Here is a 72,089-nt window from a genome sequence, read left to right as displayed (position 1 = left end):
GCTTCTAATTTCCTGAAATTAAGCTCTTATAATAGAAGTACAGTGTATCCATGAACATTGAATATTGTTATTGAGGATAGCGTGTTATTATGTACTTATTATCTTGTCTCAGCAACACAAATATTAAAATCTACTGTCAGAGTTAGGAGCACAATGTTTACCAGATTTTGTCTTTAAGTCATGCCGTATTTAAATTTTTAGCATATATTTGAGAATTTATCCAATTTTTCTTTGTTTATAGTTTGGTCCGGGAAGGAAATTTTCCTTTCTCTAAATTCTTATTTCTTACATTTATTTAAGAATGTGTTATTACATTGTATTGTTGCACAGTATTTGTAACAATATTCCTTTAAGAACTTAGTAACTTTGCTTCCAATTGTATTCGTTAGGAAATTTCTGAAATCATTTATAGATTTACAATATTTTCAAAATAATTCTTAATACATGTTTGGTTGAAAAAATCTTATTTCCTTACTTTGGTCGAATATACTGTCTTTCCGTAATTCTAAATTGTACCATCCACGTATCCCTCTTCCTGCCCAGCATGCCTTGTTCATGTAGAGAATCAACACCTGCACGCTCTTGCTTAAGGTGGGCAAACTGTAATTTGCCTTTTCTCACAGAATCCTTCCTCTACTACGGCCTGGTTCTTTGGACCAGTTATCAATAATAATAATAATAATAATAATAATAATAATAATAATAATAATAATAATAATAATAATAATAATAATAATAATAATAATAATAATAATAATTGAACTGTGAGTTTGACCACACCGCCAGTTCAAATCGTCAGCCCGCTCTACTTGCTCTACTGCAAAAATGCATGAACTATCTCATGGAAGAAATGCCAATTTTTAAGGAACAGTTGTCTCTAGTTGTGCATCACCTACGCTGTCTAGTATCCAAGGACTTAAACTCACATGAAGAAATTTTGCTTTTCTATGTTTGTTCATGCAGTCTGTATGCATTGTTTATATTGCCACCCCCTTCTAGTAAAGTGCCCCCCCCCCCCTATCATATTGCTTCTCTTCTAAAAAATGATTCTTCAATCACGTCTTCTCTTTATTTTCCTCCTGGTATGTTCGACTCGATTGTTACTTTTTGCAAGTTACTTAATGTCTCGTCCGTCTCTGTGGTGTAGTGGTTAGCGTGATTAGCTACCACCCCCGGAGGCCCGGGTTCGATTCCCGGCTCTGCCATGAAATTTGAAAAATGGTATGAGGGCTGGAACGGGGTCCACTCAGCCTCGGGAGGTCAACTGAGTAGAGGTGTGTTCGATTCCCACCTCAGCCATCCTGGAAGTGGTTTTCCGTGGTTTCCCACTTCTCCTCCAGGCGAATGCCGGGATGGTACCTAACATAAGGCCACGGCCGCTTCCTTCCCTCTTCCTTGCCTATCCCTTCCAATCTTCCCATCCCTTCACAAGGCCCCTGTTCGGCATAGCAGGTGAGGCCGCCTGGGCGAGGTACTGGTCATTCTCCCCAGTTGTATCCCCGACCAAGAGTCTGAAGCTCCGGGACACTGCCCTTGAGGCGGTAGAATTGGGATCCCTCGCTGTGTCCGAGGGAAAAGCCGACCCTGGAGGGTAAACAAATGATGGTGATGATGAATACTTAATGTCGCACCGACACGGCTAGGTCTTATGGCGACGATGAGTTAAGAAAGTTTTAGGATTGGAAAGGAAGCGACCGTGGCCTAAGTTATGGCACATCCCCAGCCTTTGCTTGGTGTGAAATTGAGAAACCGCGGAAAACCATCTTCAGGGCTACCGACAGTGGGGTTCGAACCCACTATCTCCCGAGTACTGGTAGGGTTGCTATTTAAGGACGAGTTTTGCTATATTCTTGGTCTTGACTGGCGGCAATGTAAGATGTGTTGAGCATCTGTGAGGAGTGTCCCTCTGAGTGCGGATTCGATGGAGGTGGGGGATCGGCCAAGTGAGAATGGACTGACAAGGTAGACAGAATACCAATGATGTGGATCATCTGCGTGTGTACTTAGGGAAGATCTCTACGACCCCTTTTAGAATGTTATTTTCATATTCACTTCTCTTTTAAATTTTGATATAGCGTTTTCTTTGGTAATCTTTAACTTCTGTTTGGGTTTCCGTTCTCCATCTCCGGACTTCGAAACTTACCCTGATGGGTCTTTGTGAAATATCAGAAAGCACGTGTGATGTACCCTCGTTAAACTTCCTCCTCCCGACATAGAATATGGTGACTAAATATTTCTGCAGCCACTGGTTTAATTCATTCCTTTCGGCATTTAACATTGTTTCATATCTTAGTCCCCGAGTACTTTGGATTAGCCTCTGCTTCTTCGGGCCTTATGCCCAGTTAGGTAATATGTGAACTGTCTCTTGAGTGCTCTGCTTTTGCCTGCATCCATTTTTGTTTTTGGCCTTTCTATGTCAAATTTAATCTTTATTGTTTGTTTTTTCTTCACCATTTTTGCGCCCGTGTAGTGTGGGCCATCTGCTGCTGATTTCTATTGATCGTTAGATCCAATTTTTCTCGTGTGTTCCCCTGTCTTGTAAATAACGAATTTACTTTGATGCATAGTTTTCTTTGGTAATTTTTAACTTCTATTTGGGTTTCCGTTCTCCATGTCTGGACTTCGAACCTTACCTACGATGGGTCTTTGTGAAATATAAGGAAGCACGTGTGATTTACCCTCGTTAATTAAAGGTTGTAACAATGCTAAGGCTGCGATCGCTGTATAATGGCCATTCCATATGCTCATGTTCTCAGCACCTATGATAACAATAACAAGGGGGCTCTAATTGTTACAGACTCGAACAGTAAAGCTTGATGATTGCAAGAATTATGTCCGTTGTTACAAACAATATTAGGAAACTACATAACACAAACAGCGTATGTTAGAAAACTATAACCGTTCACGACACAAACAATACAATAAATGTTCTCCTCCAAGTGCCAGGAACTGATAAATTCCGCCTTAACATTAGATAGGGTATATAAATTAATGAGCCTGTATATTGACATACTTAGCACTGGTTTAATATACAACATAATAAACTGTCTCTCATAAAAAATAACAGGTGTGTTATACACAAAGAATAATCCTGATATTTCTTAAAAACTTATTATGAAACATGATTATCTATTGCATGTGTCCGACTCGTTGGATGAATGGTCAGCGTACTGGCCTTCGGTTCAGAGGGTGCCGGGCTCAAATCCCGGCCGGGTCGGGGATTTCAACCTTCATTGGTTAATTCCAATGGCTCGGGGGCTGGGTGATTGTGCTGTCCCCAACATCCCTACAACGCACACACTACACCTAACACTATCCTCCACCACAATAACACGCAGTTACCTACACATGGCAGATTCTGCCCACCCTCATCGGAGGTTCTGCCTTACAAGGGCTGCACTCGGCTTGAAATAGCCACACGAAATTATTATAATTTATAGCATCAGTGGAATATCTTTTCTTCTCTCTTTATCGGTATTGTATTAACTGAAACCCGGTCTCTTGAAAGTCTTACTTTTGTTTAAAGAGTGCATTGAATAAAAGAACAACTTCTCACGAAGCAACTTGAAAACTCATACATTTCGGGAATTTCTTCTTCAGGATACACGTAAGGTTTGTGATGATGTTAGAACCCTCTTTCAGTTCTTTCCCGTGGTGAAATTTGAACTCGTTTTCTCTATCTGCACTACCGTGGTGTACCATCTCTCTGTAGGCTGCATCAAACTGTCCCTAGACGTCTTTGAAGTCTAATTTCCACCCCTTGTAGGTTGACCTGTTTTCTCCCCATCATCGCTTTCTATATCGAGGTTTTTCTTCTTTGCCCCAAAAGCTATACAGCCATTGAAGTCTTTAAGCAGCTCATCATGATCCTTGGTATCGCGACTGTCCTCGAGCTGTTCCACTAGCTCTTCAATGGCTTTAACGAACCCTTGCCCATCCTCCGGTAAAGAATAGGATGTTGTTTTCTCAACGCTGGCCTTAAACTGGAACGCGATATCCGAGTTTGATCGGCTTCATGTGTTGCATATAACAATTGGATGTAATGTTTCATTATCTTCTGGAGAACAGTTGCGATTTCTTATCGCCTGGGAAGCATTGAGGCTGAAAAGCACTGATTTCACCCTTTGCGTCACAGCTGTCGGAAGAGGATGGTCATAAAATCTACCGAACCCTCGAAGCTGAGAAAGATAGCTTTCAATAATGTCTTGATTACTTCTTACTGCCACAATTTATTTAGCTCAGTGGCTGTAGGGAATACATGAAAGTGCATGTTTCATTCCTTCTCGTGCCTGGTATGATTTGTGCGGCCTGCAATGGCACAACAAACCATACTGAAAAGTGTACGCGTACACTATTACTGCATTTTACGTTTTATCACATGAAATAAGCACCCAGGGTTTCTTATACACCACAGATATGCTACTATCGTGCGTTATTACTGTAGCTCCTAGCTTCCGCGTGTACAGCGACTGTTATTGAAAACACCTCTACCTCATTCAGAGCAGCTTCAACGCGAGGGTCCTGCGTGACGTCACAACTCTGCTTTGCTACTGCACACCTCCCGTGATCCCTACCTTGTATTTTACGTACCTTGCATGGGTTGTACCTTATCCAATGGTAGAGAAGAAGGTTGTATCAGTATCGTAATGAGTAGAGATGAGAATTTGCCTATTTGCCTATTTTACTCCCGTGTTCAGAAACGTAGGGTTTTGAGATATACATCCGTTTTAGAATCTTTTGGGTAGATTCCGTTGGTTAAACCGTGCCTACAAATGCCTATTTAAGAGGTTTGTACCTACTTGGAGCATAATTGCCTATTTGCTGCCTTTTTTAATGAATTTTAAAGAAGCCGGTTTTCTTCCAATGCATTATATTGTAGCTGGTGTGCCCAACAGAATTACCTTCTCGATTCTCAATATTTGTTTACCCCACGAATGAAAACGGGAATTCTTAGAAGTCATCAGAAATAGTTCTTGAGAATTTCCAACAGGAGAACAAGGAACAATTTGACCTCGAAGCCTTCAGCCCCCCAACCTCCTAAGACATATGCGAGAAACGATCAACGTCGAACTATGTTGTACACCCTTTATCCCCCACCTCCCTCTCAATGCGAACTGTTGCACACGTACGCTTCATCTTCGGAACGTGTTGTGATTTATTGTGAGGAAGAAGTGTGTCCGCGAAAATCCCCAAAGAAAAGTCGCCGAAGTTATACTGGCTGAAACAGTGGTTCCTAGGGGATCCCAATTTCACTACGGGTGGAGGAAAAGTCTTTATGTCAAGCTTGCTGTAAGGAGGTAAGGGAGTTTATTTATTATATCCTTTTTTGTGATTGAGACATGACCGCATTTCATTGCAGCATTCATAGGCCTATTTATTTATGTGTTGTGCAAGCTGTTTCGTTGCAATGCTGTATTAGTCGTGACATTTCAATAATTTATGTAGCTAAAATGTAACGCCGGTGGTCTCTTGTCACAGAAAGGATGAAAAGTAAAAATCGGTATTTTGAACTGTGATTCATTTCCTGTGGAAATAGAGATTTACAATTGAAATGCAATTGTTAAAACTGTTTTTTTTTTTTTAAATCATGAGTAACTTCCACGTGACTTATGTGTAGGCTCTAGTGAATTTTATTACACTTCCGCTAACCCTTTGCAGATCCAATGTAGCGCGGATAGGACGATATCACAGAGGTTAGACATACAACATGCCATGGCTCGGACGACGTCACAGCGTTTTTACAAGGCTGCCAAGACCACCTTCAGAAGACCAGACCAGTGAAAAGAACGTTGGTCCGGATTGGTATGTTCCGGTTAGAAACCATTGTTCTGGGTGACAAACAAAGAGAGTCTGGGGGGCCTAAGCTCTCAGGTCATGGCCGCTAAGCAGCCAACAAGCCTCTAGCATCCCATAGAGTCTTGCTAAATTATGGCAAAAATAAGTGTATGGGGGCCTGCGGAGACTATTTCAAATTACGCGGTTTTTAAAATTTTCTACGAACCTTGTGGACACACATGATGCAGGATCTATTGCAGGAAACTGAAAATAGTCTTCATAACAGCTGAGCCGGATGACCAAAGCCGTCGAATAGCAAGAAATAAAATGTTCATAAGTCTGAGATGTATAGTGCATCCATTTTATTTTTTCTATATAAGTATTAATACTGCTAGGGGCAGCTTCGTGGGTCCCTGGCCATCATAAAGGAAGGATCTCTCGTCTACTCTACTCTGGTACTGCTTCGCGTTATTTTTGTTATTTTCTTCATCCGGTGACCTCGACACGATACTGCCAAATTATAACCGACAAGTCTTTGAGGACATATTTCCATGTAAAATACAAATTGCCTTGTTCCTACTTTGAAATGTACTTTTGGAAACATCATGTCCAATACTTATTTTATGAAACAAATTTATGGTATATACTATGCATTATTTCCAATTAACCCAACTGTAGGAACATTGTCATTTAAGTCGAATTTATTATTTTTAGAGCAAATGTGAAAAACCCATACAGGTAAACATAGAAATACTGCGTTATACAGTACCTGACACGAGTAAAGAAAGTTGTATCAACGCAGCCTTTCTACCAGTCCACTGTGAACAATGATCAACAACAATTTTCTACAGACCTATGCGCTGCAATGGTGGGAGCTAACACCACCGTGCATTAACTGGAGCATTCTACATTCAAGGAAATTTTAAGAAAATACACTCGCAAAGTAATACCCTGTCCCCCAACGCTACGAAACAATTACGTGCAGCAATCGTCTTTACCGGGAAGTTTAACAAGTCATTTTATAACAGTAAACACTAAGCTAGATTCAACCTGTGTTTCAATCTTCAGTGTGAATGAGAAGTGGGTACACTACAGTTCAAATTTTGAGAATCTTTATTCACTGCCCTGACAGTTGCTCAGTCACTGCAGGTCATTCAGGCCATGGATGAAGAGGAACTCTACATAAAAAAAGCTATGAAATTCTTGTCCTGCCCATCGGTTCCATCCCTTTTTGGCAAACTTGAAGGCAAATTCCAGCAAGCTGCCGGGAGCAATCACCGAGTTGGAGAAAAGTTGCGTGCCCTTGGTGGTGTAATTTGGGATTCTGGTAGAATTTAGGGGAAATTTTGACCGAACCTCTGGGAAAGTAGCCGCTGTCAGCGTAAGGTTCAATGGGGTCTTGCAAACGGAATTCAAGATGGAAAGCGATGGTAAAAGTAGCCAGGTTCTTCCGAGGTGAGGTACGTGAAGCAATGGAACTAAGACCTGATGAAGTGGCTTCATTGAAGTTTTGCCCGATCACTTCATGTCATGTTGAGAGATCTTTCTCTCAGTACAAAAACATTCTACATGGCAGAAGAACAAGATTGTTACCGGAAAACATTGAAAGGTTGCTTGTTGTAAATTCCTTTTATAGTGATTGAGAGTGTTATTAAATTGTCAGTAACTTTTTCATTCCTATTTTCTTGGCTATTTTACACGTTAGTGCCCAATTACATGCATAGTTTGGCAATTTTATGAGCCTATATGCCTGTCTATTTTAACTGTTTTAGTGCCTATAATTAGGGGCTGCCTGGATGATGCGGAAAAGGCGTGTTCGGTTCGTCAAGAAAGACGTAGGTTCGAATCCCGGTCAGGAAGTTGTAAAATTGTCCGACTCGTTGGCTGAACGGTCAGCGTACTGGCCTTCGGATCAGAGGGTCCCGGGTTCGATTCCCGGCCGGGTCGGGGATTTTAACCTTAATAGGTTAATTCCTACGGCACGGGGGATGGGTGTATGTATTGTCTTCATCATCATTTCATCCTCATCACGACGCGCAGGTCGCCTACGGGAGTCAAATATAAAGACCTGCAACTGGCGAGCCGAACCCGTCCTGGTATATCACGACACTAAAAGCCATACGACGTTTCAGTTGTAAAATTTAAGAAACGAGATTTACACTTCCGAAAGTTCACTCAGCCTACACGAAAAATGAGTACCAGGTTAATTCCTGGGGACAAATGCTGCCGAGCGTAGAACTAACCACTCCACTTTATCAAGTGCCGAGGTTACGGATAGTGGAATCCTTTACCTTCCACCTATCCAAGGACCTTCATGACCTGTACGGAGATGACTTTGCTTTGCTTTGCTAGTGCCTATAATTCTCATCTCTAGTATTGAGGTTATATGCCCCGAGCTGGATAGTTGCAGTCGCTTAAGCGTGGCCAGTATCCAGTATTCTGGACGTAGTTGGTTCGAACCGCACTGTGGGAAGCCTTGGAGATGGTTTTCGTGGTGTCCCAATTTCAAAACATGCAAATGCTGGGGCTGTACCTTAATTTAGGCCACGGCCACTTCCTTCGCCCTCCTAGCCTTTTCCTGTCCCATTGTCGCCGCTAGGCCAATCTGTGTCTGTGCGACGTAAAGCGACTTTTACAAAAAGTTTTATATGGGGATGTGGTCGACGAGCCGATGAATATTTTTTTATTTATCTGTCGACAATAAGAGGCCTGAGGTCCTGGTGGGTGTGGACTGACTGTCATTGGAACTTGTTGGTGATGTTGGGGATAGTAAAATTCTGCAAGGCCGTTGATATTCACAAGTTTCTCTAGTGGTTTTGTTGGTCTGAGGTTAGTCGGTGTAGGTCTCATATACCTCAGGTTATTTTCATTTCTCATTCAGAAACTTTTCTTTAGTTGTTGTGGAAGGAAAAGGAGATGTTTTCTCGGTACGAAAAGAGGGTAAATATATTCTCTGTTGAATCGGGAGGGTTGGGCTTGGCTCAGATGCTTGACCCCAAATTGGCAGGTTCGATCCTGGCTCAGTCCGGTGGTATTTGAAGATCCTCAAATACGTCAGTCTAGTGTCGGTAGATTTACTGACACGTAAAAGAACTACTGCTGGACTAAACTCCGGTACCTCGACGTCTCCGAAAACCGTATAAGTAGTTAGTGGGACGTAAAATCCAATAACATTAGTGATATCGTAATGGGGTGCAGATCAGGAGGGGGGGGGGGGCAAAATATTATTTTGTGTGTGGTGAATCCTCTTGGGGGCGTTTCTTGGATGCTTATGATCATCACAGAGTAACTGCTCCGTTGTAAGAAAACCCGAGCGTCATTGAAAGATGTGTTATTCTGCCCAGATAACTCAACTACCCCTTGCCGGCGCTGGTATTCCGGACGTTTCTAGTCGGTAGCTAAATGTTGTCCGTGGCAACGAAAGCAGTTCATGTCACAGATTTCACATTCCGTTAGAGACTTTGCTCCACAGCGGCGACTGGCACCTCCTTCCACTGTGGCATTGCGTCCTGGTGAGGCATGGCGTTGACAATTAAAACATATCCTCGGGGAGATACCTCATATCACATGCCATGAATGTATATATCGCAGAAGAATTTGCAAGTCGAATATTAGTTTATATGTCTGAAGTCTGATTTCAACCCCGTCACGCACGACTTGTTTAACAAATCGGCGCACTTGTATTTCATTCAGAAACTGATTTTTCACGAACTTCCTCCTCTTTGAGTTTCGTTTCGACTGATCGAATTACGCCTCGTTTGTGTAAGCAATGAGACAAAATGCAAACCTATAGGTTACTGTTTGAAATATTAGAAGCACTAAGAAGATTATTGGCATTAAGAGCACTGCTCGATTCTATTTTAACTGTATTACGTCCGAGTGGTTAAATATTTACAATACTGCCTTTAGTAGCGTGTACATTATTGTGGCGTGTTTTTCAGAGTGACAAGGGTGCATACAGCCAATAGCTCTATTTTTACCCTCCACATACATACAGAAAGGCCTGCGTTCTGAAGATTTGCATCAATTTTGTGATGGCTGACGTAATAAATGGTCGGTGCTAGCGGAGGTCGAATGATATCTGAGTGAACGCTATGTCATGACATCATTCCTAGTTAGTGATGCTGTTGATGTGCTCATGCCGGTCACATTTAAACTATCAGAACTAGCCTCGAAGCACGAATGCGGCACATACATATTAGGAGGCTGACTTAATTTTTTTCTATTTGAGTTACGTCGCAAATACACACATAGGTCTTATGGCGACGATGGAAGAGGAAAGGCCTAGGAATGGGAAGGAAGCGGCCGTGGCCTTAATTAAGGTGCAGCCCCAGCATTTGCTTGGTGTGAAAATGGGAAACCACGGAAAACCATCTTCAGGGCTGCCGACAGTGGGATTCGAACCCACTATCTCCCGGATGCAAGCTCACAGCTGCGAGCCCCTAGACGCACGGCCAACTCGCCCGGTGAGGCTGTCTTAAAGGATATAAAACTTCACCTGAATGGTCGTTGAGTTTGAAGGCTTTCTTTTTATATGCACCTCCGACGGGCTCTTTTAGGACTCATTTGTTTGCAGCATTCGCACTCATTGCAGTCGATTCCGTATCGACATCGGTATTGGAAGCAAAATTAAGTAAATGTAATGTTCTTCCTACACTTGAAGATTAAGTGTTACCTTTGAGGACGCCTCTCGGTGAATTTATGGGTAATATGGCGAAACAACCTGCTTCCCCATACTAGCCACTATCCAAGTTTCGTTTGTCCAACTCAGACAAGCACTGTCATTAACTTAATTGGTCAAATGAAAGGAGGAAAACAAGCACAGATTATGCTTTATTAAGGAATTTCAAGATGTCTAGCCAAGGTGGTGCACGTGTGCTTCATTTAGCAGAAAGTATGTCAGACTAATTTCCAGTTAGTTAGCCGAGAAAAATACATGTAGGCTATATGTGTAAATTAGACTGTTACATTTGGAGAGACAAATGGCCGAGGAATCCGCATAGCTTACATTGGGAACAACCACTTGGTTTTTCCTGGGAGAAATATTGGCCAAACATGTAGTTAACCACTGTATTCCAGATAGTTTTGAGGTATTATACAGAAAATAAAAAAATAACAATCACAGTAATAACCGAGTGAATGGCTGCGTGGTTTTGTTCACGTACCTGTCAGTTTGCATGCTGGGGATAGTAGGTTCGAACCCCACTGTCGGCAGGCCTGAAGATGGTTGTGTGCGGGTTTACATTTTCACACGTGGCAAAAGGTGGGTGTGTACCTTAATTAAGGCCACATCCGCTTCCTTCCTTCCTTCCTTCCTTCCTTCCTTCTCCTAATCTTTTCCTATCCCATCGTCGCCATTAAACTTATCTTGTCGGTGCGACGTTAAGCAAATTGTAAAATAATAATCGCACGGGCTCAGCAGCCACGTGCTGGTATTTTGATTCGAAGCCTGCTTGTCCATCAGTTTTGACTTCCCGTTTTACTCTACTGTATTGCAGAGTAAGCCGATGTACTGCTGTGGTTTAATTCATTTTGTCGCTTATACACCCAATATACAATTTATCAGAGAACATTTACATCCCGAAATCGTACAGAGCTCATAATTCTTCGTTGCTGAAATGCCAAGTACGAGATAGAAAAGAAACGCGCATCCATTTTTGATTGCAAGCTTACCTCGTGTTACGTGGCGTGTCAACTCACAGCGGGAGGCGATCACCCAAAACAGACAACGAATTCGGAGCATATCGGAAGACGTCGGGTATTTAATAATAATAATAATAATAATAATAATAATAATAATAATAATAATAATAATGAAATTCTGGCCAATAACCCTCACTGTGAGATGTTTCGGCACTGTCAGTAACCAGGAAATAAGTAATTAAGAATTTTGGGAAACATTTCATGAAGCCAATTTCACAGGGTGGAAATGTATTTAATTATGCTCGGAGAGGACTTAGCATCCATCCTGGCAGAGTGGAATACACGTGTCAAGGACATACGGCCAAAATGAGCGGGAACCATCTTACACGAAATCAATGAATTAATTACGCCTGTTAAAGAGGCGGGAAATCTCAGCGGACAACACCATCGTGACTGGAAAATTAGGCGGGATGTCTGGGGTGAGTCTCAAAGAAATCGGTCCAGCGGTCATCAAATGGAATGATTGCACAACAGTACATAACTCAATGCAGCGCGTCTCTAGAGAAAGCTTATATACCCCTCCACAAGCAAGAGAGGCAGCCATCATCAGTTGTCCGAGAGGGTGAACCTACGTCGAAGGATATTAAGAAGATGACTTATAAAATTAAAGTGACCAGGCGAGTTGGCCGTGTGGCTAGACGCTCAGCTGTGAGCTTGAATCCGGGAGATAGTGGGTTCGAACCCCACTGTAGGCAGAACTGAAGATGGTTTTCCCATTTTCACACCAGGAGAATGCAGCGGCCGTACCTTAGTTAAGGCCACGGCCGTTTCCTTCCCACTCCTAGCCCTTTCCTATCCCATCGTCGCCATAAAACCTATCTGTGTCGGTGCGACTTAAAGCAACTAGCAAGAAAAGTTAGTGTGAAGTTGAGTTGGGGAATCTCAAAAGCCAGTTGGCTTGAGGGATGAATATTTTACAAAGTGGTAATGGAGAGTGAAGACAACTTAGATACTGAAACAGTGTATTTACGACATCCATCCTATTAAGTGGGAATATCATAAGTTAATAGTTGTAGGATTCCTGAACTTCTGCGTAAGGAGACAGCGTATTCATAGTAGCTCTATTGAATTATTGCAAACAAGGTTATTTTGATAATCGGTAAGGGAGGACTGTTGAAGTCTGGTAGAAATAAGCCTTTGTCGCAAGGTAATCCACATCTCTGGGACACCTGGTGAAAAGGGGGTGGGAACTTTCCACAAACTGCATCAGTTGAATTCTCGAGACGAGGCTGTGTAGTTTAATTTTTGTGTATGCATACAGAATAAAAATTCTTGTTCAGTTAAAGTTCATAAAGGAAATTAATGAGTGTTGCTCAAGACGAATGCAGAATCAGTGTATTGATATGGTAGTATTTAAGCGAAGAATGCCTCCTACCATAATGACAGGCTAAGTTCAGAGGTGGCTGGCGTGCGTGATGTAGCAAAGATAACGCCACATCAAGAGGCACAATTACACGTCTGCCTAATGCAAATATTATGTTTTTGTATTTAGAGATGTAAATGCTTGTCACTTTAAATTAATTAATAAATCATAACATCGGGTTGAATATGTGGCTTGGGTAGAATTAAGTATGTTGCGATGACGATGATGTGTCTTGTCATTATTTCATTGTAGACGCGAACTCTGTCATTTATGTCAGCGCACGAGACGTTAAATTGTGTTTAAATTTCTTTTAAAAAGTGAAGTTAAATATTATAATGGAAATCAGTGAAAAGATAATGTTCGGGCATGTAAAAGTTATCATAGTGATAACGATAAAAATAACCATTATACGTGTGATGAAGTCAAATAAGAAAAGCATAATATTAAAACATATAAAAGTAATAATAATGTTCACGTCAGGATTAAATAGAGATGATAATGATAATGCGTTCAGCGGTTAGGTAAGCGAGAATTGTAGTTTATAATGAAATGCAGTGATGTATGATAAGGTTTGTCATTTTGGGAAATTTAAACTTTGTGACACCGTGTATTTGTGATATAGAAAATTACGGCATGCTATTTTGCTCCTGATGTCCGGAAAAATTCCGAAAAAGTTAATTTTCAGATCAATATAAAGTTGTTGGGTTATGGGATCGCTTGTGTTTTAAAAAGTTTCAAGCAAGAATAATATTGACTGAAATGGAAATGAAATATTATGAGAATAATTAGGAAGAAGTTAAAGGCAGAATAAGCCTGGATTTTACGAGTGATGTAGAATAAGCAGGACGCCGAGAATAAGAGGCCCTGTTGTTCGATGGAGAGAAATTTTTGTGACATGTTGTATAAGTAGATGTGTAATATTTCTGAGGCAGGCTGTATAAGAGGAGCGATATCCTGCAGCGATCCAGAAAGATTGAAGAATGTGAGGGTTGTGAAATCCAAGTGAGTGCGTTGTAACGCCTATTTTAAGTACAAGTTGATGTTCTCCCGAGATTATTATTTTATTTAAGACCGTAGGTAACGGCAGTTAAGCTTAGATGACGATTCTATTTGATACCAGCGGAGTGCATTTTGTGGTAGCCGACCTCACGAACAAATTATATTCTGATACACATTCAAGATAATAACTTAATTATTGTAAATTGAATTCTATTCTGTGTCTTTAGGAGACGAAAACATCGTGGACTGGAAACATTGCGGGTGCGAAAATGAATTTCATTAGAATGAGAGTTTAGCCAGCGGGACAGTTCAACATGATACGTGTTTGGAGTGTTGACATGGCAGGTCAGTTGGAGCCTCGCACTCTAGTTTTGCCGTGAATATCGTGATGGTTGTGATTTTTTTCAGTGATATTACGTAACATCAAACGAGATTTGAGTTTATTTTTATTTAGTGAACTTCACGCATGTGTTTAAATTGCAATGAGTAACAGATTAAAGTATTCGAACATACTGTTTAATTTCAATTTCACGCTTTATTGCAGGAAGTAGACACAATAATATTTCCAGACTCGAGTTAATTTCTGTAGCGAATTTCACGTCATGTGTTAGAGTTTCAACAAGGATCAGATTTGAATATCCGAACATTGTGTTAGAGTTTCGATGTCGCCTGGCAGTATGAGTAGTGTATAAATACCATAACGCTGGCTTAACGATAGATTTTGGATGCCGGGTGTATTGTAATTATAGTTAAGGATGAGTAAACACTGTAACGTTGACTCAACGACAGGATTAGGACCCTGTCTCTACATAGCCAAGTCATAGGGTAGACATTTATGCGAATCGACTTGAACGATGTTAGTGTTTGCAGTAGTGATACGAGTGTGGATGATATTGGCAGGTGCTATTTAGGCCATGTTTCGGAATAATCTTTACTAGCTGGAAGGCGCTCCCATAACAGCGTTGCATCAGTCGCGGCATGAATGTAAGGGTTGTCCCACGTGGAAACCTGGCTAATGGAAACTGATCACTACTGCTTATCCGTGTGAGTTCAAGTTAAATGAACTTTCGTTCCTATTTGTTTCACTTCTTCACTTTAAGATTTATTGTCCGGGTGTACGGTATGTTATGATACTGGCGTGTGTTGACAGTTAATTTTTGTAGGATTTACACTACGAATGTCGTTTCGATTCGCCAGCTGTTAGTACATTTTATTTTCATCTTTCGTTATTCACATTATTTATGTGAGACATTGATCTACTGGTCACTTGCAGTTTGGTTTAATGGGACAAGGGTGGGCAGACAGATTTGTAATTGTACTCATAATTATAGAGAATGGGAAAGATTTCATATTGTTTGTTTTATAATGTGGACTTGCATTTTAACGAATTTAACGACGTAACTGTTTCATAAGCTGAAAGTTGGTTTAGTAAGAACGTTTTCAAGTGATTTATAATTTGTCTTTAACTTCAGTGTTTGGCGTTCCTTCTAAACGCATAATGAATTGACGTTTTCCTGAATTTCGTAGTACTGTTCCTTCAGGACGATATAAGATCCCCTTGGATCAAGTGTTGTTGGTTCCTACCAGTGGCGGTTTCTGGTATAGCGCAATGGAGCAATGAACCTCCAGTTTATATCAAATTGTACTCAACTGGTATGTAATTTTCATAACTCCCTTGTCAATCTCGAAGCTCTTGCTAAGTCCCTCTATCCGTAATATACTCGTACTGGCTTTCAATTCATGTGAGCTGCGCAAGGTCTGTGGCTGGATACTTGTCTGGAATGAACCCCCTTGCAAAGGCGATCCCTCCGTCCGTACATAGGCGAAGGGAGTGGCGAGGTGCGGGGGGACAAAAGCCAGCACTAAGGCAAGACCAGGATATCGCAGAAACGGATCTCTGTTCTTTACGCATGCGCAATAGGCCACTGTCTCAAGACTAGCTAGCCGTGTTGTTGGGGTTGGGGTATGTGCCTGCCATCTGTTGGCCTTACAGGAATTTGACTAGGCAACAGAGAATAGTGCACCTAACTAGCGCTAGTGTTGAAAAGCATCGTTACTACCAAAAGTCACATTAAACTGTCAAATTCCAATTAATATCTTGTCCCAAATATATCATTACTTACTAAACACCTATTAATTTGCCTTCTTTGGAATAATTACCTTTTGGAGAGAAACTTAACTCAAAAATCATTGAGGCAAAGAATAGCGGCAAGGTAATACCAATGAAAACTTTTAAATATAGTTGTTATTATACTATTCCCATGACATCGGAAGCAGAAAGGTGTTTCACTACCCTGAAGAGAATAAAGACTTTCTAGCGCAGCACAATGACCGAGGATAGACTTATTGCTCTTGCTATGTTGTCAATTGAAAGGAACTTTGTACGAGACTCTGCGGACTTCAATGAAGCAGTTATTTCTTATTTTGCATGTGGTAAAACTCGGCATGTAGGCCTACCGTATTTTCTGCCCCTCTCGTATTTGATCACATTTTTAGAACTTATGTCATCTTAGTTTAGGAGGTTACGGCCTACGATGGAAGAGAAGCTGGCGGAGATGGGGAGAGGAGAGGTTGGGGGGGAGGCAATTTTTTCTTCTTTTGAACCCCCAGTGATGAAAGTCACGCGCCGCCACTGGTTCCTACTGAACTTGTGTTTCGGGTGATGCATGTTTTAGCATCGGGATTCTTCTGTAACTTAATGGTGTCACGAGATGACAATACATGGTGGAATTTTACTTTTGATTGTGAGAAATGCTGTTAACTTTTAATGAACACCATGCGTTGAAGTAATATTTCGCAACATATCCAAAGCAACTGATAGTCGATTTGGTTCAATTACGGATCCATTTGGGAGATGTTCCGATATCCGATAGGTTAGTAGACTGTTGGATAACCTTAAATGTAAATCTTGAATTCTACTTTTTGAAGGACGGATGCTCTTCTCTGAACCCTATCGATTGGTCAATGAAGTGACAGGGAAACAAACTCGGAAGATCCCCAAGATCCGAGAGTGCTTTTTCGCTAAAGGTTTTTTGCGTCGCACTGACACAGATAGGTCATATGGCGACGGCGGGATAGGAAAGACCTAGGAGTAGGTAGGATTTTCCATGGATAACTCTCAGTTATCATTTTGATCAATGTTGCCCCGATTTTCATGTTTTCTATTCTTTTTCTGGGGTTTGCTGTCCACGAATCTTACATTGCGTTCCATTCTTTGGAAGACAATAATATAAACAATTTCACGATAAGTTTAGCACTCACGTTATGCATTGTGACTGCGTTATAACGAGTTGTGATAAATTTAACAGACTTATCTTGCCCTTTTAATAAACATATTATCCGTGATTACCTTGAATAAGTAATTTTAGTAAGCACATTTTTTGCTCCTAATTTGAAGCAGTTAAGCTCTTCTCTGAACCCTATCGATTGGTCAATGAAGTGACATGGAAACAAACTCGTAAGATCCCCAAGATCCGAGAGTGCTTTTTTGCTAAAGGTTTTACTTCGTACTGACACAGATAGGTCTTATGGTGACGGCGGGAGAGGAAAGACCTAGGAGTAGGAGGGAAGTGGCCGTGGCCTTAATTAATTTACAGCCCCAGAATTTGCCTGTTGTGTAAATGGGAAACCACGTAAAACCATCTCCATTGCTGCCGACAGTGGGATTCGAACCCACTGTCTCCCGGATTCAAGCTCACAGCCGCACGCCCCTAACCGCACGGCCAACTCGTCCGGTGGATCCAAGAGTACGACATTGCTCTACCGAATCTGCCGAGGCAAACGACCAACGATGGAACGCTAAGTTCAAGGGTTCAGTACGGCATCGACTGTCAAATTGAATCTGTTCCGTACTTGAAAAATCAGACTCCCGGGTTTGAACCTGTGATCTTTAAATCCGGAGGCCGACATTCTTCCACTGATCCACAGAGGGAGACATTTGATATACGGAGAGCCTTTAATTCCCACTACTCGAAAGTCCTCGTTGAATAGCAACGAAGATAACTTTCCATTTGCTTACAACGTATTTACCTTTGTTAATGTATGCAAACGAGAAGAAGTTAGTGTAATATAATATACTGCGTGCAGTCTAAAAATATTATTCTCTTTCTTATTTGTTTGTTTACAATTTGCTTTACGTCGCACCGTCACAGATAGGTCTTCGATGCTGGATTAGGAAAGGGATAGGAGTGGGAGAGGATCGACCGTGTCCTTAATTATGGTACAGCGCCTGGTGTGAAAATGGAAAACCATGGAAAATCATCTTCAGGGCTGCCGACAGTGGGGTTCAAACCCACTGTCTCCCGAATGCAAGCTGTTAGCTACCTGACACAAACCGCACAGCCACTCGCTCGGTATTCTCTTCCTTACTGCTGAGATACTTGAAGTAAAAATATATTCAAACGCAGTGGTTATCTTGGAAAAAAGGTATGATATATTTTTCTAAACATGTCTCCCTTGAAACATAGAATATGACTTAACATTTCTATAATGTTTCTATAAAGCGAGAGAACAAGCAGTTTGTGGTTTAATCTTAAATAGCCCATTATTGAGCGTAAAAGAAAACAAAAGCTCGCGGTTCACAAATTGTTAAGCGAAGAATCTCATCGTCGGTGAGTGAATAACCAACAACAGGATGCTATACACACGTATAGTCAATAACTTACCATTTTATTTACCGTTGATTCAATTTGAAATCGAGGAAATACCTTTTTCCCGACGCACGTGGTTGAATGCTATATAATCTATATATACAAAATAACTTGTACTAACTAACTGACTGACTGACTGACTGACTGACTGACTGACTGACTGACTGACTGACTGACTGACTGACTGACTGACTGACTGACTGACTGACTGACTGACTGACTGACCGACTGACTGACTGACTGATTGATACATCATTGCCGAGCCAAAACTACTGGACATAAAGAAATGAAATTTTGGGAATATATTCATATTAAGATGTAGGTGCTCGCTAAGAGAGGATTTTTTGATATTCCATCGCTAAGGGGGTGAAAAGGGGGGGGGTGAAATTTTAAAATGAGTGTATCTATATATCAAAACTTTAAAAGTTTACACATGTAAAAATTGGTATTTAGAATCTTCTTTAAAAATAAGGAAACACGAATTTTTGTGGTTGCAGAAAATCCCAATAGGTGGGTGAAAAAGGGTGAAAAGGTGTTGAATGCCTTTAATCAGGATACCCGTACTTATATCTCAGAAACTGAAGATATTACAGACCTGAAAATTGGTAATTTTGATCTCTTTTAAAAATAAAGAAACACGTATTTTTTGTTTTTAGAAAATTCAATTAATGGGAGGGTGAAAAGGGGTGTGAGTTTTTAAAATGAGTGCATCTATATCTCAAAACTTTAAATTTTACAGATGTAGAAATTGGTATTTATAATCTTCATTAAAAATAAAGAAAAAAGTTTTTGTTTTGTTTTTGGAAAATCCCAATAGGAAGGGTGCAAAATGGGTTGAATGCCTTTAATGAGGATACTTATAACTCAAAAATTGAAGATATTACAGACCTCAAAACTGGTGTTCGGGTTCTCGTTTAAAAATAAAGAAACACACGTATTTTTTCTGTTTTGGGGAAATCCAATTAATAGGGGGTGAAAAGGAGGTGAATTTTTAAAATGAGTGTACCTATATCTCAAAACGTTTGAAGTTTATATATGTAAAAAATGGTATTTAGAATCTCCTTTAAAATAAAGAAACGCGCATTTTTTGTTTTCGGAAAATCCCAATAGGAAGGGTGGAAAAGGGTGAAAAAGGGGTTGAATGCCTTTAATGAGGATACATATATTTCAGAAACTGAATATATTACAGAACTGAAAATTTGTATATAGGGTCTCCTTTAAAATAAAGAAGTAAGTATTTTTTTGTTTTTGAAAAATCCAATTAATGGTGGTTAAACAGGAGTGACAAATTGGGGTGAATTTTTTGAAAGATTATATCTACAGAATATATCAGAAACGTAAAATGTTACAGTCGTAAAAAGTGGGTATTTGGAATCTCCTGTAAATGTAAAGAAACATCGGTGATTTGTTTTTGGAAACTCCACTTAAGGGGAACTAAAAAGGGGTGAAATTTTAAAATGAGAATTTCTACAGTATATCTCATAAAAAACTTAACATGTTACCGAAGTTAAAAATTATATTTTTTATCCCTATAAAAATAAAGAAACGTGTATTTTTAGTTCTCGGAAATACCACTTGGGTGGAGGGGGGGGGAGTAAAAGTGACTGAAAATGGTGTTGAATTATTTTAATTAGGCTAGTGATATCTCAAAATTGAAGATGTAACAGACGTGAAATTTGATATTTGGAATGTGCTTTACAAGTAAAGAAACACGTATTCTCAGAAAATTCAATGAAGTTGGGGGGGGGGGGGTTAAAGAATTGAAAAATTAATTTACTTAATTGTATGAGAATACATACATCTAATAAATCTAAAGTTGCTACAGACGTGAAAATTCGTACTTGGATCTCCTTTAAAACAAAGAAAAACGCGTTTTGGGGCAAACCACCTTGGGGGGGGGGGCGGGAGTGACTAGGACTTGAATTCCTTTCATGAGGACACACAAATCCAAAACTGAAGAAGTTAGGGTCGTGATAACTGGTATTTAGAAGATTCTTTACTATTAAGGAAACAAGTATTTTTTGCCGGAAAATTCACTTAGGAGGGTGGAAGGGGGGGGGGGTGAGGATTGTGAAACGAAGTGAAAAAAGTTAATTATTTTTATGGGGATACTTAAATCTCAATACTGAAGGTAATAGACGTGAACATTGGTGTTTGGTATCTCCATTAAACATAAAGAAATACGCCTTCTTTTAATTTTCTTTTGGGGGGGGGGGAATAAATAAACTTAACGGCGGTGGGGTGTAAAAGGAGGTGAGAAAATTTATTTTACTGTTCATAATGTACTTATAAGGAGCCTCCGTTTCTCAGGCGGCAGCGCGCCGGCCTATCACAGCTGGGTTCCGTGGTTCAAATCCCGATCACTCCATGTGATATTAGTGCTGGACAAAACGGAGGCGGGACAGGTTTTTCTCCGGATACTCCGATTTCCCCTGTCATCATTCATTCCAGCAACACTGTCCAATATTTCTTTTCATTTGTCATTCATCGATCATTGCCCCAGAGGAGTGCTTCGGCAGCCGGCACAATTCGTATTGCCGCCGCTAGATGGGGCTTTATTCATTCCATTCCTGACCCTGTCGAATGACTGGAAACAAGCTGTAGATTTTCGATGTACTTATCCTGATCATAAACCGATCATTTTTAATCTTCCCTGGGTTCGTTTTCAACAGCCATCTTTTCCTTCGGAGAACGTTCTCAGATTACAGTAGATTCTCCTGGCATATAAATAAAAATTTCAACACATTTGAAATAAGCGATAGGAATGAGATTGGCCGTCAAATTGTTCATCTCTATAATAATGTCAATAATGCACATAAGTATGTCATTCGTATCACCAGAATTCCCTCACACTTGCCTACGCGCGACAATTGTGCTGGTCAGATTGTCAACAATGACAATGGCAGCAGGTGTAATTTACCTCCAAGTAGCGGTCTTGCATCTTGCTGTGGGGTCCAGATTATCTATAATAATAATAATAATAATAATAATAATAATAATAATAATAATAATAATAATAATAATAATATTCTGGCCTGTCGTCAAATTTGCGGACCACGCTGGAAACGGGTCCTGGACGGTTAATGGCTAAGAATGCAGTCCATCCGCGGGTTCAGTACCGCCAAGGCACCCAAGACGACACCACGCCTGATCTCCTGAAGGATTTGATCCATATTAAAATGCTTGGCAAAGATTTAGGGACCCAACTGACCGAGTGGAATACCTGGACCTAGCCAGAGAAGTACGAAATAGATTACTGGAAATAAAGATAAAAAAATGGGAGGAAACTTGCCTAATCTATTAGAAAACGAATCAGATCGCGAATTTGGCGGATTGTCGCAGAAAACGAATCAGATCGCGAATTTCGGCGGATTATATATCTAAAACAATAAGCATTCAATCATAAATTTCAGTATAATACTGTAGCGAAGCACGGGTATCTTGCTAGTCCTATATAATTTACTAGCAAGATACCCGTGCTTCGCTACGGTATTATACTCAAATTTAAAATTGAATGCTTATCGTTTTATATATAACCCGACGATATCCGCGATCTGACTCGTTTTCTGAGAGATTCCGCCAAAATTCGCGATCTGACTCGTTTTCGAAAGATTACGGCAACGTTCCTCCCATTTCTCAATCTTTCTTCCTAGCAATCGATTTCGTACTTCCCGTGCTAGGTCCAGGTATTCCACCTGGTCAATTGGGTCCCTAAATCTTTGCCATGTTTTCCTATAAGCATTTTTAACGTGGATCAAATCCTTGAGGAGATCCGGAGTGGTGTCGTCTTGGGTGCCTTGGCGGTACTGAACCGGCGGCCGGACTGCAATCGTAGTCATTACCCGGCCAGGACCCGTTTCCAGCGCGGTCCGCACATTTTGACGACGGTCCAGAACATTATTATTATTATTATTATTATTATTATTATTATTATTATTATTATTATTATTATTATTATTATTATTATTATTATTATTATTATTATTATTCAGTATGATCAGCACCATTGTCGCCCGTAGGGAAGTGCGCAGGACTTCTGGCGATACGAATGGCATACTTCTGTTATACCTACCTATGATCGGTTTATGATCAGAATAAGTACATTGAAAATCCACAGCCTGTTTCCAATCATTCAGCCGGGTCAGGAATGGAACGAATAAGCCCCCAGCTAGCGGTGAGGACAGGATTTGTGCCGGCTCCCGAAGCCTGTCGAACACTTCTGGGGCAATGATTAATGAATGACAAATGAAATGAAATGATATTGGAGAGTGTTGCTGGAATGAATGATGACGGGGGAAACCGGAGTACCCGGAGAAAAACCTGTCCCTCCCCCGCTTTGTCCAGCACAAACCTCACATGGAGTGACCGGGATTTGAACCACGAAACCCAGCGGTGAGAGGCCAGCGCGCTGCCGTCTGAACCACGAAGGCTCCTTATAAGTGCATTAGGAACAGTAAAATCAATTGGTCTCACCTCCGTTTTCACCCCACCGCGTTTAAGTTGATTAACCCCCCCCCCAAACAAAAAAGAAGGCGTGTTTCTTTATGTTTAAAGGAGATTCCAAATACCAATGTTCACGTGTGTTACCATCAGTTCTTAGATAAAATTATTCCCATAAAAAGAATTCACTTTTTTTCATTTACTTTCACACCCTCCCGCCCCCCCCCCACCTTAAGTGAATTTTCCGGCAAAAAATTGTTGTTTCTTTAATAATAAAGGATCTTATAAATACCGATTATCTTCAGTTTTTGATATATGTGTCCTCGTCAAAGGAATTTAACTCTTTTTCACACCCGCCCCCAAAGAAGATTCCCGCCCCCGCCCCAAAACGCGTTTTTCTTTGTTTTTAAAGGAGATCCAAATACTAATTTTCACGTCTATAACAACTTTAGTTTTTATTAGATGTAAGTATCCTCATAAAATTAATTCAATTAATTTTTCAATTTTTCACCCCCCCCCCCTTTCCCTTCATTGGATTTTCCGAGAATACCTGTTTCTTTACTTTAACAGGAGATTCCAAATACCAGTTTTTACGTCTGTAACATTTTAAGTTTCTTAGATATACTGTATATATATAGTCTTTCTAAAAATTCACCCCAATTTGTCACTCCTGTTTGACCCCCATTAATTAGATTTTCCTAAAACAAAAAAAAATATTTCTGTATTTTTAAAGGAGATTCCAAATACAAACTGTCTGGTCTGTAATATCTTCAGTTTCTGAGATATAAGTATCCTCATTAAAAGACATTCAACCACTTTTTTACACTTTTCACCCCTCCTATTGGGATTTACAGAAAACAAAAAATACGTGTTCTTTTACTTTTAAAAGAGATTCTAAATACCAATTTTTACATCTGCAAACTTTTGAAGTTTTGAGATATAGATACACTAATTTTTAAAATACACCCCCCTTTCACCCCCCACTATTTGGATTTTTTAAAAACGAAAAATACGGTTTTTTAGTTATAAAGGAGATCCCAAATACCGATTTTAAGGTCTGTAACATCTTCAGTTTCTGAGATATAGGGATCCTTATTAAAGGCATTCAACAATTTTTCACCCCTTTTCACCCCTCCTAATGGGATTTTCGGAAAACAAAATTAATACGTGTCTCTTCATTTTGAAATTAGATTCTAAGTACCTTTGAAAGTTTTGAGATATAGATACACTCATTATATAAATAAATAAATAATAAATAAATAATAAATAATTAATAAATTCACCCCCCTTTCAACCCTCCACTATTTGGATTTTCCTAAAACACAAAGTACACGTTCCTTTATTCTTAAAGTTGATCCCAAATACCTATTTTCAGGTCTGTAATATCTTCAGTTTCTGAGATATAAGTATCCTCATTAAAGGCATTGAACCCATTTTTCACTCCTTTTCACCCCAACTATTGGGATTTTCCGAAATCAAAAAAATGCGTGTTTCTTTATTTTGAAAAGAGATTCTAAATACCAGCTTCTACGTCTGTAAACTTTTACAGTTTCGAGATATAGATACACTCATTTTAAAAATACACTCAACGAGCTCGATAACTGCAGTCGCTTAATTGCGGCCAGTATCCAGTATTCGGGAGATAGTAGGTTCGAACCCCACTGTCGGCAGCCCTGAAAATGTTTTTCCGGGTTTCCCATTTTCACACCAGGCAAATGCTGGGGCTGTACCTTAATTAAGGCCACGGCCGTTTCCTTCCCACTCCTAGCCCTTTCCTGTCCCATTGTCGCCATAAGACCTATCTGTGTCGGCGCGACGTAAAGCAAATATCAAAAAAAAAATACACTCCCCTTTTCAACCCCATTATTTGGATTTTCCAAAAACAAAAAAATACATGTTTCTTTATTTTTCAAGGAGGTTCCAAATTTAAATTTTCATGACTGTAACCTCTTCAGCTTTTGAGATATGTCTCCTCATAAAAGGTATTCAACCCAAACCCCCTCCCCGTTTTCACCCCCCTTCATGGGATTTTCCTAAAACAAAAAATAACGTGTTTCTTTATTCTGAAAGGAGATTCTAAGTACCAATTTTTACATCTGTAAACTTTTAAAGTTTTGAGATATAGATACGCTCAATTTAAAAATCCACCCTCCCCCTTTCAACCCCCCACTATTTGGATTTTCTAAAAACAAAAAATACATTTTCCTTTATTTATAAAGGAAATCCCAAATGCCGATTTTAAGGTCTGTAACATCTTCAGTTTCTGAGATATAGGTAACCTTATTAAAGGCATTCAACCCATTTTTCACTCCTTTTTCACCCCTCCTATTGGGATTTTCCGAAAACAAAACATACGTGTTTCTTTATTCTGAAAGGAGATTCTAAATACCAATTTCTACGTCTGAAATATTTTTACAGTTTCGAGGTATAGATACACTCATTTCCAAAATTCACCCCCTTTTCGACCCCCATTATTTTGATTTTCCAAAAGCTAAAATATGTGTTTCTTTATTTTTAAAGGAGGTTCCAAATTTAAATTTTTATGACTATAACATCTTCAGTTTTTTTTAATATATGTCTCCTCATAAAAGGTGTTCAACCACTTTTTCCCCCTTTTCACCCCCCTTCATGGGATTTTCCGAAAACAAAAATATACGTGTTTCTTTATTTTTAAAGGAGATTCCAAATGCCAATTTTTATTACTCTAAACCTTTAAGTTTTTGAGTTATAAATATTCTCATTTTAATAATTAACCCCCCTTTTCACCCCCTTAGCTACGGAATATCCGAAAATCCTCCTTATGAATGCATCCCCAAAATTTCATTTCTCTATGTCCAGTAGTTTCGGCTCGGCGACGATGAATCAGTCAGTCAGTCAATCAGTCAGTCAGGACAAGTTATTTTATATACATAGAATAGCAAGATACCCGTGCTTCGCTACGGTATTATACTGAAATTTATAATTGAATGCTTATTGTTTTAGATATATAATCCGCCGAAATTCGCGATCTGACCAGTTTTCTGCGAGAATCCGCCAAAATTCGCGATCTGACTCGTTTTCTAATAGATTACGGCAAGTTTCCTCCCATTTTTCAATCTTTCTTTCCAGCAAACGATTTCGTACTTCTCGGGCTAGGTCCAGGTATTCCACCCAGTTAGTTGGGTCCCTAAATCTTTGCCATCTTTTCCTATAAGCATTTTAAATATGAATCAAATCCTTCAGGGGATCTGTCGTAGTGTCGTCTTGGGTGCCTTGGCGGTAGCCTACTGAACCCGCGGCCGGACTGCATTCTTAGTCATTAGCCGTCCAGGACCAGTTTCCAGCGTGGTCCACACATGTGACGACGGTCCAGAACATTATTACTATTATTATTATTATTATTATTATTATTATTATTATTATTATTATTATTGTTATTATTATTATTATTATTATTATTATTATTATTATTATTATTATTATTATTATTATTATTATTATTATTATTATATATTCTGGACCCCACAGCAATATGCAAGACCGCTACTTGGCGGTAAATTACATCTGCTGCCATTGTCATTGTTGACAATGTGGCCAGCACCATTGTCGCGCGTAGGCAAGTGTGCGGGATTTCTGGCGATACGAATGACATACCTCCGTGTATTAGTGACCTTATTATAGAGGTGAACAATTTGACGGTCAATATCATTCCTATCGTTTATTTCAAATGTGTTTAAATTTTTATTTATATATCAGGAGAATCTACTCCAATCTAAGAACGTTCTCCGAAGGAAAAGATGGCTGTTGAAAAAGAACCCAGGAAAGATTAAAAATGATCGGTTTATGATCAGAATAAGTACATCGAAAGTCAACAGCCTGTTTCCTATCATTCAACAGGATCAGGGATGGAATGAATAAAGCCCCATGAAGCGGCGACAATATGAATTGTGCCGGCTGCCGAAGCTCCCCTCTGGGGCAATGATCGATGAGTGACAAATGAAATGAAATATTGGACAGTGTTGCTGGAATTAATGATGACAGGGAAAGCCGGAGTATCCGGAGAAAAACCTGTCCCGCCGCCATTTTGTCCAGCACGAATGTCACATGGAGTGACCGGGATTTGAAACACGGAACCCAGCTGTGAGAGGCCGGCGCTCTGCCGCCTGAGCAACGGAGGCTCCTTATAAGTACATTATGAACAGTAAAATGAATTGGTCTCACCGCCTTTTACACCCCACCGCCGTTACGTTTATTTACCCCCACCCCCCAAAAAATTAAAAGAAGGTGTGTTTCTTTATGTTTAAAGGAGATTCCAAATACCAATGTTCACGTTTATTACCTTCAGTTTTGAGATATAAGTATCCCCTTTAAAATAATTCACTTTTTTAACTTCCTTGCACACTCCCCCCACCCTCACAAAGTGATATTAAGGCAAAAAATACTTGTTCCTTTAATAGTAAAGGATCTTCTAAATACCAATTATCACCACTCTAACCTCTTTAGTTTTTGATTTATGTCTCCTCATGAAAGGAATTCAGCTCCTTTTCACTCCCCCCCAAAGTTATCCCCCCCCGAAAAACGCGCTTTTCTTTTCACGTCTGTAAAAACTTTAGTTTTTATGAGATGCATGTATTCTCATACAATTAAATCAATTAATTTTTTCAATCCTTTAACCCCCCAAACCCCCTTCATTGGATTTTCCGAGAATACGTGTTTGTTTACGTTTAAAGCAGATTCCAAAAATCAAATTTCACGTGTGTAACATCTTCATTTTTGAGATATCAGTAGCCTAATTAAAAGAATTCAACACCATTTTCAGTCACTTTTACCCCCCCCCACTTCCCAAGTGGTATTTCCGAAAACTAAAAATACACGTTTCTTTATTTTTAATAGAATTAAAAAATTACCATTTTTCACTTCTGAAACATGTTAAGTTTTTTAAGATATACTGTAGAAATTCTCATTTTAAAATTTAACCCCTTTTTAGTTCCCCTTAAGTGGAGTTTCCAAAGACAAATCACCTATGTTTCTTTTCACTTACAGAAGATTCCAAATACCCACTTTTTACGTCTGTAACATTTTACGCTTCTCAGATATTCTGTAGATATAGTCTTTCAAAAAATTCACCCCAATTTGCCACCCCTGTTTAACCGCCATTAATTGAATTTTCCAAAAGCAAAAATATACGTGTTTCTTTATTTTTAAAGGAGAACCCATTTACAAATTTTCAGTTCTGTAATATCTTCAGTTTCTGAGATATATGTATCCTCATTAAAGGCATTCAACCCATTATTCACCCTTTTACACCCCTCCTATTGGGATTTAGAGAAAACAAAGGAATACGTGTTCCTTTATTTTTAAGGGAGATTCTAAACACCAATTTTTACATCCGTAAACGTTTAAAGTTTCAAGATGTAGACACACTCATTTTAAAAATTCACCCCCCTTTTCACCCCCCATTATTTGGATTTTCCAAAAACGAAAAAATGGGTGTTTCTTTATTTTTAAAGTAGATCCCAAATACCAATTTTCAGGTCTGTAATATATTCAGTTTCTAAGATATATGTATTCTCTTTAAAGGCATTCAACCCAATTTTCACCCCCTTTTCACCCCTCCTATTGGGATTTTCCGAAAACAAAAAACTACGTGTTCCTTGATTTATAATGAAGATTCTAAATACCAATTTTTACATCTCTAAACTTTAAAACTTTTGAGATATAGATGCACTAATTCTAAAATTTCACCCCCCTTTTCACCCTCGCATTAATTGGATTTTCCAAAAACAAAAAAATATGTGTTACTTTATTTTTGAAAGCGATCAAAAGTACCAATTTTGAGGTCTGTAATATCTTCGGTTTCTGAGATATAAGTAATCTCTTTAAAGGCATTCAACCCATTTTTCACCCCTTTTTAACCCTCCTATTGGGATTTTCCGAAAACAAAAAATACGTGTTCCTTTATTTTTAATGAAGATTCTAAATACCAATTTTTACATCTCTAAACTATAAAACTTTTGAGATATAGATGCACTCATTTTAAAAATTCACCCCCCCTTCACCCTCGCATTAATTGGATTTTCCAAAAACAAAAAAATATGTGTTTCTTTATTTTTGACAGCGATCGAAAGTACCAAAATTGAGGTCTGTGATATCTTCAGTTTGTGAGATATAAGTATCGGTATCATGATTAAAGGCATTCAACCCCTTTTTCACACTTTTTCACACTTTTTCACCCCTCCTATTGGGATTGTCTGAAAACAAAAAAATACGTGTTTCCTTATTTTGAAAGAAGATTCTAAATACCAATTTTCACATCTGTAAACTTTTAAAGTTTTGAGATTTAGACACACTCATTTTAAAATTTCACCCCCCTTTTCACCCCCTTAGGGACGGAATATCCAAAAATCCTCTCTTAGCGAGCACCTACATTATAATATGAATATATCCTCAAAATTTCATTTCCTTATGTCCAGTAGTTTTGGCTCGGCGATGATGAATCAGTCAGTCAGTCAGTCAGTCAGTCAGTCAGGACAAGCTACTTTATATATATAGATTATATTTGCATACAATTGATACGCGTGGTTCAAACTGATTTCATGGCAAGTGGTAGAATGATTCCTTGTCAGAAATACGTTTTCTAAACTAAAACCGTAAAAAATAACATTTATCGCTCTCAACAGATTACAGCAGTACAGAGCCTCTTGATCCACATCCATAGTGTAACGGATAGCGTTTACTAGCTGCTGTCCTCGGTAGCTCGGATTCGACTTCCTGTAGTTCCAGAAATATAAGATTGGCAGAGGGCTGTTACGTGGATAAATAGGTACTTGCAGCTCCTCTCCGCTGGGGATGTGCCTGAGAAGAGCTGCGTCACATCAGGATGACGACAGGAGTTCTTCTTCTTCTTCCTATTCTTCTTTTGTCACTTTTCCTACATCTGTGGGTGCGAACTGTGTCGCATATGTAGATTTGGCCTTGTTTTATGGCCGGATGCCCTTCCTGACAGCAACCCTATGTGAAGGGATGTCATCTCTGTTGTGTGTTTCTGTGGTGGTTGGTAGTGTAGTATGTTGGGACAAACACAAACACCCAGTCCCCGAACCGGAAGAATCAATCGATCTCGATTAAAATCCGCGACCCGGCCGAGAACCAAACCCGGACCCCTCTGAACAGAAGGCCTCGACTCTAACCATACAGTCAATGAGTCGGACAATCGGGTCAGGATTTTCGTTTATTATTTTTTGTATTCTCTTGAAAACTGGTCACATTAAGGAAAATATTATAATCTTGTAGAGTGCAGCAGAAATTCGTTGGCTGACTGCAAACCCCTTCCACATGGTCGCTACCATGTATGTCAAGATAATGCGGGCTGAATGTGGGGTGAGCAGGAGCAGACAATAGGGGGAAGGCAGCAAGATTCATTCTTAGTAAGCAATTGCAAGCAGCCGTGATTTAAAGTTGTACAATCCTACCGTTACAGCCATGAAGCCTAAAACACGTACCATATGAGGACAAGGAATTCAGATTAGCCTCGATTCCTTCCGGAATGGCCGAATGCCCTTCCTGACACCAACCCTATGTGAAGGGATGTCATCTCTGTTGTGTGTTTCTGTGGTGGTTGGTAGTGTAGTATGTTGGGACAAACACAAACACCCAGTCCCCGAACCGGAAGAATCAATTGAGCTCGATTAAAATCCCCGACCCGGCCGAGAACCAAACCCGGGTTCGATCCTCACTGTCAGCAGCCCTGAAGATGGTCTTCCTTGGTTTCCCATTTTCAAACAGGAAAATGCTGGGGATGTTCCTTAACTAAGACCACGGCCGATTCCTTCCCACTCCTAGGCCTTTCCAATTCCATCGTCGCCATAAGACCTGTCTGTGTCGGTGCGACGTAAAGCAAGTTGTAATAAAAATCACAATCGATTTCAGCAGGGATTGAATTCGCTATCACCGGTTTCTCTTATTGGGTTGTTCACATAAAAATTACAAGTGATATAATGAAATGCTTAGTGTGTTCGAATAATCCTAGAGTGGTCCCGGGTACAATTTCAAACTATCTTATGATTATTTCTTCACATACCAGTGTTCAACTCTGCATACTAAGCCTTGAGGAACACTGAGCAACCGTATGATCCAGGAGAGATGACACAGGTCTGATACATTGACTGAGAGACTGTGAAATATATGTTGCCGACCTTGGCATTCTCAGTCAGTAGTCAAGGACGACCGCAGTCGGTAGCATCACTAAGTACTTTAGCTATCACTATTACCTTTTCATGTTTAACAGGCATAATATTAGGCTTTCCTGTTAATTGTTAAGTCATCTATGTGGTCTAGGGGCAGAACGTTTGCCTCTTTTCCGAGGCTCTGCGTTCGATTCCCGACCAGGTCAGGTAATTCTACATGGATCTGAAGGCTGATTCCAGGTCAACCCAGCCTATATTCAAATAATTGCGGAGCCACCTGACGGTGAGATAGTAGCCCCGGTCTACAAAGCCAAGAATAAAGACAGAGAGGATTCATCGTGCTAACCATGTGTATTCCCCTAATCTGCAGGCCTTCATGCTGAGCAGTGGTCACTTCTTAGTCCAAAGCCTATCACGGTTGTACGACCAATGGGGAGGGGGATGGTTAAAGTATAAAATATAAGTTAGTCTAGTTTCAGTGTTAGGGCGGTAATACTGAATTTCACCGCATAATAATAATAATAATAATAATAATAATAATAATAATAATAATAATAATAATAATAATAATAATAATAATAATGTAATGGTTATAGTGTCCGCCATGAAAACTTGCTATGGGCTGGGGACGTCGACGTATCGGCCCACCCGCTTACGCTTCGACCGCGCCAATCACGAGCAAGTCTTAAGTGCCAGACCGGCCTCCTCGTGCTTCCGTCAGTGGTAGCGCGGCATTGGACTATGGAAATTACTAGACGATTAACATGGAGTCTTCCCTCTCACGAGGTTCCTTGATACATCCAGCATCCGGACTGTTCTGGAAGGACTGGGTCAGATATATATGACTTGCCTGGGTTGCATTTGGTGTGGTTCAGTCGTGACCTCAGTCACTGCGTGACTGCCATGACTGTCGGACTAGCGTGCTACAGTGCGGACTGATGTCGAAGGAGAGAACGTGTAGCCTAGCCGTGCGACGTGGGACCTTGTGTGTGAATTTAAAACTGTGTATGCGCGCGCGAACTGTGTAGTGTGCGGCCGCCTTTGATATACAGTGTACACTGCCAGAGTGGTCGCACTTCAGCAACCGATCAGCTTGCACGGCATTGCCGGTCTTTAACAACAAACTACCGTTGCACTTCTTCTTCAGATCTTCCAGTTCGCTGTAGACGTCTTCTATGTGCCTTCTAAGCAAAATAGACTTTACCAGCTTGAAGTCACTCCCATCAGTTCCGGTAGCAACCAGAAAACTAGGAAAGTTGTATCTCACTCCTTCATGCTGCGCTTGTTCCCAGGAGGTTGAACCCCTCAAGGAATCACAAGAAGACTTCGATGGGGGACCACCTTGAAGATAATTCGAAGCAAAGCCCGAAATCGTCCACCCCGAATGCCACCCACTCCGATCAGCGGCCTCTGTAGCCGAACCAAGCAGCCAAGGCAATACCCATCTGCTCGTAGCCGGTATTTCCCGGGGTCCGATGTTGAACGATGCCTAATACGGAATGACTGAGGCAATGAAAACTACTACGCCTTTCCTCCAATCAGCCGTAATAGCATGTACCCCATAGCGTGTACTGAGTACTAAATATACAGAAAAATAAGAAAAAATTAATGATAATATGTCCTTCTGGCATTCGGCGTTGCGGGGACCTGTGTTGTCAGGTACTGGTACATGAAACTCTCACCCACAAGATCCCGGGGTGGTCACAAGCGGGATTTCGGGCGTAATCGCACATGTAAGAGGCCCACCTCCGAGCAGCCCGCACATCCAGAATTTTGAATCGGTCTGCAACTAACCCTCAAAAAACAATAAAATATAAGGAGGGGCCAATGGCCACATGAACCTTTCAGTCGCCTTCTACGACAGACAGGGATTACCTGTGAATGTATTCAGCCTCTCCCATCCGGAGGTCCAACACATGATACCAAGCCGCAGTCCATGTCCGCGCCAAGGTCGCCCTTTTTAGTCGCCTCTTACGGGAGGCAGGAGATATCATGAGTGTATTCTTCGTCTGCATCCTCCACTCACAGGGGGTCCGAAAGATTGTTAAGAATTTAGAGGTTTATAAAATTTTATTCATCCTATACAAAGTTGATGGGAAACAATAGAGAGTGATCACACTTTGTTCTCTAAATTTACATGTTTCCTAGCAGGGGTTTGAACAGAGTTCTCATACTTGCCAAAAATATACATTTAAACATTAAATTAGGATTTCACACAGAATTAAAGAAGTTTGAAACATTGCCCTCGAGCTATCTGCCTGGAGCTATCACATGTTAAGAAATTTCTGCCATTACCTTGAGTAGCTGGGCCTTCCGAACGCCACCTTGCAGCCCCTTCCTCCGATTAACTCGCCGCACTGACTAGACCGGTGAGATGAAAATGACAATGCGGCCCTAATGCGCCCAGCTTTTCCGAGGAGAAGCTTCCAGATCTCATTTCAGATAGGCAGGATGCCTTTACACATCCCCAATTTTAATTGGCTAGAGAAATATACACAAAATTCTTGTTTGGATAATAAGTAGGGAAGAAGGAAGCCGTAGGAGTGTCCACAACTTTGACCCACGACCAAAACAATCTTCACAAACTTAAGGTATACCACCTTCAAAAATTTTTAATTCCCTTAAGAATTAATTGTGCTTAATCCCACCAGAGTTGGCACCTAGGCCGATGATAGAGACCTCTAACAGTTGAAAATCGATGTATCTTGCCGTACACTAATTACAGTTTCATGACACAGATGTCCTTATAGACGGCGCGCAGTTTAACAGAAAGGAGAAGGTGCAATTATTATTATTATTATTATTATTATTATTATTATTATTATTATTATCATCACCACTCTATTAATCACAGCGTCACCTCTGGTCGGGTAGTGTTTACAGTGCACTATGTCTCCTACTGCAGGCTAGAACAAGTTTGTTACTTTCATCGGCCCGTCTGGCCTTGAAATTTGACAAGTTGAATGTGATTTGAATGACGATAGTAACATCATTCCTCATGTATTCAGTCCCTGTGAAGAATGGTTTTCAGGATAAATTAGTGTATGATTTTCAGTTGATCTAGCTGGCTGATATGCAACAGCACCTTCAGGCTCAACGAAGAAAGCAACCTGGAACTACAGTGCGTCGGCCCACACGTATCTTGTGCGCCTCTTCACTGAAGGCCATGATTTTGTGGCAGCTGATAGTGTAAAATTGGCAATCCAATCAGCCTTCGGGCTTCGGATTAAAAGTATATCACTACATTATTATTATTATTATTATTATTATTATTATTATTATTAATATTATTATTATTATTATTATTATTATTATTATTATTATTATTATTATTATTATTATTATTTTCTGAACACTACAAAATATAAGTGTGATAAAAGAGCATTATTGTGCACCTCGTGAAACAACCGCGTAGTTCAACGTCTCTACTCAAGGTTCTAGGAACAAGTCTAGATGCAGTCGGTTGAAATTTAAGAGTTCTTGTAATTATACGAATATTCCCGTCAGTATATTTGATGAAGGGGCGTGATAGCTGAGTGACATCAACCACTAACCAAGGCGTCCGCGGTTCGAATCCTGGTCAATGCATGTGGGATTTTAGAAATCCCTTTGTTCGGATTTAAAACTGTAGGTTCCATTGCTATGATCACCAGCACCCTGAATTCGTAAAACCCATTCCGTTTAAAAGGATGTTAAATGCAGAGGAAAGCGCCACTCGTAGTAAGTACATCGAACTAATGATCGCGGTGATGGTCGTTTCTAAAATGGCCAGCAAGAGCAACGATTTTGATCCCAATATTTCGTATTTCTAATGGTCTTTACTCATTCTTGCATTTTTCGTATTTCATTCCCTCAGGGATTCTCCCTCTCCCTCTCTGAGTCACGGGATATCATTATGGGCATATCGATGCTATAAATTTGCTGTGTGCCAAGCACGTAGCCAGGAGGGGTGTGATCTCTCTATCGGATTTCTCCTTCACTTACGCTTTATACGGTGTTCCTGGAACTGTCTGCGAAATTAGTTGAGGTTCTTGGTGCAAAATATCCCTTGAATATGCTACAGAAGGAGGCGAATATAGCATAGCTGAGAATGCTTTTCACACGATGAATATCCTGTGTTCATATGGCAGTGGTGTCTAGGTTTTCGTGTGAGCCACGTTTGAAAAAACTACAACCTAATTCTTACTAATCTCTGAAATTACAGATTAAAAGAATAGAAGAATTATTTGTATGGTGACTGATTATCTAATGGTTTTTACTCATTCTTGCATTTTTCGTATTTTATTTCCTCAAGGATTCTCCCGCTTCCTCTCTGAGTCACGGGATATCATTATGGGCATATTGATGCTTTAAATTTGCTGTGTGCAAATTAGCATTATTAGCCTTATTAGCATAAGGCAACAGACACATCTTGCACCATCTAAAATTTACTAAAAACCAAATATTTGTATCAGGCATTGTAAACTGAACTTCACGTGTTTAATATATATTTATTAGGACAAACCGGGCACTGCAGTCATGATGCACCTTGGCCTATCAAGCGACCACTGCTTAGCCCGATGGCTTGCAGATACGAGGTGACGCGTTATCAATGCTACGAATCCTCCAGGTCGTTGTTCTTGGCTTCGTTGACCGGCGCTGCTATCTCATCATCAGATAGATTCTCGGTTGTTCTTAGGTAAGCTGAGTGGACCACAAAGTACCCGTCAGATCCAGGTAAAAAGCAGTTATCTGGTCGGGAATCGAACCCAGGGCGTACATGCAAGGGAAGGCTAGCTACCGCCACACCGTGGGGCCGGCATACATTCATTACCATTCGTGAAATTATGATACATTTTTTAAAAATGCTTTTCAAATACCTGTGCTTTAATTAGAGGGGCTGCCTGGCCGAGGAGGTAAAGGCGTGCTCGGTTCACCCGGAAGAACGTGGGTTCGAATCCCCGTCAGGAAGTCGTAAAATTTAAGAAAAGAGATTTCCACTTCCGGGGGTGCATATGGCCCTGAGGTTCACTCAACCTACACCAAAAATGAGTACCAGGTTAATTCCTGGGGGCAAAGGCGGACGGGTCTAGAGCTAACCACTCTACCCCATCACGTGCCGCGGTTAACAATGGTGGAAGCCTTTACCTTCCACTCCTCCAAGGGCCTTCATGGCCTGTACGGAGGTGACTTTGTCTTTGTTTATGCTTTAATTAGATTTGTGCATCCTAGTAATTTGTACAACTTAGTGGCTTTTGTGCTATAAATAATACAATTCACTTAATATCTATACAGTCCCACACCTTGGCTGAATGGTCAGCGTTGGGGCCTTCGGTCAGAGGATGCCGGATTTGATTTCCGGTTGGGTTGGGAACTTCAATCGTCTGTGATTGATTTATTCTTCTCTCTCGGGGGCTGGTTGTTTGTATTTTTGCTAACACTTTCCTCTTTATATTCAGACAACACACCACACTACCAAGCACATTGCGACACACTTCGCACCCGCGAGCCCCACAATGTCATTCATTTACTGAAATGATTTAAGGATCTCTATTTAAACAATCAGACTCTAGAATCTCTAATATTCCTTCGGGATATTTTTTATCTTTAACCTTAATACTATTTCTTCTAATTTTGTCGGTACCAATTATTTTTGAAGTTAAACAATTGTACTTGTTTCTAAGAAAAGAGCGTATATTCTATTGCTCATATAAATAAAATACGCTACAGTGCAGAAACTTATATTTTTACAGTCTGCTTTACGTCGCACCGACAAAGGTCTTATGGCGACCATGGGAGCGGGGAGGGGTAGGAGTAGACAGGAAGCAACCGTCGCCTCATTTAAGGTACAGCCCCAGCATTTTCCTGGTGTGAAGATGGGAAACCACAGAAAGCCATCTTCAAGCATGCCGACAGTAGGATCCTAGAATCTCCAAAACATCTAGAACTTCCATCGAGGGACCCAGAACGTGGTTCCATGGTGCAGATACGAAATCCTTGGTGAGGGCGGCCCGAGGACATGGTTCTATGAGGATGACATCACCCGCGGTTATTGGAGACGACATCACAGCATGACTGCATTTCTTGTAAAGGTAATATGGAATTGAACTTGAGAATAAAAACCAGAACTTTTAAAGCAGTACGAGCTACTAAACTGAAATCTTTTTCTCTCTGTACCTGCTCCAATTAACTTACCGTACACGTATTGCGTCCATATCTTGTGCTCTTAAAGCTACCGAAAAAGTACGGCGATTTCCTGGTACAATACCTACATACATACATACATACATACATACATACATACATACATACATACATACATACATACATACATACATACATACATACATACATACATACATACATACATTCTAAATCCGTGGTGAAGTGTGTACATCATCTCACTAAAAGTTATATTTTATCTGGTCAGTACTGTGTATAACCTTAGTGCTCCGCTCCATATTTCGATTCTGTTAATCCTCTAAATCGCCAATCTCTGTGCCTGGAAATTCTAGCTTCGATCAACCACTGGACGACGGTGACAGGGCCGTGAAATTTTTAGTTAAGTAGTAACCTTATATTCAAGACAGTAGTAATGTTCTACGGTGTAAAGTGAATACAAAAATGTACTCTAATTTTGGCACAATTAACTTTGCGTGAAGGAAATAGCAGTACTGATTGTGGACAGGAGTTCGTTGGTACTGTCACAATGCTGTAAAGTTCTCTTCGTGGCATGGTGACGCTGTTGCTTGCGCCCAGAAATGGATTTCGCCATACTATGAAATAATTGAATTAGAGTATTTCACACGATGGAAAAGATAAAATTGTCCTATGTCTCATCTGGGAATAACTTAAGGAACGACAGTACAGTGGAGGAATGTCGCATATACTGTTACTTTAAATAAATAGTCATGAGTCGTATGGAACCGCTGTATTATTTTCCACGGGATGCTGAACACGTAAACATTGGCTTCCTCCTAAAGGAATCACTCATTCTTGAAGTGCTAATTGAGTACTCAATGTGCTGGTCGGTTTCACAACCAGGACGTTTAAAATTGTGAAAGTACATCATCTAAGTTTATTGTACATTTTAATAATTTCTACAAGTGCTTAAATATATTATTTGAACCAATATTATGAAACCATACCTGTTGATTAAGAGTATTGCGAGTTCAGTGAGCTAGAGGAAATTCAATTTGAACATTATTGACAGTATCTGTGTGGCTACTTTACGCCTGACGTAGGAAAGTACAAGTTGGATCGTGTCTTATCGTCCGAGAGCACAACAATCTTTACTGTAAGGGTCACATTTGTGCCAATTAAGTATAAAGTGTGAAGGAGCATTCATCAAGTCAGTTTTGTCTTACAGGATGTTTTCTCAGCATCATGTTCTGAGCAAAATTTGCAAAAGAAGTAAACTAAGATAAATAGAAGATTTAATATGCTAGGCTAAATCCTGCAGGGTGGGCGCGATTGTTACCTAGCAGAGCTAGCAGGAATATCCCCTCCTAACATAAGTGAGTTCCTACACCACGGGACATGCAAGTCATATTCATTTCTGTTGAACAAGAATGCATTATATAACTAGTTGCGTCAACGGATTTTTCATTTCATGTCAAGGTAGAGTGATAAGGGTGTGTGTATTGGAAAAGAACAATCATGATGATAATAATAATAAGTTTTAAGGCAGATCAATTTGAAGTATAATTTATGCGGGACTTTGTTTTCTTCAAGTTATGATTTAAATATTAATTGTTGATTTCTTTAGCTCAGAAAGACATCATCATTTTCCTTTTCATGATAATAATATTTATGCCGTGTGTAGCGTGTTTTAATAAAAAATCATTTAAATTTTCAAGAATAAAAAGTTTTCAAGATTGATCAGGGAAATTATTGTACACGCTATACGCCACGTGCAAATTTTGACGCTCTTTATATCCGGTTACACCATATCGCGATGTTTCCAGAATATCGCCAAGGACAAAGTCATCAGCAAAACCTGAATGTTGAATATATTTGGTTAAAACAATTTTGTGATGGAGTACTTTTGTTAAACTACTTCCATCATCACCTTTTGTAAGGAAAAGTCAGTTTTATCGACCGTTTAATAACTTAAATGTAATGCGTTCCATTTGTCTTAGCCTCAGTAGTGCTGTATAATTTTAATATACTCTTTCATGCAATAAAAATGTTGCCTTCGCGAACGTGTCACACATTGCCCTTTCGAACTTTGCACTGATTAAGCTATTGTTACATATAATTTTAATTTAACCTTGTATATTAGACATAGCAGATATGTGATTAGTCCAATTTTCATTAGAAGGGAAATCTCAATTATGGTTTTCCAGAAATGTTAAGTATATGGTGCGCAAAATGTCGCATTACTCTACTCTGTGTAGTGGACCCGGTAAATTTATATTTCTCAGACTGTTTGACCTTTTCGATGTTCAAAACCTTTAAGTTATATTACCTTAATTTATGATTCCATTGTTCAGGTTTGTTCGTCAATTTTACTAATTTGGAGAATCTATTTTATATTGAAATAAATTTATTCCCTTAGAATACTCATTCTTCATTTAAAGACAAGTCCATAAAAGTTTTACATTACACCTCTCTTTGGCCCTTCCACTTCCACATTATTTTCTTTGATTTTCTTGCTTTCATATTTGATTTTTTATTACATTACCCTTTCCTGCTTAATTATAATTTATTTTTCGTGTTAAACGTTCAAGAATATATTGGTAGCCATGGGAGTGCTTTTTAACCCTTAGCTGACCAAGGGTGTTTTGCTCGTACTTTTACACAATTTTCCATTGAAGATCTAATGAAAAGGGGTTACTTGAATACGATAAAGTGTTAAAAAATTTAATTTTTTGTAATTCTATGTTTTTAGTACATGGTACTTGAGAGTACCGTCGGTCCCTATGAAGGCTGGTTCAACATAAGTACTTAGATATATTTCATGCCGGAAACCTTTCTCCAGGATACAAAAATAAACTATATTTATCATTTTGTAGTTAATTTTTCACATTAATAATACTAAGGTTGTGTGAAAATTAATCCAGAGACAATTAAAATGTACAGTAAAAATTAATGAATTAATGAACAAATTGATTTGCAAAATTAGAGGAAAATTTAAAAATTTCAGTTCACAGTGTTATTCATATTGATTAGCTACATCATGATAGACATTGAAATATTTCCTTTTTGCATTACAACACGAATGCACATTGCGGTGACTACATTTACTTTAGAGACGAGATTGTATCTGATGGAAACTGCAGAATACACACGTAGCCCGTACATCTGTGAAAATATGCCAATGAACGCCCTTGTTTCCTAGTCAGACATCTTTGACGACGGAGGGGATTTTCCCTCTTCTTTTGTTGTTTATTGGTGGTTTTTCAGCACTAAACTTTTTTTGAAGTTTTCCTAGGGTCACTGGAAGTCAATAATCCAAGATCAACATCCCTCCAAGTGGAATTTTTTCATGTATTTCACCTCACAAAGGAAACAAAAAAAACACATATGCATCAATGAATAGCAACCTCAGGCAAAACAGCAGTAGTGCGCTGCAGACTCCTGAAGCTTGATGTTCTTTTGTTGCTAGCGGCTTAGTTACTTACATATTTATGAGTCATGATACCGACTGTTGACGTGACGTCTACTCAATCGGTCTGGACAGACCTGGGTCTTAGTAGACACTCCATTGAATCTCCGCGGCCATTGAGGAGGGCTCAACAAGTGCCTTAGGACCTTCATTGTGCTGCAGGTGGCAATCAAATCCATCTGTGCACAACGGTGGCACCGCCACCATATTTCATTAATTTCAGCCAATGCAGTGGCTGATGACGGGAGAGGTATGGAGCATGTAGCACGATCCAAGATGTATTCTCATTAATATAAATCTGTTCTTACGGCCGTGCTGGTGGACTCCTAGTCTTGGCAATGAACATATCACTTTCCTACAGGCAAAATTAATAAAATTAATTTCTTTCTTTCTTAATCTGCTTACCCTCCAGGGTTGGTATTTCCCTCGGACTCAGCGAGGGATCCCACCTCTACCGCCTCAAGGGCAGTGTCCTGGAGCTTGAGACATTGGGTCGGGGATACAACTGGGGAGAATGACCAGTACCTCGCCAGGCGGCCTCACCTGCTATGCTGAACAGGGGCCCTGCTGAGGGATGGGAACATGGGAAGGAATAGGCAAGGAAGAGGGAAGGAAGCGGCTGTGGCCTTAAGTTAGGTACCATCCCAGCATTTGCCTCGAGGAGAAGTGGGAAAACACGGAAAACCACTTCCAGGATGGCTGAGGTGGGAATCGAACACACCTCTACTGAAATGACCTCCCGAGGCTGAGTGGACCCCGTTCCAGCCTTCGTGCCACTTTTAAAATTTCGTGGCAGAGCCGGGAATCGAACGCGGGCCTCCGGGGGTGGCAGCTAATCACACTAACAACTACACCACAGGGGCGGACTAATACAATTTACCTTTCTAAATAATATCACTTATGCTGAGGTCCCTATAATATAGTTTGTCAAGAACCTTTGATGGTACTTCTATTTCCAGAAGAATTAAGTTCAGGGAGTTGTTAGTACTGATTTAGCCTAGTATTTACGAAGAGTTCTAGTAATCTTGGCGAGACGTAAAGGAAATTGTAAGAAAAGTAATCGTTCTGAAGCACCAGGGTGTGTACGAAACGTCTTACATGATTTGATTTAACGGCGTGAATACTTACTATGGGATTTGAAATCAGTGATTATTCCAACATTTCCCGGTAGTTGAAAATGAACAAAAAATACCACTCTAAGAATAACGTCTGCACGTGTCGTATTACAAACGTGAATCTCCAACGAATTCTAACGTGCTGTGCGATTAATAAGCTCGGATGCGAAGGTAGATCACAATGGATATTCAGCGTGTTCAGCCTGTACGTGTTAATTGAAAGCCCTGTTAGAATTTTATAATGTTCTCACTCTCGATATTAACACGAGGTATTATTATGACTTCGGCTGCTTCGGATATTTGCTTCAGACTGGCATCAGCGTTTGAATAGCTCTATCCACAGCAACCCTTTCCATAACTTGCCGTTTTGTACTCGTGAGGATTCATAAGCGCTATTTAATTGAGTAGGGGCAACGGACATGCAGCTAATGGGGGATTTAAAGCTCATATAACTGGGAAAGTGTGCTAAGAGGATGTTCTTCCATTGGAGAGGCACGAGCGAGATATAATGAGTCGAAAGTATCAGTTGGGGATGTCTTTGTAATAACAGGAGAATAAAAAAGTATTGAAGTTACGAATACGACCATAACTTAGAAAGTAGAGATACATGAAGACCCTGACCTAATTTTTGCTCCTTGATTAACTGGAAAAAGTATATTTACCCTAAAATTTGAGAAGTAACAAATTGTAGTGTCAATCGATTCCAAAAGTGCATGAGACGATTGAACGCTACTTTTCTTAGCCCAAACATGGGCGTTCGATTCCACCTGCCTCCGATGATATTTGGAGGTGTTCAAATAATATAGATTTTCTGTCACGTAAAAGAATAGAACTGGAATAGAATAGAATCATGTTATTATTGTTAAAATGCATACAGTTGTAATTGGCAACATCTATCACATAATTCTGTAAATACTCACCTCCGTACTGCAAAGGTTAGAGCTATTTCCGTCATCCACGTTGGTTTGAGTTCGACTTCCAGCTGCCTTAAATTTAACATTTTTAGGAGGAATGGTATGCGGTCAATGAAGTACATGCAACTCACGCTCATTTGGAGTAGGCCCCGGAAGAGCTGTACCACCTCGAGACGAAGACAATAATGTACTTACTTTACGCAGTAAATAATTTAAACTCTTCTAAACGCAAACAAGTCATTTCTTACCCTCTATCAATTCTGAAAGGCATTATCTACAAATTATAGAATTGTTTTCTAGCTATTAAATGTATGTCCGCCTTTGCTGTTTGTAATTGTGATGGGTTACAGAAGAGCGGCAGCACAAGGAACTCACTAAGGTACGAGAATGAACGCAGTATTATTTGCTGATCCATTTTGTCCTGATTTGAGGAAGGTGTGTGAGAGGAATTCAAATACAAATGGGAGAACATCCTGATGCAGTAATGAAAAGCTGGAAGATTCGAAAATAGAAAGTTTTGAGGAAAGTAGGACATAGCAAGAGGAGATGGATAAGAGAAAGGAACGATAAATATTAGGGATACCTTATATGGGACAAACTTCCAGTACCTCGGCGTCTCCGGAAAACGAAAAAAGTGGGACACAAAACCGATTAAATCCGCAAAGCGCTCCACGACAAGTGAGAGCCTGAAGTACTCAATATAACATGGTTGTTCAATTAAACTAACAGAATATGGACTATTATTTCTTTGTCTAGTCTCGTTTACGTGATATATGGCAACATCTATGACATAACACACAGAACTCCGTATGAACTTAATAAACCATTAATAAACCATTCTGCATTGTGACTATCTACTGACCGTCAAACTTTTCTGACTATCGATATTGCGCATCGAATCCACTTAATTAAGGTAAATAATTTTGCAGCATGCATTTCGCAGTTTTTCTGGTAAAAAACATATCATTTTGTATAAGTGTCATAGTAGAAGCAGTAGTAGGAAAAGAATAATTGACTATATTTCATTAAAAATATAATATCTCCACCCAAGCTAAATCCTGATACACAGCATAGTGTACGCGCTATTCCGCCACATATGCTGATTAAAAAGTGAGAAAAAGTATATTATACCCTAAAATTTGAGAAGTAACAAATTGTAGTGTCAATCGATTCCAAAATAGTTTGCATTTGTTTTGATATTGGTAAGCAAAGCATCCGTACTATCTAGTCGTTTCGATAAAATACAGGAATAATCTTAAACTTTTCACGGAAGAATATTTGACATGCAGTGATTACACACACCGTATTATTATCAATTAAAGAGGTATACAGTAACTGAGAGGCATTACGGATAAAATCATTACCCTACGGTAATATTTGTGGAGGAAATAACTCTTGGTTTTGAACGTATCAGTTTTCTGCACTCTCCCTTCCTCCAACACCTATGCATACATTACCTCCAAAAAATTAACCTATAAAATTATTCTCCTCTTTCACTATTTGTGACCAGACCAAGAGAAAGTACTCCATATTCTATATATTCTACTCCCGTGCCTTTGTCACAGGCTTCTTTAGAATGGTGTTTGGTCATTATCTCCATACATTTGAGCTATAGGAAGTGGTCAGTTTCACTGTGTTAATCTGCATCCTGTGTGGCATGTAGTGGTGTGTCTAACTCTAATTACATAAGATATCGATCGTGGTAGATGCCCGATACTATTGAAGTATTTTCCTGGAATAACTATCGAATAAGCGTAACAAGAACGGTCAAACAGAATTTAAACAACTGTTAAAGGGAATGCAGATAATGGAATCTTAATGAAGTAACAGCAATGACTCAAACAAGCATAATTCGCCCTGGTTGTCATTTATAAAATAATATTACTTGCCTACCATTATTACTACTGCCTTGATTCGCTAATGAAAATTGAGGTAAGTGTCTTCAATGTACTCAAATCCCTAGTTTAGTTCAGTCCTACATGTGAAAGATATTTTATTATGGAAGACCTTGGATGAGTATTTCGTGCTTTTGCCTCGAAGAGATGATCGAAAGAAATAAGACACCTATCGCATACTGAAGACATAAACTTTAATACCGAGGGAGAGAGAAAGAGAAAGAGAGAGCGTCATTTTAATTACTTTTGGTGGCTGCGAAGCTGGTAAGCCAGGTGATGTTCCGATCCGCTTCTACGAGTTCGTGATGGTGGCCTAGACACGATTAATTTCTCAGATATACGCGGATTTTCGGCGGGGATGTTTTTCAGACAGTTAGGCAGTAGAAGGGCATAGTATGTTCTAAAACAATGGGTGCTACATCAGCATTTTCCCAAGATTTTGGCGAGAAATTAGGACTCTGCTGAGTCAGCTTTTATTTGGTGCAGGCATGATCGTTCACTCCTAGTCAATGACATCACCATGACGTCAAAGCTTACTAACGAGGGGTGGCCTAACCTAACGTAGGTGAGGATATGACGTCATGATGACTTCTTAACCTAACCCTGCAAACATGGACACTGACCTAACCACACTGGGTCAGGTTAGCGTCCGCGGTTTCATTTGGGAGGGTGGAGAGGATCTTCTCCTCCCTCTCTGGGGGCCACCTTCCTGGCCCCTACCAGAAATAGTAGAGCAATCTCTCTCCCAGGTGTCCACCTCCAAGTCCTCGACCAAAATTATTGCCAGCTTCTTTGGGAGTAGGCATAAATACAGGCAAGGCAACCTTCCGTGTGGAAATTGGCGAAGTACGCACCTCGTCGTTGTGATTTTTGAATGGTCGTGGGGGATGAGGATGTGGGAGGTGGATAAATATATAGTACGCATGCGTGAAGTAGATTATAGAGCAATTTTACGGAAAAATCGCGAGATACTGCAAAATATTACTATCAGATCGCGCTAGAGACATAGCAGAGCGCTCCCATGCGGCAAAGAAGAAGAGCTGAGTTGCGCTGCCCAGCAAATAATTCCTAACATAGCTAACAGATTGCGCACTAGAAGTTACTTGCATGCGAGCATGTTGCTTGACACGCGCCTATCTAACCAACAATATGAAACTTTTGTATGTGTTTCGAACCAACGCGGTCTCTTTTATGTTGCCTATCTATAAATTTAAAATCTATATGCATTTTGTAATGAACATAAAAGATTAGAGCAGTGTTATAAAATTTGTTGTGTTCTAAACTGAAGAGAAATTTATTCTCGTTCAAGGAGTGGTGCGTGATGTGCGGAGCGGCAATATGGAGCGCAATCCTTAGAGTACACCCCGATGGGCACGTGTGGGAACAGACTTTACTGCTCACTCTGAATGGCTAAGAGTAAAAATTGGCTAGTGGGCATGTGTAGAATTAGCATACATGCACAACGAGACATAGAGCCCTCTAACTGAGAAGGAAGGAAGTGTTTACAAAAAATAACTGACGCATCGGACAAGCAGATAGTTCTGCATCTTCTGCTAGGATGTGTATGCAAGCAAGATATTAGGCTCACCTGCCAATATTGAATTCATAAATCCTTTGTGTGTGTTTAAACACACACATACCCTGATATTATGTTTGCCTGTTCATAGGAGAAGAGAGGTGTGCGAGGTAGGTTGAATGCATTGTGCATGGAGTGGACTGGACAGCATGCATCTTCTGCCAAGTAGCGGAAGTGATCAAGATGGCAGCACGTCTGGCACGTTTAAATGCATACAACTTATATTTGTTTTTAGAACATACATTATCGGTCGTTATCGTACTTGTTCATGAATTTCAAATGTACATATTTTTTTAACGAACACAAAAACATTTGAACAGTCAGCCTACAATCTCTTGTGTTCTGAAGAGAAAACATCAACATATTCATTTTTCGTGAATGAGCTTCACCCGTTTGACACTTCTAAAAGAAGCAGAAAATTGGTACACTTTGAAAGGGAGAGTGTGAGATTAGGTTAGCGTTTATAGGCTATAAATCACCTTAGGTGTTCAACTCCTTCGAGGGGAGTCAATAAAGTACGTGTGTAAGGTTATGTTAGCGTTTCGAGTAACAAAGTTAGGTTATCATATCTTAATAATGTTCCAACCTCAACTACATGTCATGAAACTTATTATGCTTTTCTAAGAGCAGATGGTGAAGAGCCCGTGTGAGGTTAGCTTAGGTTAACATACGTGATGACCTTACTTATAGGTCACCTAATCAATTCGGCTCCTTCAAGAGGCGGTACATCCCACTCGACTCTTCTAAAGGGGCTTATGACCTGACCGGTTTGAATCGCTTATAGTAGCACAATTAGCTGGAGCCTAAATGAATAAAATATTTAAACTCATGCCCGAAAACCACTCACCACATTGGTTGATTTTCTTTTAACGTTGGCAAGTCTGATATACTTACGCCGTTGGTAAGTCTTGGAACTGGAACATAAGCTTCAATCGTATGTACGAATTAATACTTACTTGTAACATAATAAAAAAGGAAGAATGATGATTTCATTTCCAAAACTTGGGGTTGAACTGTTGAAGTTAATATGCAGGCTATTTAGATGTTACCTCAAATTTAACACTAGGTTTACCACAGTGGTCAAAATGACCGTTCTCAGTTTTGTTTTCTCTATCACTCTCGTTATACGGTTAGAACATACAAACCCTTTGGTGGCTTTTATTGATATTAAGTGTACTTTTCGGCATATAGCTTCAAAAACCCGTAACTCCTTTCTAGTTAGCGCTATGAGGTCATATACCTACTTTTACCAGACGGTCATTTTGATCGGTATTGCAGTAGCTACACGATCAGACATTTGTGGCATTCATTTAGAACAGGATATCATTCTAACAAGCTGTTACAGTGTACTTTATTACCGTAGTACCGAATAGAACTTATTGTTGTGCTGCAATGGGACAGCTGTTGGCTCTTTACAAACAATGATACAAGTACACTGACAGGAAAGTATAGACATTATTTGTTCAGTAATGAAAGGTGTGCAATCGTAACGAGCAGTCAATTGTCATGTTCACTCGTTACAAACATTCAAACTAGATTTCCCGATTGTTTGTAAATACCCCGAAGAAACATATTTTCGCGTAGTCTGCAAATGGATGCCGAAATTCTGAAGCATAAGCATATAATTTCCCCATCACAACCATGCGATGAATCTGGGACTGATTTACACCTCGATGATTGCGAAGACGTGTGTAAATTGACAAACAGAAATAGTTAGGATAGTGATTCTAGTTGCGTCGAGCATGTAGAATTTCCATGTGAACATGAAATCACATAGCAGCCTTCGATCTCAAAGGTTAGGGAACTACCCGCCAAATGGCGACGCACGCACACTAGCAAAGCAGCTGATTACAAAGGTAAGCCTATTTGAATTTAGTCATTTTGTATTTACGTAATTCTGTGCACGATATCAACTACAGAAGGCCGAGCATACGGTGTGGTAAGTCAACATATGGGCATGGTCAGCATATGACGGTCGGCGAGGAAGAAGTCGCTTTGGATGGAGCAGTGCGTACTCTTGTTGATCTACAAAGCCAGCCAGGCCGTCGAGGACAGTCAAATGTACTGAGGGAAGTCCAAGGTCCCACAGGACATGCAAAACGCCACATTGAAGGAACTTGTGCCGCTACAGCTTGACGTCTTTTTATTGACGAATCCAAGCTGCGCCACATCGAATGATATAATGAGGTTGAAGCCCGCGAAGTTCTGAACAATCCTGAATGGACACTTTCTTTGGAAGAATTGGACGCTGTAATTGGTATTTTATACGCATGCAGAACTTATGGAGCTGACACGAACGTTGTCTATCTGTGGTCACAGAAGTGGGGTCCTGGAATTTTCTCCCAAACTGTCGCACGAAACAGTTTCCTGGATATCATGAGGTTTCTTGTATTCGATGGAAAATCTACCAGCAGGGATCACCTGAAAATTGATAGATTGCCGCTTGTATCTGTGGTGCGGGACACATTTATATCTAATTTTACTATTTGCTTCAGACCGAGTGAGAACATTACCGTCGATGAACAACTCTTTCCATCGAAAGCTAGATGCCAATTTATGCAGTATATGGCCAATAAACCAGAAAAGTTCGGTATGAAATTTTGGTTGGCTGTCGATGTGGAAGCCAAGTATGTTGTAAACGGTTTTCCCTATCTTGGAAAAGATGAAGCGCGACCCACCGATCGGACCCTAAGTGAACACATTATTGCGTCTTGCTGAGTTTTTTATCAATCAGGGAAGAAGTGCGCGATGGGAACAAGACAGTTGAAAGGTATGCAATCCGTAGAAAACTGGTCTGTGGTTAAGTTCACTTCAAAGGTGACCAAGGAAAGAGAGAGAGAGAGAGAGAGAGAGAGAGAGAGAGAGAGTGTGTGTGTGTACAGTGCGACAAATAAGTTGAAAAGCAGAAAGTGACATTCGTGCAGATATGTATATAATGTAAGCTAAAGTGTGTAAGAAGAACATTCTGCCTTACTAGTGTACTTATTTGTTTGTTTATTTTATTCACAGTAGTGTTTACGAATCATGCATGATAATAATAAAGTTATGGTCTATGATGTTTTTATACTCACTTCAAACCTTTTTCTGGCACCAATATCCTCAAGAAACGAATACGTGCCACTATCGGTCAAAATGATCGCTTCGGTAAAAGTAGGTAGAAAGAGTGTTTGGTAATCCTAGTGTTAATTTCAGTGTAGGAAGGAAGGAGGTACTACCTACAAACACTCAGTCCCTGCGTTAAACTATTCATGTATAAAAAATCATAGAGTTAGTAGAATTCTATCCAACATGTGTTCGTTTACATAATGTACTATTTTACAGTAAAAACACACACTTTAAGATAACTGATTGATAGTTTCTGTGAAGTCGGAATTTTGTTAACTGATTTGGCTCCTTCAAAGGGACCCCATTCGTTTCGACTCCTCCAAAAGGGTTCGTGATTTGACCGATTTGGATAACTGATTCGGCTTCTTCAAGAATCCCCATCCGTTTCGGCTCCTCCAAATGGATTCGTGACCTGACCGATTTTGCTGACTGATCAACTTTCTTCAAATGACTCCAATTCGTTTCGGCTCCTCCAAAAGGGTTCGTGACTTGACCGATGTAACATAATCATCGAACGTACGTATGAAATAATACTTACTTGTAACATACAATAACAAATAATTCTTACAGAACTTAAGCTTGATATGTTGAACGTACTATTTGCGGTAGAAGCATGCAATATAAGATAAATGAATGAAAATTTTACTTTCCTGAAGACAGAATTTTCTCCCGAAAGAGTTCTTTTACCTGCTGCAAGTATGCAACAGAAATGTTAGCCAGGGGAATGATATGAGTCAGTGAAGTTAGCCGAGCATGTGTGAAACTTGCGCTTGAAATGTTATAATTGATATACAGACAAGCTAAATGTCACCTCTTCAATGAAGCCTGGGCACAACAAAATATAGTCATAAACCTACACACTCAAGTTAAGAGTGCTGTGTATGGTTCTTATTATTCTTGTCTGACCTCTATTTCACGACATCTGCTGTCTTCCACCTCCCTGCGAGCAATATTGCTGAAAAATCTAATAAATGATTTAAAACAATGTTGACTTCCATGGGGCAATAAAGTTAACATAAGAATATTAGTTTTTGTATAAAAATCTTCGATCAAGTAGAATTTTTTCCTAAAATGGTCATTTCTGTACTATTCACGTTAAAAACACACAATATAAGATAAATTATAAAAAAGTTCATTTTTGGTGAAATCGGAATTTTGTCCTACAAGAGTTATTTTATGTGCAACGAGGATGAATTAATACATGGGCAAGCTAGATGATATTTTTCAAAACTCTTTAAATCTAACAGCTGTGTTAACACACAGGCATTATAGTAAGCTAGACTCAGCTAGACTCAGCTATACTGTCTTCCAGATTGCTGCGAGCAATACTGATAGAAAAACCTAAACAAATGTTGTTGTTTTTTTTGCTATTGGCTTTACGTCGCACTGACACAGATATGTCTTTTGGCGACGATGGGACGGGGAAGCGCTAGGACTGGGAAGGAAGCGGCCGTGGCCTTAATTAAGGTACAGCCCCAGCATTTGCCTGGTGTGAAAATGGGAAACCACGGAAAACCATCTTCAGGGCTGCCGGCAGTGGGATTCGAACCTACTATCTCCCGAATACTGGACACTGGCCGCACTTAAGCGACTGCAGCTATCGAGCTCGGTCAAATGTATTTTAGAAACAAACTTGGTTCTCTTAGTGTAGCAAAGTTAACATTGGAAGAGTACAAACGCTCAGTCCCTGAATTTTTAGATATAAAATTCTTCTACATCATGGGCTTATTTATCCTATTATTTATAGTGAAAACACGCAATATGTGATAACTGATTGGAAAGTCTGGCTCCATGGCTGAATGTGCTGGCCTTTGGTCACAGAGTTACCGGTTTTTTTTGCCGGCAGTGTCGGGAATTTTAACAAGAATTGGTTAACCCCGGCACTAAAATCCATACGCCATTTCATTTTTCACAGGTTGGAAAATTGTACATTTTTATGATATTAAAACGTTGTCTGCAGCAGGAGTTATTTTACGTCTGCGAGGATGTGTTGAAATACAGGCTAGCTAGATGGCACTTGTTTAAAACTCTACAATTCTAATAGCGATGTTTACACACGCACACAAACACCCACATTCACTGTAGTATGCCAGTATCAGCTAGACTCAGCTATACTGCCTCCAAGCTTGCTGTGAGCAATATTGTTATACTATACAATATTGAGATACGACACTAGCATACTGAGAAAGCAAGGAAAATCTACCTCACTCCTTACTTCCCCTAAGTTTAGTGAGGAAAGCAAAGTAGCTCTAGCTACACTTGCATTGCAGTATGCCAGAGTCAACTAGATTTAGCTAGGTTACCATACAAACTTGCCATATGACACAGTAGGTTTAACACGCTCATATGTAATAGCATACCTGTACCTGAGGGCTGGTTCGAGGTTCACTCAGCCTACGTGATTAGAATTGAGGAGCTATCTGACAGTGAGATAGCGGCCCCGGTCCCGAAAGCCAAGAATACCGGCCGAGAGGATTCGTCGTGCTGACCACACGACACCTCGTAATCTGCAGGCCTTCGTGCTGAGCAGCGATCGCTTGGTAGGCCAAGGCCCTTCAAGGGCTGTAGTGCCATGGGGTTTGGTTTGGTTTGGATATGTAATAGCATAATCTGGCACATTGAAGAAAGCAACAGTACCTCTGGCTATAGACATTATATACTGCACCCAAATTGCCTTAGGTGATATGGTGGACTATTCATTTCATTAATTTTTTATTAGAAACCAAGCAGCGTTCGACTATTCTAGTGACAGCCCACCGGCGTGGAAAATTTAATCCACCATAGTAGAGTTGGAGCACACTCGGCTGTGGGTTGTTAAGAAATTATGTCATAAATGCACTTAGCAAGAAGTGAACACTCGCCGACCCTCCCTGGGAACTGAAGCTTTCCAAAGTTTCCACGCACCTTTATTAGAGAGAGAAACATTAGTTGTGCGACAACGATAGAGGTTAGCCAAAATCCTTTGAATTATACGGTGAGACCCCACAGAAAATGGCTTAGCCAATGAAATTGCTCTATTTTAAGCGCCAAAATATCCCGCTGGAAATATTTAGTGTATCTGGGGAGTTTGCGTAATGTGACACGTCAACTGGGCTTCTAATGACTGTATCAGAGTGTATATAGTTTTTGGTGGACTAATTTATATTAATTATAACCTAATTGAACACAGTCATCGTGTGAAACTGATCACGTGTTGATGGCATAGACAGAAACGGAAGTGAGAAATGCCGCTATCAAACAAATGGCTGATGTTTAGTTTAATAGTACCCACGCCGAGGGAATTGCACAAAACAGTAAGATCGTACACCTACTTTCAGCTCCATACCGTGATATTAGCTAAAGTATGAATAACGAACACCTGCTAATGACTTGTCGAAGCCCCTAGATTAATTTGTGAGGCTTCGTAATACACCGGAAGTTGAGATAGAATCACGTAGTCATACCAAAGGTTTTTAACAGAGAGGTGAACCAAACCCTCGGTCAGTCAGTGAGCAGTCAGTCCATCAGTCAACCAGTCGGACAGTCAGTCAAAAGTACGATCAGCCGTGTGCGTGTAAAGTATTCCTTTGTGTCCAACCGACTTCGAGTGTACACCAGGCGACAGACTAATCAGGACCTACAAAAATATAATTTGGAAATTAAGGTGAATATTCATAAACTAAACTCTGACTTCCATAGTTTAATAATGTGCCATTGCCTAGGGCAAAGTACGATCTCGTAAACAGTTGAGTTGGAGAAGCTTAGCAGGTAATATAGGGAACATTCTGGTAAATACCAACCTCTCTTGTGTATTCACGAGTCTCCAAGTTCATTAACCTATCCTCAAACTCATTAAGAACATTCCGTTAACCCGAAATGCAGAGGACATTGAACAAATGCTAGACAGACTGATAGGACAGGTGTCCCGTTGACCGGAATGTTAAGGGCCACTTCTTTTCAGGCTGAGTTGACCTGCTGATAGGAAGTAATGTAACTGTAGGAAAATTCACACTACCATAATAGAGTGGGATTATCACCGGGAGTGTATTGGGTTACCAATTAGTAATAGAGAATAGAACTAATTTGAAGAATATTGTTACGCGTGTGCAAAAAGTAAAGCGTGTGTCATCAGTGTATAAATAATGTGTCAATTTTGATATACACCAATCTTCACCATGACAACGCTAATATATAAAATGGCTGAAATCTCAACGAAGGTGCCAACGGGACAGCATGGGATAGCCCGATGACGCACCGTGAATGATGTGAGCACCAGATCATTGAAATGTTGTTTTAATTAATCTGTAAATAATTAAATATACCTTCGACCACGCTGTCATCCGATAGATATAATTATGACAATTGTTAATCATAGTTTTTATGAAGGACAGATAAAGTCGCCTGAAAAATAAATGCCACCTACGTACCCTAAATTACTGGTACGTCGTGAATTTATGTTGAGGGCCCCTCATTAGATCATTGTCCCCTTAACGTGTATGATTTCATTATATTCAGGTTTTGCGATATATACTTTGTCGCTTAACAATCTAAATGATATATACTGAAACCGTTCAACGCCCTGCTAATAGAAATGTCATGAAGCCGAACAAGACATATGTGCGGTTTTCCACATCATTCTATGAAATATTTGGTTGTAACACCGTGTTATGCCCGGTCCGGGATACGAAAAACGCTGCGCGAACTCGAAGACAGAATCTCTAAGTACGCGTAAAGAGAGGGAGAGCTCTAAGTACATCGTGGCCTTGGAATTGTGATCTCTGTTGTGAAAGCGAGTGCGAGATAGGACGCTACGCTCAGATGATACCTAGGTCAGGAGGGGGAGTAAACTTTACAGGGTTCTAACTTGAGAACTGGATATTTTCACCGATTTCCCTGTATATTCTTGGATACCAACCCACAATAATAATGTTTTCAATTCGGTACATGCCTAAGAAATTTGCAAGTGAAGAATCAGTGAACTCAGCATAATTTGTAGTATTTGATAATGTAAGAAGAGGAATTACTTATCGATCGCATTCTTAATGACGCACTTTAGACAGGCGTGCGTTGGTGGAAGCCAGATGGTGTTAATACGTATCTTAACGCAGATAGGGGAGTCTACATACCCCAATTTTTCGCGAGCTAAAATGTAAGATATCGCTTTAGAAATTATCAGTAAACCTGCGATGCGATTCAAACGAAAATAGATCTGTAAATAGAGAATGTCAAAGTCTATAAGGTGAATATCTATACAACTCTGAGAGACAATTATTAACGGAGCGATTTTTCCAATGTAGGAGGAGTTTCCATCTTCACAGCCGACGACACGAGTCCTCCATAAAAGGCCAACCCCGACAACGCTCAATAATCAGTATATTTGGTATTGTGCCAGACAGAGGCTTACTCTACGTCAGACCTATACACAGCTTTTGTTTTTGTGTGAAGTTATAGTTGTGGTGTGTGGCTGTGTAAAATACCAACCTCAGTGTTCAATAAGAGAATGCAGACAAGTAGTAGTATTGCATGCTAAATGAAGGTGTTTATAAAGGACGGGTAACACTGCTGTAAACGTCATGACATAATGAGTTACTGAAGATAGAGAACCAGTAGTTATTGTACTGTAATTAACGTATGTGCAGTTGTCAGAGGCTACCATCATAATAAATAAACGTTGTCAGATTAGCCTGGAAAGTGTACAATGACTAAATAGTGACGCTCACGTAGGAACAAACAAATCAGTGAATATTTATCTCTATAACGAACGGGAATCGAGTAGCTGTCTTCAGGGACAGTAATCGCTACTTGAGTAGTTTACTTCGTGTCTATGAGTGGATGTCTTATTATTTGAAATCATACAAACAGTGTTTCAAGTAAACGATTCCTAATTTGTTCGCATGTGTGTGAGTGTTCGTATAACCCAGGATTTACCACTCTAAGGTCGCGCCTGTGTGCCTGTGAAATTCTTGTTTGAAGACAACGCGGAACGTCCAACAGTTGGAGGTAGCAGATCAAGACAGCGCGGATTCAGCACGGGACTAGATGAACCTAGTACTTTCTGCTAGCGAGACGGCAGTTATGGATAACTAAATCCATATGGATACCACCAGATGACAGCAGATTACACATCAAAATGATAAGTACATTCCCGTGATATATTAGTATGAAAATGAGCCATGTCGCATTAATGTGTAAAATTTAACTTTATAAATAGAACGTAGAAGCATGTATTTTGAATTTTGTAGAACGTGATTGTGACCCAATATGCGTATTTCAATGGGGTAAAGTTTCCTTTATTAAATTTTACTTTTCTGGTATTCTGTGATTGGTAGTTAATCACAAAGCTCTTCCCAGTGTTTGAGTGAAGCATTCGTAAGGGAGGACTTAGATAATTTGGCGGACTTCATAAGCCTTTCCAATTTCAAACAGCTGATATGGATCTTCTCATTTTTTCGAATATAGATTGTTCAGAGGCTTCACAACTTTAAATCATGAATACACTTACTCTCCCTTTTAGTTTAAGGATGCTGAAGACTGGATAAATGATAGTTGATTCGAGGTGCGAACCAATGACCTTAGATAGACTAGCGTGTGAGTGATAAGTTTACGCTAAGTCCCCGTTGTTAGGATCATCTCAATGTGTGAGTAACACGTATACTAGGTAGGCGTGTGTGAGAAATGGAGGGTGAAGCCATATATGTGAAAATGTGCAAAGCGATAGATTTGATAGACCAATATTGAAATGGGCTGTGGCATCGAGATAAAATGATATTTGAAGAGTGTCCATAAATTGTCCTATGCCCGGAGACATGAGATAATTGAATTAATAATTACGTGCGTGTGTTTGGATGAAATTGTATGTGTCTACTCAGTTGGGTTGGTAGCCCATGTTATCCTCAAAGTGAGAGATTTATGACCTCAGAATGAATGACAAGAGCGGGTGAGTGCTCAGCCCTTAGCTGCTTGTCTCGTTAAATGTCTGTCGGCCGCTTGCACCAACCGCATAACATGTTCTCCCATTTCGCACTCTACTGAATGCTCACTTGTTAATAATTTATCATCAATGCTGCCTGTTTTCATTGAGCAGATAGGCGATTTACTCCTGCTGTTAGGAGATGTAAATAAGATCGTAGTACGAATTTTCAGATAGCATTTCTTCGAAGTCAAGATAGCGTGTTTCGATGCCAGATTGGTATCAACGTCCTTGGATCCACACCACGACGTCTGAAAGGGTCACAGGTTTTCGGAGATCATTAAAGTATGTGTATTGTACACTGTATTTATGTATTTACGGGGATAATACTCCATCGTTATATGTGCTTATATTTCATGTACTGTATATGTTGATTTCTGGGAGAGACAAGCTAATCAACGTCGTGTGTCCGCCTTGTAAATACTAGAATAAATTATTTTCCCGGAAAAATGCGTATATTCAATAGGGTGATGATAATTAAGGTGATAATGTAGACCTTATTATCGACAGGCGACGACATGATTTGCATGTCTAGATAATTATGCGAGGATGATCTCTTACCGTTATGTCTAAACACAATGACGATGACGTAAGATAGTTTTGTTTCCTCATGAGAATGCCAGCTTTCCCATATAATTTGTGTTGTTATGTTATAATATAGTGAATACCTACGCGGTATCAATGTTAAGGTAAAAGGACAGATCCCTGTCAATTTTTAGAATAAGAATGTATACATGCCGTGTTAATGAGTTGATTTGGGAATGCCACAATGAGATTCAGGAGTGATCAACGAACTGATGAAAACGTTTAAAACCATAACCCGTATGATAAATGTCAGTGTAATATGTTTCAATATTGCCAAGCAGTCAAATAATATGGCACTTCTAGCGCTTGTAAATATTTTCATATGACTCTCTCAGTAATCAAAATTGTGCTTTTGTATTAGGAACAATCCATTCTTATCATTTCGTAGATTAGCGTATTCCTTATACTAAGTGCCCTACATTCAATATATTTACATTAAATGCCTACTATATTTAGCGAACAGGACCATTGACCCGTATGCTCTCATGCGTAGCCGTTGTGCTAGTTGAAATTAGGGAGGATGTGAGTTCGATGCCTGAGTTTGATTTTCCGAAGATCCTCATCCATGAGGTTTCCATCCAATGATATATTTGTGAAGTTAGATAATATATTCAGCACTTTGTCGGGCCTAGGACAGGTGTAATACTGGGTACATAATTTCTAAGTCATATGAGAATAAATAGAAGAAGAAGAAGTAAAATAATAATATGTTTTGTTGCGAATGAAGATTTTGTAGTGATGGGTCGCGGCAATAGTAGTAATTGTCATGATATTTTGATGCCATGGTTAACAATAACTATTATTAATTTTTGTGAAGTCAGATAATTGGATTAATAATAGTACTATTGCGATTTACATTAGTTACTTAGCCAACCCTAAGTTATGGGATTTTAGAAGTAAATAACAGAATATGAGGATATTGATATCAGTGGAGGGATCTGTTATTGATAGCCATACGTTAATAAAGTAATTGGGAACATCTATGAAATAATTGATAAATGACTTGTGTTCGTAACACTGAGGTAATTGATGCAGTACTGACAGGATGATGAGTGAGCTGAGGTCTGATATAAGTCAAAATATCGAGCAATAATCAAAACTAACCCCCCCCCCAAGAAAAAGTAATAAAATTCCGCAACAGGAGGAAAATGTCACGTTAACGTACCAGTGAAAAAAAAACCTGGACTAACAAGTGACCTGCTACCCGCCGTTATGAGGACCAGATGAAATGGAAAGAATATAAATAAAGCTCCAAGGAAATAATAAGGGGGAAACAGAAATACAAATCTACGTTGAAAATAAGAGATGAACGAAAGAGGGACAAGACACTTTGTGATTGAGAAACACAGATGCCTGCTTATAAATACTCGGGCACAGGTTATGAAGACAGTCACAATCACAACATCCAGACACACTGGGAATATTGTCGATATTTAGCTGATTCCAGATCGTGTCCTCTGACATGAAGCAGAGTTAAATTACACTGCATAACAAAAAACGGGGCATCAGGAAAGAATTGTTCGATGGCAGTAAAACCCTGTGGATGTAAGGAACAGACATAGAAAAACAGACGATGAAAACTGCAGAACAATCGAATGATTTATTGCAGAGTTAGAGCGTTACAAATTGAGGACGTCAATAAGGTATTGGTCCACACTTGGCCTGGATGTAAGCTGTCACTCGATGTGGCATGGACTGATAAAGTTCCCGGATTGTGTCCTAAGGAATTTCGTGCCGAATGGTCAACTGTCGGGCTAAATGACGACATTCTGAGATGTTCTCAATCGCCTTCCCATGACGTCCCAAATGTGCACTATGGTAGAGAGATCCGCCGACCAAGCTGGCCAACGAAGGATAGGGTAACCTTGAAGACAGGTCAAAGCAACACGTGCCATGTGCGGTCGGGCATTATCCTGTTGGAAAGTAAGGCCTGGATGTCGCTGAAGGAACGGTAACACAACCGACCGTAGAATGTCATCCACATACCGCTGTGCTGTCAGTGTGCCAGGAATGACTACCAGTGGGGTCCGGCTATCAAAAGAGATGGCACCCCAGATCATCACCCCCTGTTGTTGGGCTGTGTGGCGTGCGATTTTGAAGTCAGGATCCCCACGCTGGCCTGGACGTCTCCAAATACGTCTGCGGTTGTCGTCAGGGCACCGTTGGAAACGGAACTCGTCACTAAAGACTATATGAGGGGTGTAGAATCAAAACTCACGTTGTCCACTTTCCATGATTTTCGGTAAAGCGGAAAGAACTGTCAAATGTGTACACCTGGACGAATCTTGCTGTATACGTTTCTGTTTACGTCTTGAATGTGATAATAAATGCCGGAGAGCATATTTTCTTGTGGAAAGTAGACGTGAAGACGGCAAATTACATTTTAATTTTGGAGAATGTGAGTTTTGCTCCACGTATTTGGATAGTGCGAGTTATGCATCACAAGGCTGTGGGTAATGTATGTTTTGGTACAAACATTCTTATGTTGAGTAGGCTATATCGAGCTAAGAAACAGGATTCAAACGGTGAACAGAAGAAGATAAATAAAAGTAAAATGGATAATTGTAGGAGAATAATAAAAATACAGTTTTTTAAACGGAAATGCATCGTGATAATACATGTTTATTAAAATGGAATTATAGTACTGTACCTCAAGATGTAACATGAATAACCTACATTCCCACAAATCAAATCAGTTCGGAATCATTTAATTTCCTAGCGGAATATATAAACTGATAGTTCTTAAACTATTTAAATGAACAGATGCGGAGCTTCTTCCTGTGGCTGGCAATGAAGGAAATTGTCTTCTTGTTCATTCTCATTGACATCTGCAATTCCACCTACAATGCGTTTATAAAAGGAATTATGTCACCCTCATGGTTTGGAATGAAATATTTTGTCCTGCAAGACTGAATATTGTATCTTCCTGTGGTGGGCCTCTTTCTTTTCGTGCCTACAGTCTCCGTAAATTTTGAAACATAGTTGTCCTGGGAAACTTTGTCCATATGAAAATAGAATCTCTCCTGAAACCTGCGAAGGTCTTGATCTCCAAATGTACGACATAAGAAGGCTTCCTGACTGTGATTGCATTCTGGAAACTTTGGTAACCTCTTTGCAGAATATCTGAAAGAAAACAAATTCAAAATATGTAAATACGAAAACTTGGAATAGTGAAACCTTCTCTTAATACTCCACCTCCAGAGCAAGAATGTGCACATCCAACTCACCTCATTTGTTTAGCCTTGTATCTTTTCCAGTTAGATTGATCTCTACTCCTCTTCCGACCTCTTTCCTCTGGAGAACATGGTTTCACATTTTCTTCCATTTATAACCCTTATTGTGGGGAACTATTAATCTTAATATTACATAATCCATAACCTAATGTAACCATGGGATACCAACAATGCACGCGGAAACAAGTGTAGCAACATGATTGGTGTAACCGGAGAGTGTAAATTTTGCTTCGTGCTGGGAAGTGGATAATGTGTGTTTTGCAACGAACCCTGAATTTCAGAATGATTTTATACAAGTAAAATGTTAGTTTCGCTACAAGTGTTTCATTGGAAATGATGCCCATTAAGGTAGAGAATATGCCTTCACACAGAACTCAATATGGAAAAAAATGGAGAATGTAAGTTTTGCTTCTACTCCCCTCATATGTCCCCAGTCAGCGACGTTCCACGTTGCCCGAGCGCGGCACCACTGTAATCTGTCTTGACGTTGATCAGGAGTGCATGATAAGTGGTGCAACGGGCGGCGCGAGCGAAAAATCCTCTCGCTCAGGCGTCTGTTGATGGTCATGGTGGACTCAAGTGTGCGGGTCACACGCTGGATCGTTGATAACGACGACTCCGGTGCTGTGACATCTGTTCTGATAATCGCTGTGACTGCCTGTGCTGTTGTGGCCCTCGGTCGACCACTGCCATCCTGACGCTGATGCCTGCCGTTGCTGACCCACACTTGCCATCATCGTCTGATCGCCGCATCACTTCGACCCAAATGTCCTGCGACAGCTCGATTCGACCAACCAGCTTCTTTCAGTCCGAACGTACGACCTCTTTCAAACTCTTACATCTGCTCGTAATGAGCACGAATCGTTCGGCGTGGCATTCTTACATCCGACGTTAATATAGCGCAGTCGAATGCAACAGCTACTTTGAGCATACGCTTCAGAATCGCGCCTTATATACACGTGATGCATGCGCAGTTCGGATGCGCGGGAGCTCCCGCTATTCATTCATTAGACACGAAATTTTTAATCATTTGCATGTTCGGTCAGAATGTCTTTGCATACGTAAATTCCTTAGAATCGGACAACGCCTTCCCGGTGCGTCTTTTTTTTTTGTATTACGCAATTATTTTTATACTTTAAAGTTACAACCTGTGAATATTAATAAAAATAATTATAGTACTAATAATAACCAAATTATAACTACCTGACACGGTACATTTTTCTAAAAAGATTAAATAAAAATATTCATGTCCATGACTTTTGCTTGACCATTCATTCGTAATTTTATTTAGGAAGAATAATTATAGGATATTTTATTAGCATCTTAGAGCCTGGTGTATTTTCGTGAAGAATGTTACATGCCTATTTACTTCTATCTGACTCTTTTGATAATAAAGTTAAGCGACATTTAAAACTAGTTTAAATTTTTTTGATGACCGTGATATGAGATAATTATACTTTGCTAAACATCGTTCACTGTGATACATTACCATGGCCACTGTTGCGAGTGAAATCATCTGACCATTTTGTAATATCCAGTCATATGAGTGAGGGTGCGGTCAGCATCTTAGAAGGAAATGTAACAGTCGGGTTAGTACGTGATTGTACAGTATTTGCTCGGTGTAAATATATGAGGTTAGGGATGATAGGGTGTCTTCTCTTTCAGGAGTGTATTTAGAAGATAGAATTAGGATAACAGGTGCTTAGCGGATTTTTTCGTGTCATTTAGTTTGTTTTATGGTCAAAGTGGGAGGATGCACCCACACTGAGGCGGAGCACACACTTATTGGACAAGGGACACGACACATGGGATGCGACAAAAGGAACATGTTCCAGGTGGATACAGCACGTGCAATCAAGAGGAAGCCCGCACACTTATCGGTCCCATGTGTCAGCGGACATGTCCCGTCGAGGTATCGCCTGTTGCATTTTGTAGGACGTGTCCCATCACTTCGCGCGTGAGTTTGGTGTAGTCATTTCAATATATGCAGCTCAATAGAGGCAACTACTAAAAATGTTATAGCGGAAGTGGAGAAGCATGAAGTGCTGTATAATTACATATTAAAGGATTATTCAAATAGGTCCATATGTCAAAATATCTGGCGAGAAATAGGAGAAGCATCCAGCATGAGTGTTATCAATAATCTTTCAGCTGGTAGAATAGGATCCCTGAATTTGTTTTTTTTTTCTTCTCTCAATTAGTGGCTTTACCATATGCAGTAACTTTTGAAATGTCTTCCAGTTCATTATGTAATAAAATGTATGAAATTATGAAGGATCTTAAGTTTCTTAGTCAACACGAAAGCACCATTCTCTTGGCAGTCCACGTTATGCGAGTATGACTTGACCCAAAATCTCTACTTTCGTCTAGTCACCCGACTTCTTCGTAATTCTCGAAGTACTGTAACAACAAGCCTTCCAAATCACTAGAGGACATCTCAACTAATGGCCCACAGATGTGCATGTACGTGGCCTATGGGACAAGGGACAGGACAAGTTATTTCAGTCGTGTCTCCTGTCCCATGTCGCGTGTCCAAGAAGTGTGCGCTCTGACTGAAATGTAAATATGAGGTCACTAACATTAGGGAAAGAAGGCAGCTTGGTTATCCCTTTTATAACAACATTTTGCTTACAGTATCCTAGCAAATTGCAAGTGAATAATTAAATCACTGAACAGACCTCTGTAAAGTGCAAATGAATAAGACTGCAAATGTGAAACCTTAGACTTTAAGGCATTTCTTTGGTAACTGATGTAAAGTATCAGCGAGTTATTTAGACCCGATCGGGTTAAAAATTTAAGAGTGTGAAATGCGAATATGTAAATGTTAGGCAGTCTACTCAGCTGATGTAAAGAAAAAAATTAATAATAAATTGACCCACGGAATCCATGTATACAACACAGTGAACATAAGTGTTTACAACTTGATGATATACAAGTTATACAGACTATGTTACCTCGTTTTCAGTTCATATCCAGCTCAGGACGAGTATGTAATGTAATAACTTGATGTAATTTTGTTTGAGTATCCACCCGATACCATGTCATGAAATGCCAGTTGCGGCTATATATATTTTTATGCTAATTTAGGTAACGGTAATAGAACAGGGAGCACTAAACTCGCAAATTGAGATATGTTCTCAGGGAACTCCTGTCATTTATTTGAACAGTGTCAATTCACAAATTTCTGTTAGCTTTTGTTTTTATTATTTTAATTTGATAACTTTCAATAAAATTAAAGATAACTTTAACACTTTTTAGAGTTACCTCATGGAAATATTTCTGTATTTAACAATTTAAAATGAAATATAACTAAGGTTACGCTAATCATTTAATCAATATTGCACACCTTTGCTGTCAGCAATCAATTTCAAATTAGTTAATAATTTTAATTGGTGGTAATCTCGCAGGCGTATTTACTTAAATGGTTTATGGAAAATTGTTGCTTATGGCTTAGTTGTTATGATAGAGTTATCCCAGTGGATGGATAACACAGGGAAAGGTACAATTGCTGTAAATGTCAGGTATATTTCTCATGTAGTCCCTAGATACCTATATTGTCTTTGTATTAAATAATTATGAAAGTCATCGCTGAGATGTTGAATCAGCTGGTCAGTAGTTTTAGTGCCCTAAAAACAGGTCCGAATGCGTTAGCTACTGAACTAACGGATGGATTTGAAAGTAGTCAAATAGAACCAACGAATAAACTTGAAGGCACTCAAATAAAACTAACGGGGAAAATTGTATACTGTCAGAATAAATGCAAAAAAAGGACAGGCCACACTCGCGACCGAACTTACGAAGAAGGTCGAGGATCGGTATACTGCATTTAGGGCCGACCTAGCAGATCAAATTAGGAAAAGCGAAGAAACCTTAGAGCGTCAATTGGCGTCCAGCCAGCAAGAGCTAAAGCAAGAATTTTAGGACAGTAAATGCGAACTCCTAGAAAGCTGTAACAATAATGGGGCCGAGGTGAGGGAGAAAGGAGCTCAAGGGAAGACTAAAAGCCAAAATCTGAAAAAAATATTCGTTTTTTGACTTACGTTCACTCCTGGACTTTTGTGAACATTCTGATGTATCATTTGTTTAGAAATTCCTATTAGAAGGTATTTGAATTACTAGTTAACTTTTCACCTACACTAGATGGATTTCAGTTTCATGAATCACCAATCTGAATTGTCACTGATATATCACGAAGTTTTTGGTCTAATAGGCTGTGGTTTCTCTCAATTTTAACAACAGGAAGTTAGCTACCCTGACGCGCTCTAAGATGGCTGCCTACCGTTCATTATAAACAAATAATTTATGATAGATTTATATGTTTATTGAATTTTTGTTGTGATTTCACACTTCTTTCACTTTTGTTAATTGATTCGTACATTTTACAGTGCTCGGAGTACACGCGTGTACAAAAAAATGTAACAACGATGGTAATGGATTCCACATTTCGCATAATAATGAACCACGTGGTGATATTGTGCTTGATATTTCTAAGGAAATTGATATAAGCAGTGAAAATGCCACGCCCCCTAGTGCTTCTAAGAGAAAGCTTCAGACTGAAGATAATGTCGCAGACAGTGAATCTAATTCTGTAAATATAGTGATAGACCTAACAATGTTAAGTGCAGTGTTGAGTGAATGTGTATGATGTAAAGTATGAGGTGCGACCTAGCCAACCCTGAGTTGTTGAAAAAGTGTCTTCATGGGAAAACCCAAAATATCAACGAATATTTAAATAATATCAGTTGGATCAGAGTGCCCAAAATATATTTTGTGGGGTATAAAATATTGAATATCAGAAAATTCACGTCTAGAGGTGCACTCGAGGAAGTACACATCTATTATTCTACAATACCCACGAAGTATACTATGTACTTCGTTTCCCAGCAAGTAAAATTTCGCGAATTGGATTCTCTACCGTCGCAAGTGGAAAGTGTGCAGGCGATTCGAAGCAATTGCTGCCTAACGCGCAAAGACAGTTGATTACTGCAAAAGTTGAGACCCCGGTACCCGCGAAAAATATCCTTAGACAACTAGATAATACCGTGAACACCAATCCACCTAGGTACGACAACCGGGCAAATAATGAGCAGCGAGCATACGTAGTGAAGGCCGCTACAAACAAACCTAACAACGATAATGATAATAATAAACCGAAAGAAGGTACAGGCGTTACTCCCCGTAATAGTCAAGAAATACGAAGGGACGACAACTGGTTACAAAACAGCACCCAGGGAGCCTGCAGATATGAATAATCTAGGCCGTATCCTAGGAGGAAGGTATACCAGGATAGGAGCAGGTAAGCGAATAGAAGACGAAATATACCGTATTATCGTCACGAACCAAGAACACGTTGGAGTGACATAAGGGGAAGTACAAAGGCGTACCGTGTCGCCAAGAGAAAGGCGGCCGGTGCCATGAGGGACGACAGTATATAGACGACCTTCATACGAAAAGGAACGAGCAGGATAAATGAAAAGAAGGAATAGAAAGACAAGAGATGAACCCATATATCCGGGATGCAGAGATTCTCGAATACCAGCGCTCCAGAGAACGAGAAGACAGTAGAAATAACTCATTAAACCTGTTTACGCCGCCATTACAACAGGGCTGTGCAAACCAAAAGCACTCCCATTTCCAATTGACGCCTCCATCCGACAAATCGCCACCTATAGATGGAGACGATAATTGTGAATGGATTATGGACCAAGTCAGCGCATGGGTAGTGCAAACCGGCGGCTTATTAGAAGATCCTGTGAAGAGATTTACACCCCAGATACGGAAGCTACCAGTAGTTAATATTAGAGTTCAAGTATCGGTTATAAGCTCCCTTATTGCTACAGGCGCCAGCATCAGCATTATTCCCGGGCCCTATTTAATGATTTGAAAGGGTCAATTTATCTGAGATACCGGTCTATAATTCTAAAAATAAGGGGAATTATACCTGACAAGATAACAACTTGTAAGTCACAGACTCTTCTGGACATGCAGAGAGACAAAACTACCTACACACACCCATTTACAGTTTTGGCCAAGGTAAACAATAAAATCAGTCTGGGATCAGATTTCGTGGGAGAAACGAATGCTGTCGTCGACTTCGATAAAAACACTGTAACATTTAGAAAGATAGATGATAATGAAAGGCCAGGCATTAAGTCATTGTCTTCTTAAAATATTTGATTTCATTATATTCGGAATTTGTGATATCTACTGCGTCGCTTAACAATCTAAATTATATCTAAAGTGTCAATAATGTCTAAGTCACCTGATAATAATAATAAGTAAAATAATAATGTGTTTTGTTGCGAATGAAAATTTTGTAGTAATGGGTCGCGAGGGTAGTAATAATTGTCATGATATTCATGATGACGTGATTTACTACAAATATTTATTAATTTTTTTGTAGTCAGATAATACTAATAATAATAATAATAATAATAATAATAATAATAATAATAATAATAATAATAATAATAATAATAATAATAATAATAATAATAATTGTACCGGGAGGTACACCTCCACTCCGCTAATTTAAAATGTGCGCCAGTTGAAACTCCTCTGCTGGAGGAAGTCTGAACTTTATCTACGCTATTAATTCTTTACCTTCTCAGAAGATGTCACCACGTGGAAAATTTTGAGTTTTTGAACTGTGCCATTTTTGATGTGTTTTTGTTTCGCTTGAAGTAAGAAGTGTGAACTTTCTCTTCTAGAGGACACTACTGAAGATCAACAATAGTGCACCCTAGTGCGGAGTCAAAGAACTATTTTGTTGGAGAAATTTTTATTTCAAATGTTTGTTTCTTGCTAAATTTCTTTCTGTTATTGTTTAAGTTGGCTGTATACCCCTCTTTTCCCCCTTGTTTTAGATTTATCCAATCCCGAATTTCTTTTAGTAATTTCCGACCAATCCGATGTATCTTCCCCCATCTTGGATATGTTTCTGTACCCTAGCCAATAAAGTAATTGTGGGCGGGTGTTTTCATTCCCCTAACGCCTAGAACCTTCCGCGAGAGGATATAAACTGCTGATTTTAGGGTCTCCGGGCCAGTTCTGTTCCATCTTTCAGTGTATAAAGTACATAGCAGGAGGCGGGAAGCGCCTCTTTCCTCGGCAGCGGTCTTCAATAAGGTAATGGCCGATTAATAAATTCTTTCTTTGTTAGCTCAGCAGTTTTAACTCTCGGGGCGGGTGCGAAGCGTTCCACCATGTAACCTTTTCCTAAAACGTAACAATCTTTCTTCTATTCTCTTTTAAGCTACCTTCTGGGATAGAGAGTGCTAACCCTCTCGAGCTCCCACTCTTATTGTTTTGAGGTGAACTTATTTTCTCAACCTATTCTTCGTTAATGTAAAACAAATTGCTCTTTTCTAAAGTCACCTCGGTAGTATGGGATTAGCCCTTGCATTAGTGGCCTAGAGCCAGATTAGGTTTTTTTAAAAAACAAGTGTATTAGGAGTGCAGATTGCCTCCTCTCAAATTGTTATTTTAGAGGTCATGTAATTGCCCCTTTTCATTTAATAGACCTCAGTAGGTTGGGTATTGTACCCCTGTGTCTATGTCCAGTGAGGACAACTTGAAGGTGGAGTTTGCTGTGGCCTGGGAGAGGCTTAAATTTTGAGAGCGAGTGGCTCTTTTGAAAATTAAGTGTTGTATGCCTCGTGGAGGCTTTTCTGTGTAATTTGGAGCAAGGGCTCCTAGGTATGAATGGGGTTTTCTGCCCCTCTGTTAAAACTCGTGTTTGGGGTAAAACTGAGCTGATTGCCCAAGCAGTGTAAAATCTGGGCGCGAAGCCCAATCCCTGTAAATATTGTAACTACCCTTTTTGATTTGCTACTTTGTACCTGCCATGCTTGTTATTTCTTGTTTTTGAAAAGAAAATATAACCTTGTTAAATTTTAAATTAATTTTGCTTTCGTAGCTGGAGACCTATTCACACCCGCACCTTCTTTCACCTCTACCTACCACGGAAAAACTCCGTAACAATAATAATAATAATAATAATAATAATAATAATAATAATAATAATAATAATAATAATAATAATAATAATAATAATAATAATAATAATAATAATAATAATAATAATAATGTTGCGATTTGCATGAATTATTTATCCAACCCTATTTTGGGTAATTTAGAAGTAAATAACAGTCAGAATATGAGGATATTGATGTCCATGGAAGGATGTGATAGCCGTACGGTAATAAAGTAATTGGGAACTTCTAACAATTAATTTATATTTTTGTTGTTTAACTAACAGTAATTTAATTGACTCAGTGCCGACAGGATAGGTAGAAGTGTGTTGAGGTCTGATATAAGTAAAAATATCGAGCAATAACACTACTTTGTCCCGCTGTGAAAAAGTAATAAAACCCCGCAAAAGGACAATATACGTTGAGGTACCAGTGAAAAAATCCTGGATTGACAAGTGACGTGCTACGCGGCGTTATGAGAGCCAATGTCTGCGAGTAATTATGGAAAGAGTATAAGTAGAGCTCCGAGGAAATAAGAGATAAATAGAAATAAGTATCTACGTTGAATATAAGAGCTGAAATAATGAGGGACAAGACGCTTTGTGACAGAGGAAGGCAGATGCCTGCTTATCAGTGCCCGGACGCAGGTTATGAAAACCGTCATAATCGCTACATCCAGATGCTGGGTACATTTATTTGATATTTACTTGATTTCAGATTGTGTCCTCATATATGAAGCCGAGTTAAATTGATTAATTAAATTAATATTTTACACTTAAAATTACCCCTCTGGATAATAATAATAACAATGACCAAATGATAAATACCCGACGCGGTAACTTTTGCTGAGAAGGTTAAATAATAACAATAGATATGTCCATTATTTTTGCTTGACATTTCATTCGTGATATTATCTAGGAAGAATAATTACCGGTATAGGATATTTTGTTAGGATATTACAGACTGATGTATTTTCATGAAGTAGGTTATATGCCCATTTATTTTGTTCTGACACTATTGATGACAAATTTATGTTAATTGACTTGGCCACACACCGTCCGCGGTGAGACATTACCATAGACACAGTGATGAGTGAAATCATCTGACCATTTTGTAAAATTCAGTCATATGAATGACAAGTGCGGTCAGCATTTTAGAAGGAAATATAACAGTCAGATTGGTACGTGATCGTATTTCTTGGTGTAAATAGTATAGGTTAGATATGGTAGGGTGGCTTCTCTTTCAGGAGTGCATTTACATGGTAGAATTAGTATAGCAGGTGCTTAGCTGATTTTTTCTCGTGTCATTTAGCTTGATTTTTTTTGTCGACGCGGGAGGATGCACCCACACTTTAATGTATATATGTCAGTAACCTTAGAATAGGAAGCAGCTTGGTTAACCCTTTTAAAACAAGATTTGGTTTACAGTATCCCAACAAATTTCAACTTTATAAATAAATCACTGCAAGACTTTAAGGCATTTCTATATTAACTCGAGTAAAATATCTGCGAGTCATGCTGACCCGATCAGGTTAAAAATTAAGGTATGTAAAATGCTAATATGTAAATGATAAGCTGGTCTGTTTAGCTGATCTAAAGGGAAACTTAATAATAAATTGACCCACAGAATCCATGGGAACAACTGTGATCATAAGTGCCCATAAGTGTTTGCAACTTTCTCATATACAAATCATACAGTCTATGTTACCTCGTATTCAGTTCATATTCAACTCAGGTCGATTACGTAATGTAATATGTTGATGTAAGTTTGTTTGAATATCCATATTGCAACCGTAAGCTACAGTCGGAGAACACCGAGACACCTCAGGTGTGCTCAGTTCATAAATTAGACGCACATATAACAAATCGAAGGATGTGGCATGCATAGGAAATATGACTGAATTGTGGCAAATAACAAATAAAATACAGAATAAAATTAATATATGGCATGGTTTATTAATAACAAAATACTCTCAAATTGTCATCCTCCTAACTTGTGATGATGTGAATGATCGTTAACGAATTAAAAATGTATCTCTTGAAGTACAAAAGAAATAATCAAATGGGGTGGTACATGATTTCACACCCTATCTTGTCCTAGCAAATCATAATTACATATTCATTTAATATTTTGATCAGATAAACAGATTCCGTTTGATTTATTGAAAGTTCTGGATTCAGACGAACAGCTCTGAAATATTAAAAGAAAAAAATTGAATTAACTTTTGCTCAAAATCCCATTAAATTTCCACTTATCGATTCAAAAATTTACGATTCTTTACAATTACATAATTTGACGCTTCAATTTCCGTTTAAAACTGAGTCGGCTCAATGAAATAATAATCTGTTCCATTACCAGTCGCTTACTGGATTAACAAAATTAAATAGATAAATTACTAAAGTCTGGAAATGTAATACGCATTTAAAATGGTCTGCCTAACTCAAAATTCAATTTCTTCAATGCCATATCACAACTTCTAAATGCCAATAACGAAGAAATTAACATCATCCGCATCGTGTAACAATATCTGAGACAAAAGAAAATCAACTCCAAAACACCATAACCATACAATAATACAAAAATACACTACTATTTACACCCTATTTTACACTATCTACACATGTGGCTACATAAAGACGATCATATTGTCGGAGTATCATTGCATAAGTTTATCCTAGCTGAAGATATCGTGCAATTTCTAAAGTTTAATCCGATGACCTGGATGAAAATCCTCGAATATTCTGGAAAATCTCGAATTCAGGCAAAGTCTCGAATGGTGTTCTAGAACCATTGTAAATTATCGTGAACATTAAAGTCGTGAATTATAGAGAATTCGGGATAAATCTAATTAAGATTACATCTTCGAAAACGTACTCAAATTCAAACATACGTAGGTTCCATATCCTAAATCACACAAATATCTATCATAATCCACTATCAACTTATCACTTGCCTCAATAACTATATGGCGTGATTCTACTCTCGAAGAATTACTTCGCTTATTCATTATAAAATCACTTCTCTCGAAGACTAAATTATGGCATTAACCGTAGCGAAATCTCCATTAACGATTCCTTCTATACAATTATACATTTGTGATCCACCCCGGGATACCACAAACTCAATCTAACATCACATAACAAGTCCTACACGTGTATAATTCTCGAAGATTCAATCCACCTACCGGTTCTCATATCTGGATTCAACTATCTCTGTTCCGCGCTTATCTACACGGGTTCTGATCCAAAATGACGGAATCATTTCTCTTTTAAGACTTTAAGTTCCCATATTTTACGATTATACACCCAATAGATACCATGCACGGTTATGTCTCGCCTCTGTACGATGACTGTACATCCAGAAACATCTATTCTACATAAACGAATGCTCTAACATTATTCCCACCAATCGTGGCTATAATAAAGCTGTAAGACACACCCCGAGAATTATCACACCTGACACTTAGTATAACACATAAGCCGTGTACGCCGTTCCATTATCACATTATTATCTGACAAGAATAAATAGGCTATGTGAAGATCTTCTATTGTTTTTATGATATGGCAAAGTACTACGACTACATAACTAAAATATACTGCCGGACCATTTACTAATTACTACTACGTAACTATACTTCTACCAAACAGATTATATTAGACAATTGTGTCGACTTAGCTTTAAGGCGTCTTCACGATGTCGAATGACTGGTCGTCCTCAGGAATAATATAGTCATAGGTGCCTTCCTCTCATCCTGTTACCTGTCAGCTGGTCACATGGGTTTAAGCCTCCATTTCAGCACCAAAACATATAGTAGTATGTGACAACACCATGATGATATTCATCACTATCCTCTTGAATTTCAGGCTGAAACTAGTACAAGAAAGATTAGTAAATTTGCCACACAACACTTCCTGTAGATATCATTCAAATATTACACACGGTAGGCAGCTCAACTTAACTTGACGTCCGCTATGTTACGTACGTTGACAAGAATAATATTCTAAGTGGTATATTTGAATGGTCCAACTAAGTTAATACAGTCCAACTTCCACAATTCAATC

This window comes from Anabrus simplex, chromosome 2 (assembly GCF_040414725.1).
Source record: "Anabrus simplex isolate iqAnaSimp1 chromosome 2, ASM4041472v1, whole genome shotgun sequence".
NCBI classification, from domain to species: domain Eukaryota; kingdom Metazoa; phylum Arthropoda; class Insecta; order Orthoptera; family Tettigoniidae; genus Anabrus; species Anabrus simplex.
This window is presented reverse-complemented; position numbering follows the sequence as displayed.